This window comes from Odontesthes bonariensis, chromosome 2, assembly GCF_027942865.1.
Source record: "Odontesthes bonariensis isolate fOdoBon6 chromosome 2, fOdoBon6.hap1, whole genome shotgun sequence".
Taxonomy (NCBI): domain Eukaryota; kingdom Metazoa; phylum Chordata; class Actinopteri; order Atheriniformes; family Atherinopsidae; genus Odontesthes; species Odontesthes bonariensis.
Genome location: NC_134507.1, coordinates 20,903,042 through 20,975,130, shown reverse-complemented (window position 1 = coordinate 20,975,130; position 72,089 = coordinate 20,903,042). Strand labels below are relative to the sequence as shown.

General features: G+C 39.4%; 2 protein-coding genes across 2 annotated transcripts; one reads left to right on the top strand and one right to left on the bottom strand.

Moving 5' to 3' along the window:
- The first annotated feature begins 15,442 nt into the window (after window positions 1-15,442).
- On the top strand, window positions 15,443-47,920 carry oprm1 (opioid receptor, mu 1). The gene is made up of 6 exons (XM_075478747.1): window positions 15,443-15,966; window positions 38,964-39,313; window positions 41,436-41,611; window positions 42,647-42,825; window positions 43,150-43,333; window positions 44,201-47,920. The coding sequence occupies exons 1-6, from the start codon at window positions 15,710-15,712 to the stop codon at window positions 44,204-44,206; spliced, it is 1,152 nt and encodes a 383-aa protein (XP_075334862.1). The 5' UTR covers window positions 15,443-15,709; the 3' UTR covers window positions 44,207-47,920.
- Window positions 47,921-69,227: 21,307 nt separating this feature from the next.
- sf3b5 (splicing factor 3b, subunit 5) lies at window positions 69,228-71,151 on the bottom strand. The gene is made up of 2 exons (XM_075484885.1): window positions 71,026-71,151; window positions 69,228-69,875 (listed from the first exon to the last, which is right to left on the bottom strand). Exon 2 carries the CDS (start codon window positions 69,847-69,849, stop codon window positions 69,589-69,591), a length of 261 nt encoding a protein of 86 aa, XP_075341000.1. The 5' UTR covers window positions 69,850-69,875; window positions 71,026-71,151; the 3' UTR covers window positions 69,228-69,588.
- Between the last annotated feature and the right edge of the window lie 938 nt (window positions 71,152-72,089).

Genomic DNA, 72,089 nt, shown 5'->3' with positions numbered 1-72,089 from the left:
CCTTTAAGTTTTAAAAAACGACCTTGTCGGAGTTTGCGAGAGACGCGTCTACATTCTAGCCTCCGCCCTGTCTCTCTCCTGTGTTTTTTTTTTTTGTGAAACATCACACCCATGTACCGCAAAAGGCTGGCCAAAACTCTGCTTATCTGTAAAATGATGTGAAATGAGCCTGGAAAACCATGAAATTCAAAGGGATGTTATCAAAGCTTTGACCCATGCTGGTATTTCTCATTATCTGGAGGTTCTTCTGTTTACAGAACAGTATGCAATGCATATCACATAGGGATAATGGGCTTCAGTGATGGAAATACAAAACTGAATGAAACTCTGTAGACTGGAGAGAGTTAATGCTGTATATTTGTGGCATTCCATTCAAACTAAATCGAGGCTCTAATGACTCTACTAACAAACAGTAAATGCACCAGAGCAGATGTAAATAACAATGAAAGATTATGCGAGCAAACAGTCTGTAGACAAACAGCTCATGTGTGTAGTCAGATTTGTCTGTGTTTTTGATAGCAGCCTCTGGCAGCTGAAGCCCAGGGAGGGAGAGGAGGAACCATGATTGGAAGGATTAGATCCTTCACAGCATGCACTGACAGACTCAAGAGTCGACTAATCAAAAGTTCTATCAGCGGCTAGAAAAGACTGGTCTGAAAAACAGCACAGAGACACTAATCATAGCAGCAAAAAAGTACAGGAGGCAGCAATAACTGTCCTCAACTAAAACTTATGATGAAAAAAAGGAAAAAGAAGTATTAGAACATTGTAATTTCCCTGTGGGATTGGCTTTGTATTTTTTTCATGTCAGGAACAGGAACCTTGCACAAGAGCAATACAGGATGTGGTCTACCACACCAGACAGGACCCCAGGAGCAGGCCATGGAAAGAGGCCTTAGAGACATTCCATCACACAGTAGCAGGGAGTCAGAAGTTGGAAAGATGTGGAGAATAAAGGCAAGGATGTCTTAGTTTTTAGATGAATTATTTGGCCCCACTTAGACACATTATTATCATTATTGTTATTATAATTAGTGTTATCATTATTAGGTATAAAGTGTAATGTTGATGAGTATACACTAAATTTAGTTTGATAGATGATCCTTCTTCATTAAAAATAATCCTAACCACAGCTGCAACATAAAAAGTGATGGAGAGATACATTATTTCCCTCTGAGCAGTAAAGTAGAAAACAAGCACTGTTCCCCAAATATGTGCTGCATTTACACACTTTGGTACATGTGCCTCTAAGTTAATACTATCATTTAACAAATCTCTCTGCTCTATTATACATAATACTAATGTATCAGAAATACACAGTTTATATCAGATGTTGTGTTCTGTGGTAGGCTTGTGTTCCAGCTCCCCGCTGCAGAATTGATCTATCTATGCCTTTGGACGCTCATTATGCAGAAATGTTTCTTCTAATAGCAGATAATGGAACTATAAATTCAACTCATGTAAAGACTCGCACTTAGCCAGCTGAATAGTTCATTGTCAGTGTGACTCTGCTCAAAGGCTCTTTGAAAAAACATCATTCTTTGCTTTTTTGAGAATGATGAAGAAATATGGTTAGATTTATGCTTTAATGGTATCATGAATAAGAAAATGAGGTGTTTGCCTGTGAAATTTGCAGCTAAATCGGATGACAAACGTGATGCAATGCACCTTGTCTCTAAATGTATTTGAATGACTATTTAATGGCCAGAACCTACACTATATTAACACTTTATGTTCAAGATGTGACATGTGACTGTATTTCCATCTATTAACAGATAAAACAGCTAAAATCAGCTGCATCTTTATTTTGTACATATATGTGTTATTCCAGTAGTTACTGCAAGAAACACTACTACTACAGGACTGTTTATTTAACCTACAGTATCCTATAGAAGCAGGACTCATTTGCAGAATCATGGCAGGAGCTCACCGCCCGAAATAAAACCGGACTGACATTGTTACTGTCTAGTAAGAATAGCTTTGACAGTGAATTTATCAGAAAGTAGAAGTAAATATTAGAAATACCTTAGTCAACAGTTAACTTGTATTCATGCAAGACATTACGTTGTACATTATAAGAAGTATCCTTCACTGTGCAGAGGATTGTGGTTGAGAATGTTTGGTAAAGTGTGCTTGTTGGGAGTTTGCTTAGATACTTGAAAATGTGTCTGGATGCAGCAGCCATCCTGGTACTTTTTGTATACTGTCTTTTACATACTATCTAATGGACAGCATACCAAGGCTTTTCCTATGCACTTTTGAGGATTGAGATTATGTAATCATTATTGATTTTCAGCATTAAGTTTATCTACAAAGATGACTAATCTGCTTTGTTCTTGTCACAAACTTACAATGTACTGAAAGCTGACAGGAAGAGGTTGTGTTTCTGACATTTCTTTATTTCCAACATGTTTTCAACTGTTCACAACAGCAACATTGACAGAAGGGAAATTCATGTGGGAGTAGATTTTGTCTGGGTTCAGCCAGCATAATTAGTGATAAATCATGGTCCATGAAAGAAAGGAAGGAACAGAAGCCTCATTATAACATCTCTAGACAACACTAATGAAGTTTTAAGTACACAGGAGAATAGAGGAAACCATCATGCTGGTGAAAATAAGCCTCCACATTCCAAGAGTTGAATAATCAATTAAATGTGTGTTAATGGAAAAAAAGAGGCTGTGTGAAAAACAAAACAAAACAAAACACATCTCTCTTTTTAGACAACTGGGACAAAGGGCTTCTTTGGGTGTTGTCCATCGCTGTGAACAAGGAAGCAATGTGAATCACCACTTATGGTGATATTTGCACTATTTTACATATTTTTCTAAATTGGTGTGGGGAAAGAAAAGGTTTGGCATTGACAGTTCTTCTATGGCAGCGCTGGTTTCCTGTTGCTCAGAGAATAGACTTTAAAACAGCTCTGCTCGTGTACAAGTCTCTTCACGGTCAAGCGCCAAAGTACATCTCTGACATGTTAAAGCCATATGAACCAACTCGGGCTCTGAGAACCTCAGGGAGGGGTCTCCTGCTGGTGCCCAGAGTCAGGACTAAACAAGGTGAGGCTGCGTTTCAGTTTTATGCCCCTAAAATCTGGAACAGTCTTCCTGACGATGTGAGACAGGCCTAAACTCTGACAATGTTTAAATCCAGGCTGAAAACAGTTCTATTTAGCTGTGCATATGACACCTGAAAGTATTTTATCTGCACTCTTCACTTTTAAATTAATTAATTAATGATTATTCTTTATGTTTTTTATGGAATGATTTTATTACCTTCTTGTGATTTTATGTAGCTGTAAAGTACTTTGAATTGCCTTGTGTGCGGACTGTGCTCTACAAATAAAATGGCCTTGCCTTGAGCTTTTAATGAACTATGGTTAATACTGTTATGGCAATGTGTTGGTTTAGCTCTGCATTCACTTTAGTGGCTGCAGTTATATGACTTCTCAACACAGTATTTCAATACTCTCTGGTCTCTATCACATCATAAAGTGTTGATAGAGTTGATAAATTGACCTGTTACCAAGATGACAACCAAAACAGTTCCCTTCAAGGTGGCAATTGGCACTGCAAAAAGAATGTATTTTAGCCCTGACCAGGTAATTTTATTTCCTAAACCCAAATGAGTAAGTTATAAAAGTGTTTTAGTAAAATTATTGACTGAACATAAACCAGAAGTGAAAGCACAGTTGTCAAATCAGAATCAATTCAGTTCTTTGCCATCCACCCCCCTGCTTCGTTCTTAAGAGCACCTTTTTGCTTGTGAAAGAAAATATATGGTTCAAAATATCACCCCTGTCCTTTTTTTCTGCCCAACTCCTGTAGATCCTGATGCCTTATTGCACAAGTATTATTGTATTGTGTATCATAAAGTAAATTTGACCCTTTGACTTGTTATTGATAACAAGTTTATGTCATATGCCTTAGTGCTCGTATGTCAGTGAAGAGATGTACAAAAGAAGAGGGGTTTTCGTTGGGTGAATGGCTTTCTAAAATCAGAGCTGATGCTCAGTTTCATATAGCGAAGTTTCACAGGTTAGGCAGCTTTGATTGTAGCGCTGTGCTGTTTCTGGAAGGTCACACTTCAGTTAAACTTTACTCAAATGAACACGTTCTCTGATTCAGAGGGTGAGAAAAGAATTAAAAGGTCAGATCTTGCTGGTTGAATCCACCTCGTAATAGATTTCCTCTTATAACCTGCTGATAACAGTAAAAGCTGCGGTTTTGCACCTCAACAAATATGCCTTTTCATGTGTGAGCTGTCATTCTCATTTTACACATCAGCCTTGGTGCACCGCAGCAGACACTACGTTAAAGCAAAGTTGAGGTGATTATTATGTGTTTACCACAGTAAAAGGAAGAAGAACCTGGTGAGATTCAGAGGAGAAGTTCAGTTTGCTGATTTTGATGCTTTTATTGCTTGCTTAAGTTCTTTTCTTGTTTTGAGAAAGCCCTCTCAGCTGCATTTTGCAAGAAAAAAGTGTCACATAAATAAAGATAGATTGATTGATTGTTTTTCAGTTATTGTCAATAATCACTACAGTATTCAATTTGTAGAATTAAAGGGGAAAAAAACTGTTCTGATATTTGTCTGGTGATTAGGACGCATCAGTGCAAAGCCATTCACTTGGTGATGGAAAACAGCTCAGTCCAAAATCTCTTCTCTACAATACAGCTACCTACCCCCTGAATGTAGCTTAAAATTGACCAAAAAGAGCCTCATAGAAGTTTTCTCTTTTTTCATGTAAACGGACACTTAAATATAAGCAGATAAGAGTTTTCTTTCATCAAGGTGGTGTGGTGGTAATGTTGTGTTTGGGGTTTGAACAATATCAAGTGGAGTTGGATTCAATAGTCATAAAAGCAGAGGACAACATTTTCCAATGTTTGTCCTATCTCATAGCTGCAACCTGTATCCAGAAAATAGTTAGAATCTCAACCCAAACAGCTTTTTCCAAATCATAAATTCTTGACCGGTTGCCACAGAAAGCAAGGTTGTTGCTGTGCAGGATAAGAACAGGATGTTACACAAAACAAAAACAAAAAAAACACTGACAATCACTGTATGAGCCCAATAAATAGCTGTAATATCATGACATGTTTGCTGAGTCATACATCTGCAGGATGTGAATTCTACCTGCTTTCACTTCATCCAATGACTGTAAATTGAAACTGATGCATTTTGTCTTTTGTTTCACATCAAGCTGTCAAGTTTTATTGAATACATTCTAGAAAACTAATAAAGCCTTCGAGAAGATCCGTTGTATTTCAGAACAGAAATAAACTTATCAGACCAGACCATGGCTTCCATTCTTCCAAAACCATTTTTCAGCTATATTATTGTGTAACCACGCTGCCAAATCATTGAATCCCTCTGGGTCGATGTAGTACTACAGTATTGTCCTCCAATGCCAGACAACAATGTTTTATAGAATAAATTAAATGATTAGAACATGTCTTTCCTGCTCTGCATACAGCGAGTTTCATATCTGAAAGACCGACACAAACTATGTCAAAGCTTATTATTCAACTCACAATGTGGCATCAAACTGTAAAAAAGGAAGTGGGTGACAGGATGCAAGCGGTGTCAAGGTCGCATAGCACAGTGTGTCGGTGTGTCCAAGTCTGGCACAAAGAGGACTGACTGGTTTAAAAACTGAATGAGAATGCCAGATGCGTCAGTGACTCTGATGCTAACCAGAGGCTTTCTATGTATACCGATAATGTGTCTCTTTGGAGAAAAATAAGACACTTCAAACACTTAACAGAGGTCTGGTTTGCATGTGTGCGTGGGACCTTTTGTGTTTACTAGTCTGACAAACTTTTTGAATGCCTGCCATTGGGTTTTTTTTCTGTCTGCAAACTGAATACAAAGAGCTAAAATGTAAAAAGATGAAGGCCAGAGTAGAATAAAAACTAAAGCTGTAGAGAATTACTTCAATCACTTTAAACTATTCAACAAAATTCTTGTCAGTTTAACATGTTGAAAAGAAAAATTCTCTTTTGAATAAACACGTAAAAGCTGAGTGTTGTGTTTCTGTGTGGTGGATTTTAGGACTTCTGATTTGTTTTTTCTTGTCTTGGTTTGGTTTTTCTGGGTTTTGTTTCTAATCTGCTCTCTTGTTTGTGTTGTTGAGTCATTGGATTAAATTAGAGTTTATTCTATTTGTATTCTTGTCTTTTCTCTGTAACCATTCCTTAATCTTTTGTCATGTGTTCTTGGTTAAGCTTACTTTGTCCATGCATTCAGTCCCGTGTTTAGATTTTGTCATTACTCTTAGCATCTTCAGTTTCCATGTTTGGTCTTCAGCTCAACTTCCATACCTGTCTCCAACTCAATCAGCCACAGCTGCAGCCACTTCCTCATTAGTTCCCCCTCAGTATATAGACTCCTTTGTTGAGCTCAGTTTTTATCAGAGTCTTGCTGTTACAATCTTTAAAGTGTTTGCTGTAGTCAGTTCTTCATTAGTCTGTTTCGCCTTGTGGTTAGTTTGTTTTTTGTTTTTGTTTTCTCAGTCTAGTTTTTTGTTTTCCAACTCTGGAAATTGTTTTCAAATTAGCTTCCATAACTTACTTATCCACTGTTCAAGCACTCAATTCAAAGCATGAGCCATGTCTCTACACATAACAGACAACTTAGCAAAGAACCAATTTGAAATAGTATCTATGAGCATTTTGTTACCAGCAGTCTTCAAAAATATCTAAGATAATTTAGTTTGACAGATATAAAATAGCATTTTTGCACCAACAAGTTAAATCCCAAAGAGCTATCAGCTGAAAACATGGCACGGAACAAAAGGCAGCCAAGACACCACCAACAACAAGAAGAGCTTTGGAATATCCTTCAGGAATCCTAGGAAACTATTCCTGAAGACTTCTTAAAGAAAGCTTGTCTGTGAGGGTTCAGGCTGTGTTTAAGAATTCCGGTGGTCATGCCACAAATTGATTTTCAGTTTCTTTACAAACTCTGTTTTAGCCTTTTATACTGTATTTACATCTATGTTTTCACTTTTCAATGAATGGCTGCTATTACTTTTTTCTGTTGTTTTTAATATAAAAAATAAACGAATGAGAGATGAGATGGCTCAAGATGTTTGTACAGTACCGCATGTCACTGTTTTACCATGAGACCAGATTGCCCATCCAACCATACCTGTAGTTTGCTTAAGGGAAGAAGCTTATTCAATGAGTAAAAGTGTTATACATTTAGTCACATAGAATCTCTTAGTATTTTATGATATTACAGTCTTTCTGTTGTCTTGACCAAGTAGTGTGATGCCTTGCCTTTATCATAATTGAGTCAGTGCAAATGGTCAGTAAATTCATTATGGTTTCAACATAATTGCAATTTTCTTTTTTCTTTATACTTTAATTACAAATTATTCATCGCAGTGTCAGAAAACATAATCCAACTGCAGTTTGCTGTCACAGGGTGAGGTTTTTGCTCAACTGTACCGTGAAGATGTGACGAGGCAGGCTATAAACAGAGGGACAGATGTGGCTGATCAGTTTATTCCCTTATTAGCTTGTCTTTTATCATGTTGCAGTGCGCTGAGAGTCTTAAAAACAGTTTGATGGCGGTCACATCAGCGCACATCTTTCATCATATTTGTGTGCAAAGTCTCATGTGTGTGTCTCTGCATGGCACACACCTTAAGGAACCAAGTGTTTTGATGAATTAATTAGTTATTTATTCAGCAGTAAACTAAAGATCAGTGTGCTTTGTACACCAAGCTGTCTCCAGCTGTGCGGTTAAAAAGAACACTCACAGCAGCATCAGCCCCGACTTTATAATTATGTTTCCCTGACTACGTATTGACTGTTGCTGCTCAACTATATAGAAATGTATAGGTGAAAACACAGGTAAAATAAAGAGGAGATAAACAAGTCTTTTAGTGCTTCACATGAATTGCAAAAGGCAATATGTGCAAAAGTATTACTTGTTAATCAAAAATCTTACTGTTTCTTTGTTTTTTTTCCAACTGTAAAGATTGACATGAAGAATCTTGATTTGTCATTATTTGGCTCAATATGCTTTTAAAATGTCAATCAAAATGCAACTGCAAATATGGTGCACTGTTGTTCGGTAGTGCCATTACACACAAACAAAAAGAGCAATGTTTTATTGTTGTTTTCTGGGAGGGAAATACTTTTCAGGCTTTTCACGTGTGTAGAGAAAGCAGACAGCTCAGAAATAAAATGACCCCAGTGCTCATATTGTTTCGGTTCCAAAGGGACAATTTGACCATTTTTGCTGAAAACAATTGGCTACCATCCTAACACTCTGAGTCTAGTTCTCAAAAGATTAAACTAAAATTAACTCTATGTGAGCAGGACAAAGTTAATATTCAGATTATTTACCTTGTTCATCATAAAGATATTCTTTAACTATTTCAGTTTGTCAGATAAGAGCAGAGATGGTTTTAATCTTGATTCATTGATAGAAGCAGAAGGCTTAATGCAATGCTTTACAGCTGAGTCAGACTGGATGTCCTCCTAGCGCAAACATCGAGTGACGTTTGCCCACAGAACATATCTGTGTTCTCTCTTCCGTGAGACTGAATGAGGAATACTCTTCCTCACCTTTCATCCCTTTCAAAGCCGTCTGGCTGTAAAAGGATGAGAGACAGAAGGCTGAGGTGATGGATAGAGTAGTGAGGAGCATTGGAGTGCCTGCAAAAAGTGATGGTATGAGTTCAGAGAAAGGTGGATTAGGTGAAAGAGAGAACACTAGACAGTGCTGGACGAATGGGTGAAGAGAAATCGACTGACTGAAGCATCATTGAGGAAAAAGTGAAACAAGTTCCTCCTATTTGATTCTCACAGATCTCTTCAGCTGCTCCGCTCTATTGATTTCTCTCACCATCTGGCATCGGGTCGGTCTGTCCCACTTGTTTTCCTTATCAACGGTTTCATAAATGACCAATTCAAATCATTTTGATTATTTTCAAATGGGCCTACAATGCATGGTGCCATTACTGTTCTTGTGAAAAAGAGTCTCATAGGGACTGAGAACAAGTGAGGTACTTTGTCAGAGACATTTACGCAAAATAATCACAACTTTAACTGCATGGAGACTGATTTTTTTTTTTTAAATTTCAACTCCTCAATTGTAAATTCTAAGCAGTAGTGTGTGTGTTTGAGTCCTACAGACATTTTAAGAGAATCTCAGAGATGGCAGGAGCTGCCCGAAAGGCATTATTTAACGCCTTAAGACCAAGAAAACTTTGGTATGAATAGTTGAAAATGCCTCTGGTGAGTCTTGAGATTTTTGACACTTAAACTGCATATAAAACCAAGATAGACCAAGGAGTGGCACTTCTGTGTGTGCAGAGTGGGAAGATTCTTCCTTCTCTGCAGAAGTGGGAAAAAAAAGAAGCTGAGCCAAGAATTGATTGCTGGATCGTTCACTGCTAAGCAGAGGAGGGCAACTAATTGGACAAACCGTCAGACGTGGATTTGCAACCAACAGCAGGGCTGCTTATCCTCATCCAACACTTAAAACTTAATCACAGATGATGTTGAATTCTACATTGATAATTGAATATGTATGTTTTGACTTTAAAAAAAGAGTTTCTGTCATTTGAGGAGCTCTAAAATCAAACTGACAATTAACAAAAACAAACAAACAAAGATATTGCTGTGCTAATGATACAATGCACCTACAGTTACAAGAGAACCAGGATTCACAAGATGAACCCTTCTCACCTTGTCACTTTGTAACTACCTGTAGGCAATGGTTCAGTCAAACTAATTCAAATTTCTTCTTTGGCCACAAACGACACATTTAGGGGAAAAAAGATGAGCATGCCCATCATGTGACGGCCCCAGACTTTGTCCTTGGGCTCCTGCTTTGTGTGTGTATGTGTTTTGTGTTGCCGACCCCTAGGGTATTTGTATTTGTGGTGATGGCAGGTGGCTAGTGTCTCTAAACATAAGTTATACAAGATCCATATTTTCCCAAAAAATGTGGCTCGCTCTACTACTGAGACCACATCATTGTGTTATGTTTTAGTTTCTTTGTTTCCTTTTTTGGTTTAATATAGGTTAACTTGGTAGGATGCATTCCTCCCACAGTTGATCATAATTTTTGCATCAATCTTCCTTATTTGCTGTGGCCTAACAGCCAGACAGCAATTTGTCTCGTCCCAGCCTCTACAATGTGTCTGAATCTCACGCAAAATCCTACCCAAGAATGATTACAGAGAGAGTTTGTTTCGATTTTTATTTGTTTTAGCTGTTTACTACCTGGTGGTTTGGTGGTTAGTTCTGTCACCTTGCAGGAGGCAACATTGCTGTGAAGAGGTTTTCTCGGGCATGCTGGCTTCCTCCTACAGTCCAATGACACACATGCCAGATTAACTGACGATTCCAAGTTGACCATTATAGGAGTGAGCATGGTTGTTTGTCTTGGCCCTATAATGGTCTGGCAACCCGTCCTGGGTGTATAATACCTTTCGTACCTGGGATAAGTTCCAGTCCCCTTGGGGCCTTGAATTGGACAAAGACGACATAGAAAATGAATGAATGGATATTTGTTAAACTAAAGCAAATGGTGGTAAACTGGAAGTCTCAAATGCTTATCTGTTCTTACAGCTTTGGTCATTTTTGTTTCAGTGTGTCATTGTTAAGACCGCCACTTACTATCCCATCCCTGGGATCCATCTACTCATATCTTCAAAGCCAAATAAAAGACACTACATCACTTTCTTTGGGGAGATATTAGCAGTGGAGAAACAAAACACAAAACATTTATATTCTTTTAATTGGCTTTTCATTTGGGTATTGCAAAGAAAGGACAAGGCTAGGCAATCTTACAATGCTCGATTCCATACAATTTTCAAGGAAACAGCCTTTATCCAAAATCACGACACTGCAGTTTGATAACACTCACAAAATAAGCTCAAGGTGACTGCTTCTCCTTGTATTGCTGTACTTTAATTGAGAGAAAAGCTCTAAAAACACATTCTTTAGTTCGGACACTTTATAGCCTCTGTATTACACTCATGTCTTCGTTTGTTGTGAGATTGAGGAAGTACGGCAGGATCTGACTGTCCGTCATAATGACGGGAGAGTTGAGATCTGCATGCTCACAATCTTAAGAATTCATCGAGCCAGACTCCAAGCTGTGGGTTTGTAGACATTTGTTCAGACCATCAAGTGCCCTTTAGGCTACTTACCGTAAGAGCATATTTCATATCAGACGAAGAGAAATTTCTTGATTTAACAGAGCAAAAAATGACAATGAAGGCTTTTCTTGACTGGGAAGTTAGTCCTTAATCTGATTGGCTGTTATTTTGCTCCTGATCCATTCAATTACCTGCTGAGAATCTTTTTAATTTTCCTACCCTTTGTCAAACAGTTTTTAATGGATACCATCAAATGATTTGATGCATTAGCTTAATGCAATATTTGGAGCATAAAATATGATGGATGAACAATAACATAGCATTATTTTATGCATTCATTTGTGCAATGGTGATTCGGACTCCTCCTGAGGTCCACCTGTCAAAGGGCTTTTGAGCAAAAACTCCAGGAGGAATCTACTATTTTAATGTAAACAGAAAGTATCCTTTGTTATAGAGAAAAAGACTGAAATGGCCGACGGTAGCCTACTGTTTGTCGCTTTATCAGTAAAACAGATAAGCACTATTCTGTTTGATCTTTCATCATTATAATTAATCATATGTTAGACCTGTCGAGGGTGTACTCTGGCTGTCAACCATTGTCAGCTGGGATAGATTCCAGCCCCAAGTGATCCTAAATAGGAAGACACCTGTGTTGAGAATAAATGAACAGATAATCCACATTATATTACTGTAATCTTGTCCTGTTAAGGTCAGCTGAAAAATCTGCAAACACAAAATGCTTTTGCTGTAAAGTCAGTTGAACTTAAGCCAAGTCCAATCATTTCTTAATCATATAGCCCAGTATTGTAATTTTAGTCTGTCTGCTCAAGATACACCCTCTGTCTCCTACCTGACCCTGAATCTGAAGTAGTAAACTTCACAATAAACCCCTTTGATAGGAAAAAAATTCAAGCTGAAGAGGAAATATTTCAACTTCAGCAAAAGGACATGACTGCCTTTAAACGAGGGGACATGAATAGGAAAACTGATTGTGAAAAACGGTACTCAATGAAAGTGAACAGAGTCAGTTCAGCTGAGCTACACTGTTCTGAACAAAGCTTCAAATGAGGAAGGAGGAATTAAGTGAACAAGGTTATGTTACAGCATTTTACTGGAAGCACAACGATGATGGAAAGTAGAGGTAGGACATAACCCCTGGCTGCTCCTCTGGCAAATCTTGCTTTGTTTGACAATATTTACATGACAGAAAGACAAAGACTGTGCACGGGCTAAAGCTGGCTTCCTGTGGGAAAGAAATGAGAACATGAGTTTGATTTGTTTACACTCATTGGAAGCACTGCAGATGCGGTGCAATCGCAGGAAATGGTGACAGGAGGATTAAGACTACTCTTAACTACTAGGAAGCTGCTTGTAAAAGACTGCACAAAAGAGCAATACACTGTTATTAATTTGTTGTGGTCTGAATCAATTGATGCGGTTGCAAGCTGAGCACATTCCCCTTAGGCTATATGGACATAAAGACTAATCCAAGCAGATGTTAGGGCATTACACATGACACTCACTCAACTTTTTTTGTTTGATTTGTTTCGGGCACATGAGAAAATAAACACCGCATTTACAGCAGAAAAGAATTCCTGAAGACCTATCGTTTCTTTAATATGCCATGACTATGAGGAGACTTCTGTGCCTAAACCTCACCAAACAAGTTTAGAACTAAAGGAAAGTTTTACAGACTCTGGATCAGACGGGAAGATGTCACACTGTCCAGCCTCCAGATACGTTTCACCACAAACCAACCACTTTGGGACCAGACTGAACATTGACTTTGGTCATGACCTGGCTTGCTGATGTGCCCTGAGCACATCAATGACATCTCTTGGTAGAAACTAAACTGATCAACATGATCAAAAATAACAGGTTGCCGGTCCACCACAGGGCCGTTATTAAGTGTTCCTTTTCTAATAGGACTCCAGCACAAGCAGCAGGGAACAAAGTTCACACTTTTTTTGTGGAAAAATAATCCGTAGTCTGAATTAAACCCAATCTATCTGATCTATCCTTGTTACACTCATTCAAATCGACTTGTAAATCTGGACCCTACCTTTATTTCAGATATTTGTCCTTTTGACAGTGGGTTGTTAGAAAAGAGGAGGAATGATCTGCAGCAAACGGCCAAAGCAGTAAGAGCTCAGCCTTGGTACATGGTGCACCTACTCAACTAGGTGAGCTGTAGGGGTGAATCTATCTTTGAAACTTATCCACCATCTGTGCCTTCTTTATGTGACCAGGACCTGTCGTGAAACGTCCCTCAGTCTTGTTCCAGTAAATCACACCTATCAGACGTATTCACAGCATGGAAGTTGACCTTGTTCAAAAGCTTACTTGATTGAGAAAAGCTTTGTGCTAAATTAAGTACATTTATATCAGTTATTAAAGGCAGACTAGGAGTATGGCCAGGACACTCCCATCCTAAAAAGAGATTCTATTTATATTTGTCCTCTTATCCAACGTGTATAATTACAATCCAAGGGTGCAGATTGCGGGATCGTAACGTATCTGTAGGCTGCTGTTTTCTGTACAGCAGTGTCATGTGACATGACTTGAATCGCTAAGCATAAGTATGAGACCTAACACAATAATTCTAACTTTAACATTAAGTTTTAGTACCTCAGACCCCATTCATCTTTGCAAAAACATATCTGTCTGTGTCAGTCTAAGCTCCAGCAGAGTGAAACATTTGGCGTATGTCTTCAATGCAAATAGACTGATGTGAAGCCTTCCAGAACCCTATCTGACCTCGGACCACAGACAATAACTGCAGTGGATAAACTCAATTATTTTGACCCTCTCGATCCACAACAAAGCAGATCTCTGTCCAATCTGATTTCTGTTTTTCGCAAAGCGGGGCAAAGCAATGGGGAAAAGAACAGCACCAACACTAGCAAGAGTAGCCTACAGCTCAGAATGTTCCGTGCATTACGGAGACTGCCTCCAGGTGGCCACAATGTGTCATAACATGCAGACTTGACTTAGCAAAACCACAGAAAGGTTAGGTAAGGAATTATGAGTGTTCAGTGCCACAACTTGTGCTTAGATATGCTTAGAAATTCAAAGTTTGACGTTAGAAAAAGATTACAGTCCACAGACCTCCTTGACCTTATTTGAAGGACTCTTGCAGTCTAGAAAAAGAAACCAGGGTGTATGAAGCAAGTTCAACACAGCCAGTCTGTCTTTGTGTTCGGTGGCTTGCCTAAACCTGAATCACAAAAATGTGGTTAAATTATGAACATAAAACTGCTCCGGAGCAGGTTTTGAATATTGCTGAAGTTACCATGGTGATCTAACCAGGTGAAAAGAGAGTCACCTTTGTGTAAATGAGAAGTCTGACTTTCAGCTCAACATAGCTTGCCAAGCCACTAATACACTTCGTAGTGCCCCCCTCTCGACCCTGAATATCTATGTGGATTTTGTTGATCAATTCAACTGTTAAAAACCAATTTACAACATTAACTTTCGTGTACTAGTAATGCTCATGTTGAAAAGTTTCCCTCCAGCACGTTTAGAAACTGCTTTTTGCCAAATTGTGCCACTCTGCAAATGTAATGAGACACGCAGGGACATTATCGTGATTAAAATCAATCCCTATTGGATTACACTGTGCTACATTCCCTCGCTCATTAGAAAACGGCGCAGAAAACATAGTGTAGCTACTTCGCAGATGACTTGACAGATAATCCCCGGACTCCTACTGTCAGATGTCACTTTTACTACGTGATGCTGTCGTGGTGATTTACAATCCAACAGGTTATAAACGAAATGGTGGTGTCACTGCATATTTGTTCTGAAATAAATTTCGTGTGAGCGATGTGTCTGTGTGTATAACCACGCAACAAAAAGAAAGGACAGGTGAGAATGGCACAACAATATAAATTACAGGGAAAGGGGCGCATGTGAGTAAAAGAATGCGGAGTGAAAGTGGAGGAAATGTGGGGCAAAGGAAAATAACTGAAATAATCATTGAAGTAAGAAAACGGAAAGAGCAAAAAAAAAAAAAAAAGAAGCCAAAACGAAAGATGAGTTAAAGAGGGGGTGAGCGTGCAGAAAAGATAGGATGAACACAGAAATGAGTAAAGAAAGAAGGAAAAAAACGATATGAGACTGGGCAGAGAAAAATGAGCGAAACAAAGATGACCAAAAAAGAGAATTGAAGTGTAGATACAAGGAGGACAGAGAAGCTGAAATACAAGAAGGACAAAAAGAATAAAGGAGTAGCTGCGCTGTAAGAAAGAGGAGAAATGAAGAATAGAAAGGGGGGGAGTGGGAAGGCTGGACTTGACTGAGGAAGGAAGGAAGAAAGGGAGCAAATTAACCAATTCATTTTTACACTGTCGCCTATGTCCCGCGCGGGCTCACTGTGCCGCACGAGGGTTGCCAGTAAACTTATTACCCGAACAACGCCACGACACATTCTTCAACACGCCGAGATTTAACGTCACCGGCGGTTTGTCCCGTGCCTGAAACGCAGCGCTTCTCCGAGCAAACGACACACAAACCCAGGGACCGAGTCGACTTGCACCTGAGGCGGTGTGGAAAAGGCGCACATACCGAGCGAGGACCATGGAGAGCGCCGGCAACAGTTCGGACGCAGATCACCGGGGCCAGCTCCCCTTGTTCTACAACAGCAGCTTCTGTCCGAACTTCACCGACAACACGAGCTTCGCTGGCGCGCGATGCGGCGATGACCGCAGACTGACCGGCAGCCTGGAGGACGAAGCCAACCCGGTTATAATTGCGATTGTCATCACCGCTCTCTACTCCATCGTGTGCATGGTGGGGCTGGTGGGAAACGTGCTGATCATGTTCATCATTGTCAGGTAAAACAGAAAATAACTCTTAAATGAGCAGATTTAAGTTCTCAGCCATTTCTTTTGCTCATATTTTATGCATTTTAAACGTTTTAAACCAACCCATGTAGCCTGTTGCTGCATTTGGTCTGTTGGACACAGTGTGTGTGTGTGTGTGTGTGTGTGTGTGTGTGTGTGTGTGTGTGTGTGTGGCAAACAAACCATGCGCTGCTGTGCGAGCTGCTGCCGTCCGTGCGTAAAATATATCTCACCTCGCAGCAAACTGCTGCAGAGCGCTGAAGTCGAGCAGGACGAGAGGTCAGAAGAGAGCGAAAAGCTGAAGCACAAATAGCCTACTACACACACTTTTTAACCGTATGAATTCATATCGCTTCATGTGCCACATCATCTTCTGACATCCAGGCCACCTTCATGTATAATCTGTTTGCTTTACTGACATGCCTTAAGTTAATATTAAAAACATTTTTCCATCACAGGATTGGCTTTTACTCTCTTTAGGGTAATAATAATAATACATTATGGATTGTGAGAAATGGTGAACCTTAAAGGCCACAGGTTCTTAGTTCAGAATGGGCCACACCTCTGATTTCAGGACCAGTTGGCATTCATCAGAATCAGAATACACTGTGTATTAAATTAAAGCACACTTGTATTAAAAAACAAATCATCTTTCCATGTGTGATGACTTAACAGTGCAGCAGGTCTCATATTTGATATGACAACATGACATTTTTGACTCCAGATGAGGCTCTTTCAGGTAGAAAAAGGCAGCACCCAGCAGGAAAATTAAGAAAAGTGCACCTGGAGAAGAGCTGGGAATGAGTGAAGGGCTGAGGGTAGAAAGATTGATGGTGACCAATGAGAAAGTGAAGGGTGAGGAGAGGGGGCTCGCTTTCATGTGTCCAAATAGCAATTATCCACTTCACTGGTCTGATGGAGTTAGTGAGGAGTGGCCCAGAGGAGGATTTGCAGTGCAGTACACACATACATCTATAAGTCTGCATGTGTTACCAAGAAAGGTTTTACTGGTTTTCTGCAACTTGTTGAGCTAACGAGACTTTGAGGGAATTGTGAGGAAGGTAAAGGATTAAAAGGCAATCCAACAGGGTCATTGGCATTTATCAGTCTTTGTTTTTCTGTTTTTGCCTGCCCCTCTTCTTTTTCTTGTCAAATTGGGCATGAACTGGTATTTAAGTAATGACAAAGTGGATGGATAATCACTTGTTGTCCTGAACTCTCTGTCAAAATTTTACAATGAGGGTCTTGAATGCAGTTTAGGCAGATTAAATGGATACAGTGAAGGATGAGAGATGTTTTTTTTTTCACTTGCAGACTGAGTAATGACAACCTCAAAGCCATAAAGCATCTCTCTCTCACCCTTTATCTCTCTGTCCATTTGCTCGCTGCAAAACTCTGCAAACATCCGCAAACTTCCAGTGAGCAAACAGACACGACCAGAGAGCTGCACGCTCAATTTGAAAAATCAATTGTGGTTGAACAGAAAGCACTGGGTTCCATAAGGAATATTGTGCCAGTGCAGATTGCCTGTGTTGCTATGGAAACACTGGGAGGTGTTTTGAGCTTGATGACTAGAAAATGAGTCCACCACCTTCCCAAAGCCTTGCCTCCACATCCCATCCAGCGAGATGTGCAGCTGTAGTTAGATGGTCACATTACTGAAACTTGTTTACAACCATACCTGCTGACCTAAACTCATGTTGATGCATTTCGCCAGACAAACAAAACCCATTTTATATAATTGTTGCTTTTAGCACGTAAGGTGATATTTCTATGACTCTGTGAGAGTGTAACATTTGTTCTTTCCATTTGAGAGTTTGAAACCCTTCCAAAGTAAATATAAAGTTATTACAATAGTGAACAAAATCTGATTCCTGAGTCTTATGCCAGAGATCCACGCTGATGGATTTCTTTTACCTCCTGCTGCATAGAGGGTTATCATACTGAGTTTCAGATAACCAACTTGCAGTTTCATGTCAGCCAGGTTAATGCTCAGCTGCAGTCTCAACAGCTTAAGGCTTTTTGTGACATATCAAGCACTTGTCATTGCTTTCATCCTGAAAGATACCACTTCCATCAGGATAATCAGGTTTCATCATAGGACAAAAGCAAACTCCCAGAACTAACTTGTACTGATTTGCAAAAGCCCTTTGCTCTTAGAGGACTAATTGATCAAGAAAAGATGCCAGAAAGATGCCACGCACAGCTCTGGTGTTCCCGCCTGCAAATCTTATCTGATTAGATGGGGCACTTTATTAACCACAAAGGGAAATTAAATTCCTGCTGAGTAAGTGGGGAAAAAATCTATTGCTAAGTAAAAATAAATATAGAGGTATATTGATCGTGTACTCATCTTCAAGGAGTCCCTTTCTTTTGCATTAAGTATTTGTAAAATGTGACGGAGGTGGATAGGAATGACCTTCTATGCTATTTTAATTGCAGTGGAGCGAAAGAAGCCTCTGACTAAAGTTTCTCATTATTTAAACCATTATGACCTTGAGTGACATATGCCAAGTTTTACCTTTCAAGCCAAGAGCGACATGTTGCATCATCATTGTCAAGACACTTTGGGTGTTTTGATTTAAACAACATGGATTAACATCGGGGGAAAGTCATTCATTTACAGTCAAAACTGAAAATTGAACCTCTGAAAGAGTTTTTATTTCATGTTTGTAGTTTTTTCAGAGGCTGAGAAGTAAAAAGCTGAGAAATTATGGTTTCCAGACAAGCATCAGGTTTTAGAGGTCTGTTTTGAATGAAGCTTTCAGTCTGGACAGGTCAATCACTATGTTGTGCTGAGGGTGTGTTGTCCACTTTGTTTAGCAGCTTGTGCAACACTCTTTCCACAATCCCCTAGGGACTACAGAACAGTTCCCAACACCGTTTGTTCAGTTCTTGTGAGTCACTGGCTCGGATGCCGCTGCCCCAACAGGTGACGTCACCACAGAGTATTGGAGGATGTGCAACATCTTGCTGCATATGTTGAAAGATGTAAACTGGAAGCGGAGTGTGCTCTGTCCTTTCTTGTAGACAGCTTCTGTGTTGCATTTGCAGTTGTTGTCCAGGTAAACCAGGTATCGGTAGTTTACCACAACTCCTAAAATCCACAATGGCCATCTTTGTCTTGTTCACATTCAAGGTGAGATGATTGTTCCCGCACCAGATCACAAAGCAGTACATCGGTCCCCCTTTTGGAGGACCACCTAAATCAGCATTGTACACAATAATTGTTTTTCTATCTTAAAAGGGATGTTGATAAATGCTTTGGTAAATATTCAGTGTGAAACACTGCATTGAATTATATATTGTTTTGCAACCTCTTCTGCAGAAAGACTGTTGAATTCCTGGCTTCGAAATGGTACTGGCAGACACACTGCAATTCTGTTAGTGCATCTGTTCCTGCACAGTCAACCTTTCTTGCTGTTGTTGTGCTTTAAAATCTGCAAAAAATTTTCCTTGCAAATGTTTGGTCTCACTAAGGCCAGCACATGTACAACACATGGAATTTCTTTCCATACAATATCTTAGACACATATACTGTGTGAGCCATTTCAGTTGGAAAGAGTATGTCTTTTTCAACACAAGTTCACCTTGTCCGATTTCTCCTCTTGTCTTCAACAGGAGTCTGTTATGGCCAAACAGAGGAATTATATGAATGAGCCATATATGTTGCTGAAATAACATATAGGAGTATTCCCATTCTTAAAAAGAGCAACATTCTATGTAAGCTTTCATAATAGACAGAGGCACGCATTCGAGTCACATCTGGCATCATCTATTTTTCATTTTGTTTAGTTTACTTTCGGATAACTTCAAGTTCTCACTCTGTGTTTGGTTTGATGTATGCATCAAAACCACCTGGAGAAGATCAAATGTTAGAGAGCTTCATTCTCGAGGTTACCAAGCTTGCATTACAATAGGGAGATGCAATAGGGAGTCAAAGCAACAGTTTGTACAAACGACGAGTCTGTTGTTTATTGCAGAAGTAGAGTCTCAATTTGCATACTCATACTGCATGAACCAAAGAAGGAGTGAGAGATTTGTTCCTCGTTGTACAAGGTTTTTTAAGTAAGGGATTTAATGAAGTATGGACAAGTAGATTAATTACAGCCATCAGTGGGCGTTCAGTTTTCAGTTTAAAGACAAACTTGAAAAATGTGAACCTCTTTTTTTCAAACAGCAACACTTCAACCAGAATAAAGGATCTAGGGCTGTTGAATTACTTCACCTAAATTATTGAAATATTGAAAAACGTGGATGACATGGGATGAAAGAGAATGACTTCCTTCTATTTAATGCAAATTATCTCTGAGTTGGCATAGCATTAGAATAAAATCCTCAGGATTGTTGACTTAATTTAAGATTCTCTCTTTGTTGAGTGTGAATTGCTCCTGATTGCTTTGGATGATCATGTCAACTATCAAACATTGCTGTGTCTAATAGATGTGAGTCCTGCTCTTGTGTGCAGAAGAGAGGGAAAACTGACTGGAGAAGTCTGTTCCACCAGCCGTCTTGAACCTGTCACCCACACACAATAACATTTTATTGTGTGTGGGTGAGCTGTATTCCACTAGGTTTCTTTGTGGCACATATACCTAATTTACCTCTTAACAGCCAACTTCTGTGACCTACTCTGACCTGAGTTTTTTAACAGCTGCATCACACTAAATGTCTAGCCCAATGATGAGCGGACAACTCGATAATTGCTGTACTTATTCAGATTTTATACTGCAATTACCTTGTTTGCTTTAGGGTACTGACAAACTCATCTGGCACAAATGAGTCAGGACAAATGTATTCGGGCCTTAACATCCACTACAAGCTGCCAACAAAAAGCAGCACAGTGCGAATTCTGACCACTGCTCCCGCTAAATGTGTGTATCTGTAAAGAACAGTGTACTACGGAGTCTAAATTCTTGCTAAAGAGACAGTTATGAGGAGAGAGTGCAGAGAGCTAATCAGACTGTGTGTGTTTGGGTAATGAGCTTCTTAACCTCCACCGGACACTGCTGGGGTATTAGAGCTCTGTCAGTCTGTTTCAGCAGGACGTGTTCTGTTGAACTGAAAAAAAGAGAGACAGGAAGAAACCAAAGAGGCCAAGAAATTGTTCCATGGAGACTTAGAGAAAATAAAAGAAAGTAATTATTTTGAGGACTGTGTGACAGTCATTCCAACTGTGCGCACAAAGGAGGCTGGAAAAAGCAGCGAGGGTTAATTAAAAAGAGGGAAGAACAGACAGATTTTCCATAATCGATGATTGATGGATGCTCATGGCTCTTTTGTCCATCTGTCATATACAAACTGACTCACTCATTCATCCTGGTTCTGCTCTTCATACACAATAGGTATTGTTAAAAATGCCCTTCTTCGCAAAGACTGGCATTTCAAAATACGCGTGGGATTGTAGATTTGTTCCTCTGCAGATCTCTATATTTTTGAGAAAATGTGATTTTCCTCAAGAAGACAGTATTCTTCAAAAGTGTTAAAGATGAGCAAACAAAACAAATCAATAAGGTCAACAAATGCCCTCATTTGTTGTGAACTTTGCTGCACTCTGACAGTTGTGACCCTTTCCACTGTTGTTGTTGCTGAAAAGGGTGAAGGACGCAAAGAGACTTTTAGCCAAAGGCCCTCCACCCATTAAAAGCAGTGTTCCTAAGCAACAGACAGAGGATCTGGACATGACCTCAAATGGTTTTCTCATTTCCGCAGCTGGAAAACCATTACAGAAGTGACTCACAATTAAGTGGATGAATATTGTCAAACCATGAGCAGAACACAATTCTAAGGTTGTTGAGTGCATGTAGTGTCTAAGATTATATGGCTTTTGTGATCTAGACAACTTCATGTGGGAGTTTTTTTTAGGGGTTTTGCTCATTTAAAATGTAGCATCTCTGGTCTGGGCATGTTTAGGTTGTGGTTTTCAATGTGAATGGACAATTATCTCCTAAAATATTAATTTAGAAATCTTTAATAATGAACAAAACACTAACATCTCATCATACTTTTCAGATGAGCTACAATTATCCTAATTGCATGTATTCAGTATATTTTTTGTTGTTACATCTCCATTTTCCAAATGACCCCTATTCGCTACAATTTAAAGAGGAGAGTCCAATTAAAAAGATGACACCAAATTTTGCGGTGTACAAAGAATTGGAATAATTTTTTTATTTTTTTATTAGACTATTGTGGTGCTGTATGGCAGAATGAGACCTGATGGATGATGTTCAAGGTCCTTTAGTCTAGCTGCTGGTGGTCGATTTAGGAAAAAACAGACTTCTGATTTGGCTCCATATTGGGTGACTGGGGAAGGTGGAGAGGGGGAGACGGTGGATTACGAGAGACACAGTCTGGAAAGAGAATGACAACAGAAATAGAATTTTTTTTTAAACGGAAAAAACCCTTCATGGGTAGTGGACAGGAAGACCACTGGACCAATGCAGTGATGACGTAATTAATGGGGAATGTTTGACTCTATGAGAAAGAAGGGATTAAAAGGATAGCAGAGGAGAAATCCAAAGGGCAAGAATGAAAGCAGATGAGAGGGAGCAGCAGATGCTCCTCATTGAACTTACACCAAAGCTTGATTTTGACAGTCAAGTTTCTTGGGCACGAAGCTTCATTGCTTCCCTCAACAGAGTTTGTCTTTGTTTTCATGGATTCTGATCTTGCCCATTGCGGCAGGCCAATCAGAAGTGTTCAGATTTGTCACCTCTCTATGCTGACAGATGTTTTTATGAAATGTTTCTGTCACTGATCACATGGTGGCTGTGCAGAAAAGCAGAGAGGTGTGTTTGTGTATCCTAGCGTGTCTTTACTATGACAGGACAACAATTTACATACAACCCGGGCTGTGTATAGAAAAAGGCATAATTGTACCTTTGTTCAATAAAAGCTACCTTGTTGTTCATTTCCTCTATTTCTCACCTGCTTTCCAATACTTGTACTGCCGGGAGGCGTGTTTTGATGCACTTAGATCAGAAACAACAGCTGTATGTAATAATTTAGTCTGAAACACAGTCTTAATTTGGCTGGACAGCAATGTAACACACTGACAAAAAAAAGGAAAACAAACAAAAGCTCTTGAATAAAGGTTTTATATGGTCAGAAATATTATGGTAATGATTTTGTAAAGTTCAAACAAGTAGAATTCAGAAGAGAGAGTGAGAGCCGCTGCGGGGAGTGTGATTTCTTATAAGTGGGCATCGTTTTGTTCGTTTGAGCATCAACCCTCCGCTCCAGCAGCAGCACATCTGTCACAACACTGTCCATCCGTCTCTGTCTGACAACCCGGGCTGTTCATCCCCTGACTTCTTGATGTAACATTATTCATGGCCCCTGTATATGTGCCAGCTTTGTGCATGTGTGTGAGTCACAGCTGCTGTTCTGTGACAGCTCAGGAAATGTGAGTTGTCAAGCCGAATACAGGCTTCTTTAGTCAATTTCAGAGGTCCGCTGGAGTACAGAGCCTCGCAGCCACATACAGATATCATTTACATGAGTAAATGAAGCCTTATACAAACACACAATCCTCTGTTCTTTATATCAGTTCAATTTAACCGTCTGTTTTCGCTCTCTAAGGTGTAGAGTAAAGAAGTAAATGAAAGTAGTAGTAACACGTTAATTTAAAACAGGATGAGAATACAGGATTTTTATTTGTCTATTTTTTTGACAGGGGGAGCCCAGTTTGCTCTCTGATCCAAAGACAAATTCCACCAGTGTAAATAGTCCTTACATACTGCCCTAATATTTTCGACGAAGGAAATAACTATCAGTCCCTCCACCCTCGTATCTTTGCTCCACATCTCTAAAGCTTTTTGCACATGCTGCTGGTGCTCAGCTCCCCTTTCACTGAGCTCCGGCTCTGTGCCTCTCGCTGTGGTTGTTCTGCTAAAATACACCACAGTGTGATGAAGTTATCAATCATTCAATGTTGACTTTCTGTCCTGCTGACAAACATAAAATTCTCAGGAAATCATTAGGCTTCATCGTAATTAGAATTATATTGCCCATTGGTAGTTTCTATGACAACACAGATGGAATTAAACTCAGAGTTAATCTGACTGTGCATGTTTGTGTTGAAATGAATTTTTTCCAACTATTGTAAGAATCTATTACAAGCTTCTCACTATTGTGCCACAGGAATTCCTTTTTCCTATGTAAATACTTAATTATACATCAAATAACTACTTTATTTCACATTGTCAAATAAAGCTTAGTAGCACTAACATCATTAAGAATAATCTGTTATCCTCTTGTCCTGATTAAATCTGCAGTCATTTTGATCATCTTTGTACATATGAAACGACTCAAAGAAACTGGAGCATTTTGGTAATCCACTCTAAAGGGTTCATGGATCCCATACATCCACCCTGACACATGACACAAACAAGTAAGCATGTTATTAGATGGATCTTTAGTTTCTGAGAGAAACTAAATTAGATTGCCCAGGAAAAAAGTTGGGACGCTGTGTAGAATATGAATTTTTATGTCCAATACAGCATCGGGGTAATATCTATTGCCGAAAGTGAGACAGCAAAACAGAGGTTTTTTTCTGTTTTATGAAAAATATGAACTCCTCTTGAATTTGATGACAGCAACACAGCTCAAAAAGGTTGGGCCATGTTTACCCCTGTGCAGCATCCCCTCTTCTTGTAACAACAGTCTCTAAAATTATGTCCCATTCTTGTCTGATATATGATTGTAGCTGCTCGACTGTTCTGGGTCTTCTTTGTTTTATGTTTTGAATTGATTAAAGGATTGGACTGCAGTCAGGCCAGTCAGCACCCGGACTGTTTAACTACACAACAATGATGTTGTAATAGATGCAATAGGAGGTTTATTGTTGGCTTGCCAGAATATGCAAAACCTGCCCTGAAAAAGGCATCTATATATATATATGTTGCCCTAAAACCTGGAAATACCTTTTCAGCATTGATGCTGCCTTTCCAGTTGTGCAAGTTACCAGTTCCATCTGCACTTATGCTTCCCCCTACCGTCAGACATGCACGGTCTCCCTCATCTTTTGTCCGGAGTACATGCCATCCTTGATTTTTAAAAAGGATGGCATGTACTTTTTAATTTGATTTGTCTGACCACAGAACAGTTGTCCACTTCGCTGCAGTCCATTTTAAATGAGATAGAGCTGTGACCTGTATTGGTGAACTATGTTCCACAAACAATGATTTAAAAATGTTTCTGAGCCCATGCAATGATTTCCCTGACAGAATTCTGCCTGCTTTTAGTGTGGTGCTGCCTGAGAGCCTGAAAAACCAAAAAAGATTTCCATCTGTGTCCCTGACACACAGAGACGTCTCCAGATTCTCAGAATCTTTGATGATATTTTTTATTATAGAAGATGTAATATTCAAAGTCTTTGAAATTTTACATTGAAAAACAACTCCAGTTTTATCAAATAGCACTTCCAGCGTTTTGTTGCACCCATTCCAACCTTTTTCAGATATTATGCTGCCATTAAATTCAAGATGAAAGAGTAAAATGTTTCACTTTAAACATTATGTGTTTTCCATGTTCTATTGGAAAGAATAAATATATTGTTTTATGAGACTCAATTCAATTCATTGTGTTGGCTTGTATTTATCGTATTGTTGTTTTTCATTAGCCAGAGCTCATTGCCACAGCTGAGTTGAAAGATTTAATGCTCAGCTCCTTTCACACTGTAGCGCAGTATAAATATATCAGCTTTCTTATTAACAGCTCTACCCATGCTTCAGTTCAGTATTAATAAACACTGTTTGTGGTCTGTTTAGTTTACAGACAGTTGTGCTTACAGTATGCTTTTGTATGCCTTGTTGGCTCTCAGTGATCATAATCTAGAGAAGTGGCTTGATGTCACATGACTTGACATGTGGCCGTATGACTGCGCAGGGATGGAAGGGAATGGAAGTAAGTGGCTCCTGTCAGTCATTAGAAAACAAACAAAAAACAGAAATGTTTGCCAACATAACACTTCCAGTTTGAAGTGATTTGATTCACTGAATAGTGCGATGGCGATCCAGTTCAATGCTGTTTTTTCATTATTGCTATGACATAAATGAATTATTTATAGTATATTAAAACAAAGATGTGTTTTACCATTTTTTTCTGCATGGCTAAATCAACCCATTTATGCCCCCTTGCATGATGACTGCAAATACTTATTGAATGTAAGCGAGGTAATTGTCAAAATTTTACAACATGAAAAAGGGACAATGTCTAAAAAAAAAAAAAAGAGGCACAGATTGATTTTAAGCTGCTGTTTTACAATACTTTCCGTAACATGTCCTCCTGGGTGGGACATGTAACAAATACACATAGATTAGCTGGAGTTTGTCTCCATTTCAGTTCCACGTCCCTGCTTTATTTCTTCTTCTCAAAGCTACACTACTCTCAGAGCTTTCTATTAACTCATGTATAAAGAAAATAATAAACCTATAACCGAACAGATCAAGATAAAATATTCTGTAATAAAATTCAGAGCAAGTTTCTCAGTGAAAAGAATTGTAAAGCCTTTTTTTATGAAGCTCTTTATGGCACCAAAAGTAACCCAAAGTCTTAGTTACTACTTCTTCAATAATGTACCCATTGCTACGTTTATATGGTGACATTAAATTAAACTTTAATTATCCTCCTTAGAAACAAATTTCGAAGAATACAATAACATTCAAGTTTCACAGAGGACAAAATTTCCAACAACCTTGGGAGTGGAGAAATAATCATTTAAAGCTTGTCCTGTAACATTATTCACTTCAGTATGTGTGAATCATTGTGCATCTTACCAAATTCCAATCAATAGTTCACATATCAGCATATAGAAAGATATAGCTAATACACAGAATTTTTAAAATTTTCAAATAACTGCTCTATTTTTCACAAAGATTGCAAAATAGAGTACAAATAGAAATAGAAAGGGATTGGATGCTGTTCACTTCTGGTATTTTTTCATTACAGTACAGCCCGATATGGCTAGCATTTAGTTTTCCACGACAGTCAGTACCACCTTGATGTGGGTGATATTTCTCTGATTGTCATATTGTACTGAACCACAAGCAGTTGCAATAACACCTGAATTAAAGACGTAACTGCTCACCCTGGTGAGAACTTGTGGCACAATAACTGCACAGCTAGAAGGTTCCAGCTTTAAATCTGCTTGTAAGCAGGGAGCCTTCTACTTGGAGTTTGGATGCTTTTGTGGATTTTCTCCAGGGCCTTTAGTTTCCTCCCACAATATGAAATTATGTGCATGTGAATAAGCATAGCTGTTTGTACTTGTATATGTGATGGACTGGCTGCCTGTCCCTCTCGTGACCCTGCAAAGGAGTAGGCAGGTCGAAAGGATGCAATGACTGCTGACCCTTATAGCAGCAATGAGGTTCTTAAGCTCTCTAACATGATATCATATCATCATCAGGATGAGGTGATGAAACGGGATGAAGATTATTCTGTTATATTTCAACCTGAATTGTACAAGTATTTCCTCTTTTTGTGGTTATTTGGCTAAATGCAGTCGCTGGATTGCTTAAATGACCTGGCAGATTGAAATTTGAAATAAACTGGTAATAGCTGAGGGCATCAGGAAGAAAAAGGAGGGAAAACCCTTAAGGCACAGGCCAAAGTGCAGTTTGGACCTGCTGCACATCTTGTTGCTCCTTTTCCCCACTTTCCTGTCTGTCAAATGACAACGGCAAATCAAAGCCTGAAAGATGTCTTCAAAAAAAATCCATATACTTAGAGTTTTTAGTTTATTTTTTAATATACTGTATACAATAGTTTATGTACCTTTGATATTGATATCTTAATTGAATTTTACATATAGTGTGATCAAAAATGTATCCTTTCACAACATAGTGAAACAAACCGAACAATTTCAATACCCTATCACTGCTTTACCACAGAACCACATTCACTCAGTCTCACCCTGCACCTTCATTCATCATGTTCCTCACAATGTGGAAAATGTTATGGGTCAGAGCCAGAAGCATACAGATATCTGTTCGCATGAGCAGCCTCTGTTTCTGCAACCAGGACTTAATGGTTTATCTGCACCCAGCAGCAGCCCATGAATCATACACAATACTACAAGCACAGAGCCCAGCTTCAGGGGCTAATGATGAATTATGTTTAGGTTGCTGTGTTACAAAAGCAGTAAAAAGTAAGCAGTTTCTGTTTCGAGTGTTTCAAGACAAGTGTGTGGGTTTTTATTTTTTACGATTGTTGAAGTATGATGACAAGACTGCGGAGTCCCTATAGGTTTGCTCAAAATCAAAGCTCAGTCTGGTACTTAAAGGGCGGCTTGTCTGCCAGTTTCACAAAGTCCTTAACATCTTGTAGCACCCTGTGATTATTATTTAAACTCAGCACACACCACACCAAGTAAGCTGAGAAAATAAGCAAGGCATTAGCAGTAACAGCTGAGAAATCTTGCTCAAATCTTTACAATATAAATATAATTTCAGTCTGAGATCCTTTTTTCCAACTCAAATGTTAATAGCCATTGCTTTTATGTTCCATTACTGCAGCATGAACTAAAGATAAACGAATATTCTTTGAATTATACAACAGTACAAGTTATATCCACTGGTAGATCGTGAAACCAATAGACAACATGAGCTAATGGGAGTGAGATGAAACATACCGCATAAACACAGAAAGATGCTGAAATGTGCACCCAGACCTTTAACGGGCACAAACCATGTATGTTTTCCTGCTTAAACATGATGCAGTTTCAGACCTTGGAGAAATAAATGGCCTCTGTTGTTGCTGCCACAGTAAATCTGAGCTTATTTTATTTTATCCACACAGAAGCATGATAGAAAAAGGAATGTTACAGCCATCAGATTGTGCTCTGTTTGATCACAGTTGTTGCTATGGTAAATTCAAATTCTGCCATGAGAAAACACACAGAGACACCTACTGATTAACATACAGGATCATCTGAATGGCTCCATGCTGTCTAGCAATTTTATGAAGTAGAGACGTGCCACAAGGGCAGAATTTATTACTTCTTCTGCCTGCCTGCCGTCCCACATTGCTTAAGGTCTGCTACTGTTACTGTCGAGACCAATAAGGCCTGGATATTAGTCAGCAGTAATTAGGTTGTGTTCTTGGACAAAGCTCAGGGGTGTGTAAATTCCAGCTATCCAATGCTAAAACAATTTTCCAAATCCATTAACTTTTGATGGAATGAAATATGCCCACTAAGACCATTTTGCACGTTTATCTTTTGCAAAGGTGAATCATGTTGATACATTCCAACAAGAAATTAAGTTCATTAAGAAACCAGGGAAGAAGTTATGCTAATTGTCTCTCTAATAATGTGCCATACAGCAGGCATTTATCAAAAAGTAGTTCAGCCAGAGGAGGGTGAAAACCAGAGTAATTCATGATTGTAATATATTTTTTTCACAATATGTCTGCATTGACTGTGTCGAACGTGTGTGTCTATTAAAACAACCAGTCTTCATTTTCTTCTGCCATCTGTTTAAAAGCCTTTTTACAAATCTGAATTCAACAAGTTGGGATGGTGTGAAAAACACAAGTTCAGAAGAGAAAATGAGTGATTCCCAAAATGTATTTGGACTTTTGCTTTACTGCTTACAGAAAACATTGAAAAATATTTTAATATGTTTTCTAGTCAACATAATTTAGATGGTAAGATAAGATCCATGTTTGCATTTCTGGCCTGAAGCGCATTAAAAAAAAAGGAGCAATTTAGTGCCAGTGATGAGATGATAAAAATGAAAGTGATTATGATGTTATTTCAAACAGGTGACGTCAACAGGTGATTGTGATCGCAATTTGGTACAAAAGCTGTGATGATGAGTCTTCGAGGAGCAAGGATGGGTTTTCAGTTTGTTAACAAATATGTAAGAAAATCGTCAAAGATCATCAAGATCTTTTTCTCAACAATGTATCATTTTATTAAACTATTCAAGGAATCTTGACAACTTTTAGTGCATTAAAGGCTAAGGGTGCAAGCATAAGTGGACACCTGTGATCTGCAATCCCTCAGGCAGCATCATGACTTAGCCGATATAAGCACATGGGTAAGATATTACTGTAGAAAACTCTTATCAAGCACTAGAATGCAGAATTGTATTATCAAATACTATTTAGAAACTTTACTGTTCAAAAATAAATCTTATGTTACCTTGTTCAGAGGAGATTTCTATGGGTTCTGAGGCGTCAGGGATGGACCGTCATGCAGATGTGTTCTGTGGTCAGACCGCTTAGTATTCAAGATCTTTTCTTTGTAAAAAAAACCAAAAAAAAACAGGCTCTGTGATGGTATGAGGTTGTTTCAGTTGTATCTTGGCAAAGCTTATCTACACTTCTGTGATGGCAGCATGGTTGCAGAAAGGTTAATTTAAATTCAAAGCAACTTATCCTCCCTTCAAGACGACACCTTTTCCAGGAACTTCCGTGCAATTTTCAACAAGACAATACAAAATTACATTCTGCACACGTTATAAAGATATGAAAATATGAATGCGCGGGTAATGGACTGCCTGCCCTCAGTCCTTACCAGTTACTAATAGGGAATGTGTGAAGAATTTTTAAACTAAAAATGGCCTAATGACCCAGTCCTGTCGCACACTTGACATTTGCTGGGAAAATTACTCAAATTAACGCCTAAGATGCTTCATTTCTTTGTATCGTCAATGACAGAATAGATTCTAAATGTTGTGTGAGAGAATAAAAGCTTTACTGTCCCATTTGTTTTGGGATGTGTTGCAGGCCTAAAATGGAAAAACTAAGGTCGAACTACAAATTAGATTAAGTTTACAAGACAAAAAAAACGTTAAATGTCTTGGGTTCATGTAAGAATGTAAGAATCACTGTTTTTTTAATGCATTGTCAATACAGTCCCACTTTCATGGGTTGAATGAAAAATCATTTATTAGGGAATAAACACTATTTTAGTTACAGCTGGATTTCTAGATATTTTCCAAAGCGTTTCGATGTTTGAATAATGAATCTCAGAGGACCGTCTGTATCTCTCTCTTTCAACTGGGAACAGGTGTGATAAGTTTATGAAATAGCTCATCACACCTGTTGTTTTCACACCTGACAAAAATATGTGTCATATCAGATTTATCTAATTGATTTCTGTCCTCATATCCGAGGCATTGAAGACACATAAGAAACAGGTAAAAGATGAAAAAGCACAGTCTTTGGATTGATGGAGGGCCATTGATTATATTTCACCAAAGCACTGCTTTGGATTATTTTTATAAAGCTCTTTTACTTCACATCAGTCTGTCTTTTGACATATAATGAGACCATGTTTGTAATCTCCTGTTTATGTGAGTCGTCAAGTTAATTTCCAACATGAGAAACATCTGTGGGGGATTCTCTGTGTGAATGATACTTATCAAATAATTGTCTCTGGCTTAGAAATTAATTTAGAATTTTATGAAGTAATATGGTGTCATTTCCTGAGTTAATATCCATTTTGTAACACCATGTTGCGAGTCAGTCTGACACGTAAATTGTTATTAAAACGCCCTTCATTGCGATCATTGGCGCAATCATGTGCAACAGCCAGTGTGCGTTTCTTTAAAACAGGAATAAAGTAGTTTGAAATTATACCAAACATATACCAACAGAACATATAAACATTCACTGACTCTACATGTATTCAGTCAATTTTCAATTTCAAATCATTGCAGCTTAAGCATAGTGAGCTGTTTTTAATGGTCATGCCTTCAGCTGTGATCAATGTGTTTTACTGAATAAAATCCATGCTGCAAACAACATGCTCCCTTGAGAATATGCTTGTCAAAGCAAATTATATAAGCATAAATGCTAGATTACTTAACTTAAGGTAGCATCTCATGGCAAAAACCCTTTCATGCTTAATATGGATTTGATGAAAACACATTCTAGCCTGATTTAATGTGTGCAGATTTGTAAAAATGCAAATAAGCCCCAATCATCTGCTCACCCTCGACTCAAACACACTTGACTTTTCAGGCTAATTAGGTTAGCAAATAACAAGTTTGTTAACATAGGTCAAATTAGCTCATGATCACAAGTCGAAGCCTACAAATTGATTTCAGTTTTCATTACCAGGGATGCAGAATTTCTCTAACATACATAACACGTACATGCTGTGAATGCACAGACAAAACATCCTGCAAATGCTGCAGGAACAAAAGCCCTGCGGTCAGTCAAACACAGTCTTATAAAACACAGTCTGCCTGAATCCATGCATTAGAATGAGACTGCAGTTGGTGCAGTTCCAATGTGGAAAAGCTCAGCCATGGCATTGACTGCTAATATTTATACATTATCCAGATTAAAAACTTTTTTTACTTTAAATACATCCCAAATATCTGCCATCCTTTAGAATTCTTTGAATACTGTGGGGATGTTGATCCAGCTGAGGAAGGACACGGCTCAGTCTCACAGCAAAATGTGTAATACAGTTACCGTTATCTTCCTCTCATACCTAAACAAGTCGTCTTGTTGCCTAAACCAAACCAAACAATGAGTAAAAATGAAAGCACTTAAAAAAAGGAGAGCCTGAGCCACCTGAGTTGCCCCCTCTAAGCGTGGAGGAACAGTGGGTCTATTCTGAATTATCAGATTTCAGAACATCTTTCCAAACATTGACTCTCAAGTGCAGCCACCCTGTAAAGAACACTATTTTCCATCAACTGATGGAAGCCTCGGGGCTTAGTTAGTTTTCTGGTGGTACAGCTAAGGCTCCTGGCAGGTCTCTGAAGGCAAACAGGGCTTGAATGACGATCCAAACAAACACAATCTGTTGCCCTGCTTCAACCTGTGTGGGGAGCAAGTTCAGTTTAATTTAGTTTTATTTATATAAGGCCAATTCACAACAAATGTCATTTTAAGGCACTTTAAAGATACAGTAAAGCCTGATTCTTACTCGGCGCAACCGCGCAACTGTTCTGGCTCGAGAACCATTAATGACGTCATCGAAAGCGCCAGCCCCTTCACAGTTCCTTCAGCTCATAAGCGCAGTTTGCGCCGAGTATGCGTCACATTTGCAGTTCTCTCCAGACCAGCGGGCGTCACTGTTGAGGAAACAAGCTGAAGAACCGGACGAAGAAAAGCATATGAAGAAAGCATACACAATGCCACCTGTGGTGTAGAACTGTATATGTATCTCAGAGCTAAGCGGCTGCGGCAAAAACAGAAGAGAAGGTGGAATGTTCGTCCTTTGCAACAAGACGAACTTTGTCAAACGTTGTCAAATGTTGTCCTTTGGGACAACGTTGTCCCAGTGTAACTTCATAGACGTGTCGTACAGATGTTTGTAGAGGCGCACCCTCTCGGTCACCGCGGTCTCTGCAGTGTTCATGTTTCCTTTCTCTTGGTCAGCTGTTTCCGGTTGAGCTCGCGCGAAGTCAGAAAAAAAGTTGTGTGCGCGACCTTGCGACGCGCGAGGATTTTCTAGCTTGCGACGGGGGGCGTGGCGGAATTTTGGGTCACGTGACCGTTTGCGCCATTTGCGACCAGCTAGTAAGAATGGGTCAAAGCGAGGTTGCGCCGAGTAAGAATCAGGCTTTAAGCTCAATCCAACTACTCAATCACAATAATAGTAATCTGATTAAAAACCAATTAAAAGTAACTGAAATCCATATTAGTCCAATTTCTGTAATGCCAATTCAAATTGCCCAACTAGAAGAGCCAACAGATTGCACTGAAACTTAATTTCGATCCAATCCCCTGTTCTGAGCACGCACAAGACGACAGTGGAAAGGAAAACTTGATTTTAACAGGAAGAAACTTCCCACGGAACCAGACTCAGGAAGGGTGGTGATCCGCCTCAACAGGTTGGGGGTTGAGAAGACAGAAAAGAGGAGTCAACGAGCCCATAACACCAGGCCTGGGATACCTGCAGAGAAAGAAAAAAAGAGAGACACAAGTTAATAACAACTATGTCCCCCAGCAGATAGCAGCATAAGTAAAAGGTGGTTCTGGGTCAACTGAGCCAACCCCAAGAAAGTTTTAAGCCAGGCCCGGGACTAGATCTAAGAATTAGGTGGGCAACAGTGGTGGAAAGAAAATCATTGAACAAATTTCTACCAGTTATATTAGCTTATGTCAGCATTAAGTAATTCTGTTTGGTTCACTTAATGAATATGGATTAGGTCTACATAATCTACACTGAAAATACATTTAATCTTGTAATATGAACAAGTATTTTGTCTATATTACCTCTGTCAATCATTTTTAATCAATTAAAACGGACCAAACTGAATCAACGAGACCGATATGGGTAAATTCTGTCTTTAAACTGCCAATGGGGAGTTAGTTCAATCCACCAAATTAAGTTTGGGGTCCACCCCCAGTAAATAAGTATAAAAAAACCCTAGTAGATCATGTTGGCCCAACTCAACTGGATGAATTTGAAACAACAGAATATCTCAGTGCTGAAAGAAATATATTTGTGTGGAAATGTGTTCAATGTTTTTTATGATAATTCAACAAGTTATTATTCTAAGTGCTTGATTTATGCACAATCAACAAGAATGAATCCTTTCACAAACATAAACTCAATATATTTATGCAATGCAATCAATTTTCTATTAAGACAATAAAACATCTCCAAATACCTGAAGGGTGGGAGGCAGAAACGGGGACGCTTTAGATCTTTGATTTCAGCAAGTGACGGGAGCGACATAGATGCTCAATATAAGAGGAAAGCCCAACCCACACAGCCAGTCGCCTCAAGTAGCCAAACCATCAATTTCACTTTAATGTTATCACACTTTGGAGCGTATTGTGTTGGTATCAACTGGTCATCATCATACATCTCAGTAGAGAGGAGAGGATCAGCTTTTGTGGACATGAAATAAAAAGTATCTCAGCTATTTAAACAAGTTTTCACATGCAGCAATATTCATAAAAGCAGCAAAAGTTTCTGTCAACAATAAACAGTGCAGTCATTTATTATTATATGAAAAGTCATTAGCAGCAAATTGTTGATCATGATGACAAGTTTCAAGGGTAATGATTAAATTGAAGCTGAAACCTCATTAGGTAACACCTCATTCTGTTCATTTACATGAGTGAATGCTACTCACCCTCATATGCTGCACGTGAGCCTCAAACATGCAACACACAGGAGAAACAGCCATCAACACAGCAGCTGTGTTCACAGAGGCCTTTAAGTCAATAAGGGGATGTTGGAAATTACACCCAGCTCTAGCGCACCGCTCAGTGAGGCAGCTTTTACTGCAGTGTGAAGTGCTTCGTTGGTCTCAATGCAAATAAAGTCTGCAGTAACAAACACACAAGGCTGTCAGCGACAGACTTAATCAGAACTGTCATCCAGGTTATTCAGAGGATTTGGGATTATTGAGGAGAGGGATAGAACAAAACGGATGTAAATAACCTCAGTGGTGGAATGAGTTTTTAATGGAGTTTAATAATGACAAGGCCTGTAGATTTAATATTGCATCATCACTTTGTATTTTCAGAATAAGTAATAACACAGCAGGGATTCGCCAAAGTATTCTTCATGTGCAACATTGCAGCGAGAGTATGATCCCCCTGGTGTAACATTTTTGTTTGTTCATGAAGAGAGTTTGCAAAGAAAGATTCTTCCTTTTGACTGTTCAGAGCTACATCATGAAACAGCATGACATTCCTGTTGTAACTGTTTTTACACTCTTTTTTTTGTATGCTGGGTCAAACTAACCATTTCTTACGAACCAATTCTCACCACAAAGGCATTACATGCTGCTGTTATTAACAGTCGCTTGCTATTGCGAGTCAACATAGAGGAAATTGACCTACCTCGGCCCTTGTTTCTCTTTTCAGTTCCTCATTAATTTTCTTTTTCTGCTGTTTCTGCTTTTCTCATTCATTTTCTTGATTTATTCTTCTTTCATGTGGAGTCCTTCAAAATAATGTTAGAGGCTCAAAGCCTCTAGAAATAATAATAATGATTAAAATTTCATTAAAAAAACTATTCTGCAACCATCAAGACAGGATCCATCCTGAGAGCAGCTGTGTGTTGTGGCAGGTGAATTTAAGTGCATTTCACAGGCAGAGTTATCTAATTCTCACATTAAACCTTAATTATTTGCAGTGATTAGCTGTTTTACTGCATAACGGCCCATTCAAGCTCTATAATACCCCACAGCTTTTTGGCCATATTAGGGAGTCCAAACAGTAGAAATACTTCCCATATTCAACATTATGAAACAAATACAGCTTGATTAAATGTCAGACTTCACTCCTCAAACATTTGAATGTGGTCTCTAGCTGCAGGGTGAGGCTGAACATTTCACACCTTTTCCAGCCATGTATATAAATATTTGATATAGTCTGACTACAGTGAACATGACCTCAGAATCTGTGAATTGTGAAGGCTGTTTCTTAATATTTGATTTGGGTTATGGGTATGTGGATAATGATGTATGTGATGAATCATTTTAGATCTTTTGATGGTATCCAGCCTCGGGCCATTGCCTCACTGCACGAACAGCAATCACTAAACGAAGTATACGTCTATGCTGACAAGAGATCTAAACAGTTGAGCTGTTTCAGCCATCTGTGTTTCATCCTCTTTTCTCTGAGCAGATGGATGCACGCAGTTTGTTCTGCTTTCTATAAACACTTCACTATCCCAATTGTCTTTGAACTGCCTCTTTACTTAGTTCAATCTACCATAAAGACTGAAGGCATTTTACAGTGAAATACAATAAAAAGGGACCATCTCTGAAATTCTTCGAGGAAAAAGCTGCTGCACACTGAGGCTTTACAGCTTTACTTGACTTCAGTCTTCTTTGTCCATTCAGTCAATATGATGGGAAATTGTCTTGATTTTTGAATGCCCTTTTAATTTATTCTTTTCAGTTCCAAAGGATATTATCATCCACTGACTTTGCTTTGCCTGCATGTTTTCCATTTGTGATGAGTTTTACAACTTCAAGGACTGGAGCTTTAGTCTTCAGAAACCAAGCCTGCATAACTGATTCAATGAAGTAGCTGCCACATTGTGTGGGAATTAAAAAAAATCACAAAACATTTAAGAAAAATCACAAATTGCACAAAGGGAAACAAGGTCAGTCAACACAGTTAACATCTGCTACAATGGTTAAAACTTGTATAAACGAGTGTAAACTTGCTATAAACTTTTGACTAGCTTTTGTTGTTATGTTTTCATATTTTTCATGTTTCCTGTATTTCACTGTGAAGCACTTTGTGATTTTTATCCTGAAAAGTGCTATATAAATAAAGTCTTACTCCCTGACTGAAACTCTAAAGTATGTTAATGAAGATTCTCTGTCGTCCAGGTCATGGTAGCTTGAATAAGGGCAACTGGACTTCTTCTTGGCTCTTGAAGACATTTCACCTCTCATCCGAAAGGCTTCTTCAGTTCTGAACTAGATGGTGGGGAGTATCGGCTTATAAGCAGAGAGGGTCGTAACACAGTCACATGTGTTACTGAACCCCCTGACCAATGTGCATGTCATTACAGTCATTATCACCTATGAACTGTCTACCTGCCTGAAGGGGGAATGTTTTGGTCACGGGATCCAAGGTGTGAATAATTGTGAAACCGCCTGGGGAGGAGAGACAATGCTGCGTTGTAGGTGATGGGGAAGGAGATACCTGAGACCACGTCCTCCGTTCAAAGATGCTTTTTCCAGTTTAACATAGATGGCCTCCTTGACTCTTCTCTCAAACCATCTGTCTTCTCTGTCCAGAATGTGTACTTTACTGTCCTCAAAAGAGTGTCCCTTCTCCTTGAGATGTGGGTGATCTAGTGTTGTAGTGTTGACCTGAAGAGGTGGCTCTCCTATGTTGTGCCTTGCGCTTGTGAAGCTGTTGTTTGGTCTCTCCTATATAGCGGTCCGCACACAACGCACTGCGCTGCACTGCATACACGACACTACTCAGTTTTTGTTTGGGTGTTTTGTCCTTTGGGTGAACTAATCTCAGTCTTAGGGTGTTCTTGGGTTTGAAGTGCGCTGGAATGTCTTGTTTAGAGACTCAGACTCCTGCCACATATGGAATTACAATATGTTTGCACCTGTTCTTCTTAGCTTCTCTACCAGTCTGGTTTGGTCCATTTGTCTTTGCTGATTTGACAAAGGCCCAGTTTGGGTAGCCACAGGTCTGAAGAGCTTTCTTGGAGCGCTGATGTTCCTTTTGTTTCCCCTCAGCCTGAGTAGGCACCTTGCTATGTTAGTTACGTTTCCATACACCGTTAAGCAACAATTACAACTTGACTAGGTTTTTTTAGAATTGATTAAATGAGTAAAGTATGCCAGTTGCTGCTAGTATAGATAACACTATTCAGCTTTCAGCTTGTTAGTATTGGGATTTTTTCAGTTGATCTGTTACGTAACAGGTTAAAACAACTATCATGTAATCAATCTGCTGGCAAACTGGTACCATCTCAAGTGGGGAATTGGACAGCTATACAACTCTGTACATTTTGTGCGTGCTGAATGCTTTTGGATTTTGCAATATTGTTGCAAGAATTTCTCTTTTGTTCCCAGCTTTTTTCTTTTGTATGTAGACTTCTTCAGATACTTCCAGGTCAAGTTCTGCCAGTTTGAGTGTGGATGAAAATATACATTTAGGAGTGGCTAGACTCCCAACTGCAGTATCTCTATTAGTCCAACTTGTGGTACAGTTTCAGTTTGATTGAAATATTTGTATGCATTTTAAAAGTTTGATTTTGGTCGGACTGACACAGTGATTCAGTTTTTTCCTAACATCACGTAAATATACTGCCTCAGAGCTCAGTGGTAGATCAGAGAGCCTTGAACACTACTACAGCACCTGTTACTACTTTTACTCCTGTACAGTGACTCAACATGACTAAAAAGAGGTGTAAAACAAATAAAAAATAGCAAAAACAAAACAAAAATACAGAGAGAAAACAAAGTGACTTCAAATGACATCTTCCTGCTGTGAAGAAGCACTGGCAGGCTTTTTTCATGTCCATGATGAGAGACCAGTAACCTAATGACCTCATGTTTTCTGTGCAGGTACACTAAGATGAAGACAGCCACCAACATCTACATCTTCAACCTTGCTCTGGCAGACGCCATGGTGACCAGCACACTTCCATTTCAGAGTGTCAACTACCTAATGGGCACCTGGCCGTTCGGTGACATGCTGTGCAAGATGGCGATGTCCATCGACTACTACAACATGTTCACCTCTATCTTCACTCTCACCACCATGAGCATCGACCGCTACGTCGCTGTCTGCCACCCTGTCAAAGCGCTGGACTTCAGGACACCACGCAATGCCAAAATCGTCAATGTCTGCAACTGGATTCTCTCCTCAGCCATCGGGTTACCCGTCATGTTCATGGCCTCTACCACTGTCACTCGTGAGCATGAACACACTTGCTATTAACCAAACACTTAGCAGAACTTTGCAACACTGAGAAATCGTGTTGAAAATGACACAGAATGAGACCTTCTGGAAATGTCGCTGAAGGAAATAAAATTTTTATTGCAAAATATAGATTTTGCCACCCATTCTTTTCTTGTTGTAAAGGACTGAATGGAGAAACAATAACTTTAGGAAACTGTCCAACCCTCACACAAATGTAGCACCGCGTTAGTTCTGGCAGACCACGTTAGTCAACGCGCCCTTTGCCTATTGGCTGACGCCGACCCAACCCTCATGGCTGTCCACAACCAGCTGCGCTCAATGGGTAATCAGCTGCTGCTCGCAATTGGATGCTGGCATTTGGGGCACTTCATTTAAACTTGGTTTGCTGTCACTGCTTTTTTTTTGCTTTCTGCTTGCACCCACTACCTCCCCTGCTCCACCGACTTCTCATTGCCAAACAATGTCATACTGTTGTTCATTGTTGCTTGCTCTGTTCTAGGGGGTTTGTTGCCTTTACAGCAAATGGAAGGCACTCCACCTGAGGATGCTGCTGTTCTCTGTCTTGGCTTCCATGGAGCTCATGGAAAAGTCGGGAACTTCCTCCGAACAGAGCCATACCGCCAAACACAATTGTATGCATTCAGAATAAGCTTCTGAAATTTATCTCTGTTTCTCGTCTCATTTTGACGAGAGTGGTTCTGACAGAACTATGTACAACTAGATGTAAAAATCTTTATTCTTTTGTTAAAGTAAAGCACTTAGGCACAAAAAAGGATGAAACGCATTCAGTGCACGCTCATCATTCTAGCTTGACAGAGTAATTAGATACACTGGCAGCAACTGCATAGAGCTCATGCAGGTGCCAGCGCGGTCAAGTTCCTGCAGAGACTGACATCTCAAACAAAATGTCTTTCTGTAACCAAAGCGCTAAAAGTCAGGAGAAAACTGCCACTCGCTAGGTTTCCTTTGCTGCTTTCTATTCTTATTTAGAAAAAAAGGGTAAAAAAAAAAAAGGTTTAAAAATGTACTAATGCACAAGAAATGTCTTTTTGAGGTGGTTTTTACCTGTTTGGAATTTTGTATTTTGTATTATCATGCTGGATATCATGGCAGCAACCTTTTGAATCTAATTTGACTTGACAAAGTATATAATCAATGACTCACCAGCTGTTTCCGGTCTGACCGGCAAATGATAAACCCATGTGACTGACCAGTGTCTGCACAGATATAATTTAATATCCAAGAAATTCCAAGGATTGAAACTAATTCTCCAAGAAGAGCTTTCTCCATTTTCCTCTTGTTGATATGCTGTATTTTCAGTTCAGGTAACTTCTTCAGCTGTGGCAACACCCTCTGGTTACACTATGCAGCCTAGTTTGGAAACACGTTTTTCTTTATTTGCGACTTTTCAAAAGATGGTTTTAGATTTACTTTTGAAAATGAATGAAAACTATTGAAACTACTGAAGTGGGATTTTAATCCGTTTCTAATGGCGAGATTTACAGACACATTTATGATATGGATGGACACATGATCCTTAAAAATGCTTTTTCCCAATATACTCAAAAATGACTTTTTTTGTGAGACTGTATAAGAAAGACATCAACTTGCATAGACCAGCCTTGTGTTGTTTGAGGACATAGCGATGATTTAATGATCTCGGGATTCAGATAATTTAATTCCCAGTCAGACACATTAATCAATGGAAATCTCACACAGCGCATTTACCCATAAAAGGCTCATTAGTGTCAAATTTATCCTTAGAGATACCATTTAAACACACACCAGCCTTAACAGAGTAAACACATCTTTAACGAACACATCATATACGAGTGTCCCTTTGACCACTAATGATACTCTGTATCTGCTGGATGTGCAAACAAGGCTTATGGATTTAGGAAGAGATAATTCAGCATGTAAGGGCTGAGTGAACAACTCACATTTAATGTTTTACTATTAATACCAAACTTTTACATAACAGTACACTTGTTAGCAAATGTAAAAGCAAAGTAAATACAAATCCCTTAATCACGTAATGTGAAATGTGCATGTGATGAATGTTTGTATGAACATGTGAAATGACAATATATGTCCCAATCAACCACCCTGCACAGACTCCAATATTGTTGACTGCAAGCTGGTTTTCCCTCACCCCTCCTGGTACTGGGACACCCTACTGAAGATCTGCGTGTTCATCTTCGCCTTTATCATGCCCGTCCTCATCATCACCATCTGCTACGGCCTCATGATACTGCGGCTCAAGAGTGTGCGAATGCTGTCCGGCTCCCAGGTACCTTTTAGAAACATCAGCCGAAATGATTGAGTTACATTTAGCAAGATTTTTTTCCCTTAATTCTGTGTCAAACGCTTTAAATTACATGCAGAAAAATTCTATTAGTACCAGTGCTATTCATTAAAATACTGATTGATTACATTTTGTGAGTATGGAAGCACAGTGGAGGACTGCTCAGGGCATGCTTGAAAATACATTACAATCATTGCTCTCAAGACAAAGCTATTAAGGAAAATCAACTCAAGCCTGAGGCTGTGGTTCAGTTTTAATCAAACCCTTATAACACCCACCGGCCTAAATTTAGGCAGAAGGAAAACGGTGCCCTGTATTTGGATGCTATCATCCCATTTGGATGAAAGAGTTCAGAAACTACACACTTCACCTGAGCCATTTTAAGATAATATCACAGCAGCTCATAGACAACAAACCTACTCATTATTCTTTATTTTTTTCCAATGAACTCATTGCAATAAAGTGGTATTTCTGCCCAGTTTCATTCCAGAGCACGTAACAGCTACATCAGTCCACAGCACAAGAATGTAGCAGTCTTAATTAAGCTGCTTATTGTTCTCAGAAGGCCAGTGTTCACATGATCTGATGGTTAAACCCAACCATGTATTTCTTAATTTCCAAAACCTATCCCATCTCCTTTTACTGCCTTACAAGTCTTTTTTATGGATGTTTAAATGAAAATGTAGCTAAATCGGGATTTTTGAGGCTTGACATTGCAGTCATTTGACATGTTTTGAGCCCTTATGCTGACACAGCTTCATTTTGCCCTAGAGGGAATATATGTTGTGTATTCAAAGTAGATATAAATGAAATATAAAAGTTGTTTATTTTGTTCCTCATCAGCCTATATTCATTTGATACCCACTTCCATCATTACTTTGAACTTTCCACTATCCTCCTTCCACCATGATCATCTTCCCTACCCCACTTTTACCTGTTTTTCCTCATGACCTTCTCCGACTTGTCCTCAATACTAAACCACGTACTTCCTCCACACCCGTTCTGTAAATGCACTCACAGGAGAAGGACAGGAACCTGCGTCGAATCACCCGCATGGTCCTGGTGGTGGTTGCCGTCTTCATCGTCTGCTGGACTCCTATTCACGTCTTTGTCATCATCACAGCTCTGATCAACATCCCCAGCTCCACACTCCAAACTATCACCTGGCATTTCTGCATCGCCCTGGGCTACACCAACAGGTGCGAACCCAGCAGAGACAAATTTGCTTGCTGCGGTATTTGAAAATATGACTTCTAGAGATTTCTATATTATTGTGAAATGATGCTGCTTATTGTTTCCTAATTGTAAGAATGTGTACTTTTTATGATCTTATTTTAGTGATTAAAGAAATTGTGCTATTTACTAATAGTTTGATAGAAGCTCTTTTATAAAATAGCTTAAGATAGTTTACAAATATTTAAAAATTCCACGCAAAAGCGAATAGAAATATGAACTAATATACATGTTAATGAGTTAGAGATAAAGCTGATTTATGGCCGTTCAACTCTTTTGCCCCCCTGCAGTAGTCTGAACCCGGTTCTCTATGGCTACCTGGATGAGAACTTCAAGCGTTGTTTCCGTGAATTCTGCACCCCAAGTCCTTCGGTGTTGGAGATGCAGAACTCCTCCAGAACCGGAGCCACCAGCCGCAAGCTCCCACAGCGTGAACACAACAGTGCAAACACAGGCGAGAGGTCTAATCAACAGGTAGTCAGTGTCTTTGTGTTCGCATCACGGTACATGAATGTGTTTAAAGGAAATACTTTAGAAAATGATGGAATTCTCCCTCTTGGACCAATTGGATAAACAGATCACTACCACTCCTGGATTGTAAATATGATACTCCAGCCAGCAGCTGAGCTTCTCCAACTTGTTTTATCATTTGGAAAATATATACCATTAACTTTTCATTATTTTCACAACAGACTGTGTTATTTAGGTATTTGTGTTTTTTTTTTTAATTTGCACCACATGAGTTTTCTTTTGAATGCAAAAAATGTTTATCCTGGAGCGTATATATTATATATATATATATATATATATATATATTTATAGTCCAGTTGTTGTCAGATTAAAACAGCTGTGGCTTTGAAACATCACAAATATTCTACAAAGCAAAAAGAAAATTAAAGTAAAAATAAATACCATATGAATAATTTACTATTTTAGTGACGGTTTGCAAAGAAAATCAACCATTTACAAATTGTTTAGACCCATTTTTGGCTGCCTGTACCTGACAAAAATCCAGATGAAAAGTGTCAAACTGACCAGAGAGCTGCAGCTAAATGATTAACAAATAACATTTTTAGAATCTTCTTGAAAACCCAAACTTGCTTGATAATTTAATGTGTAAAAGTGGCCTGTAAAAGTGGCTGTAACCTGCTAAATACCCAGAATCCTGATAATACCCCTCGCTCTAATATTTGGGATTTCTCTGTCATATAGATTCAGCTTTCACCAGAGCAAAATCAAATATCTGAGGTGGGGAACTTTTAAAACATTGGTTGAATTGACACAGTATTGCTCAGTGGTGTGTACATCAGGGCATAGACATGCATTCTCCTCCCTCTGCAGGTATGACTAGCCTTGGAGGGGTCGTCGGTGGACTCGCACTGTTGTGGTGGCGTTGCCAACGATGATCTCAACTCAGAAGTCACGCAAGTCACCACAGGGCTTTAATCCCACACACAAAAACAAACGTGCACACTGCAAACCCAAAACGTGACTTAGACTGATTAGCACAGACCACTTTCATGATGCCTTGCTAGTTTAACTGTAGTGCTGTTTGCTTACTATATTTACGCGTACTGATACAGATGCAGACATAGGAGAAGTCAGACTAAACAGAAAAGTGTGTTTAAAACAATATGGCCTCCTAATTAAAGGTGTTGCACTAAATGATAACAAATATTTTGATCTGATTTTCGTGAGCATTATTAGTGAAATACACACAATCTGGATCGAAATATTGTACAGTATGGACACACATGCATTGACAGATCTATAAAACCACTGTTAGAAGGCAGTTATATGATGTTGTTTCATTCTTTCTGCCTCATTGATATGAGTCCTGACCCTCAGTTTATCGCTAATTCTTTAGATTGTAAAAAAAAAAATCAATTCATTGTCTTTGTTCATATTCTCTCATACCCATCTATCACTTTTTCTCCAGATGTCATCTTTATGAATCATTTCCACTTGTAAAAGAAGCGTGAGTTGCGGGAAATGTGGATTTATGGGGGTAACTGCTCAAAGATTATATGGTTCTGTGCCCACATGAAGGCTTCACTGGACAAAGGGTTGAATTCAAAGTCATGCGCACCAACTGTGGGTGTAGACCTGTTTTTGTATGGATTCAGCAGGGGTTGACATTCCCAGTTCGCAACATTCACTAATCTGCTCAGCTCCTGACTGGCTTTGGCCTCTTCAGAATTATGAAATATGTTGCTTTTGCAACGGCACTTTTTCATGAACACATTTGTCATTTCCACTTCTCGCCTAAGACTTCACCATACAGTTCATATAAGGCATGGGAGAGCATTGTCTGTTCTCACTTCGCAAAACCTGACAGACTTCTGAATGTATAAACAGGAAACCACGATGGATCCTTTTGCCGAACTGTGGAAGCTACAAAGCGGCAAAGAAGATGAATTAGCATGTTTGTACAGCTCACAAAGCATGCTGTTATGGGATAAAGTGCAAACACTTGGTTTTCCCAGTGTATGATTGACCACAGCTTAACAGCCATTATACCAGATATGGGCTTAAATGGAATCGCTTTCCCTCTGGAGGACTTAAGGAGTGAGAAAAGCTGGATTGTACATCTGGTATAATGTTTAACTCAGCTTGTGCTTACATGTCGCTCTGTGTGCTATATGTTCAAGATGCCTTTTTCTGTAGCTCTATGCGATATTCTGTGAATAAGTTGTTTTTAAAAAGTTCTACCAACATAAACAGGATTGTATTCGTGTAATCTCCCTTGTAAAGTATTGTAAGTATTCTGTTGCTTTTCTATAAATGTGAAACCATGAAGCTCAATGTGTTCCTTAATATAGATATAGTCATTCTGAATCTGCCTTTTTAACTCTAGAGGTGTGTATAAATCAGTGTGTGTAAAAACATTTGACCTGCATTTGAAATTATACAGAATTAAACTAATTTATCTTGTGTTTTGAGAGAAAAGTAATGCCGATGCCATATTGTGGACACAATCGGTTATAAAAGAATATCATTTGTTTTACGTTTTTCTCACAATAAAGAGCCTGAAAGAAGCAGCAGCGGTTTACTGTAAGGGACGTGAGCTGCCACGTGCTGTATGTCATGTGTTTTTTAGTAGAGTTTATGTGCAACTAAATGTACGAATGTGAGGCTTCACACAATATATCATGTAAACATTTAACACCTTTCGTGTAAAAGGTTATAAGAGAAGATGATTTATGTTGTAGTAGAAAACAACGTCACCTCACAACAGAAAAACCTCATCAGAAAAACTGAAATAGGAGTAAAAAGAAAACAAAAGGGAAGCTTAAAACTAAACTAAGTGTCGGAACTACTGAAGTAGCCAAATTGTGTCTGAGGTCTGATTGTTTTGGTCATCATACCACAACAACCGTATCTTGTGCACTTGTTTATAGCAGCCGGTTGAAGCGAGCCACGCCACCCCTCTCCTTTTTTTTGGGGGGGGGGGGGTTAGTACAGCTTCTAAATATGAGTTTAGACACAAATTACAATCAATACCACCTGAAGCATGTTCTCAATTTCACACGAAGAACTGATAAAAAATTAGTTGACTGGCAATTTTATTCTCAAATATTTACATATCCCTCATCTGCCGTTCAGCCACGGACGGTTGACACTGATTCCTCTTTGAGGCACAATCTTGTGGTAAATCATGTTCTGAACTGACCCAGGCTGGTGAAACACCACATCACAGCAACGTGACTGCCAGCCCAAGTTTAATCAGACCGCAGTTCCCCCATCAGTAATAGGCTTAATAAATCCTCAGCTTCACTGTTTCTTAGAAGTTTTTAGAAGCTAATGTTAGCAACTTCTGCTCATACGGGTAAGATTTCCGCAATCTTTTTTTTCTTCTAGATCTAATAAAAGCACTCAAAAGGTAGAGCATTATAACCTCATTTCTCATTTAGTGTTAACGGAAAAATCAAAGCAAGCTGTGACCCAACATCCAGCGGCAAATCTGAACAGCTCCCTGAACTTTCAGACCATTTTAGCAGCCCCAATCAGATTTTTAAGGTAGTGTTTTAGGTCAGAAGATTTGTGTTGGTGGTCACTTTAAACAACCAAATGCATGTTTTTAACCTCATAAAAACATACATTTTTCTATATATCTCCTTTTTATACACTTTGTATGACAGCTTCACATAAGTGCTGAAGATTGTTTTTCTTTGTATTTCCTTTCTTTTAAGTTTGTTGCTTTGTCTATTTAGGTAAAGAAGAGAGGCTGTTGTGTCCCTGAACATATTAATTATATTTCTTGAGTGTTTCAGGAATTTCTGTGATACTGTGTTCAGAAAAAAAGTGTTAGGATGGAATCTGTCCCTGCTTACACCCACAGTTAAAATAATTATGATTTAAAAAATAGAAACACACACACACACACAAAAGGATTGATTTTTCATTTTCTCTCCATATTGTATATCAAGACCTATTAACTGCACCCAAAAAGCTGTTGTTAAATTACACTGTCTAAGGAAATAAGTTATCAAATATATTGACAGGGTTATTTTAGAAAAAAAATGCTGTTAAACTAGTCCTGGAAGGCATGCATGTTCTTCCATGTTTACTATAGATCATCATAGCACAGACGCACTATGAGCTATTACTCCACACCTGAAAATGACAAGCTCGCTATATATGTCTGAAGATAAAGCACCCATTATTTCAATAGAATGTGCAATTCGTAGTGTAAGAATGAAACAAATATGTATTTATGTAATATATCCGCAAAAATAGCATCAAGAAAGGAGTTTGTGGGGTTATTATGGCAATTGCAGTGCATTTGATTTTATTTGGATCAAGATGGTGAAAATTGGCACACCTTCCGAGGCACAAAGGGAGGTATTTGGTATTCCATGAGAAACATACATTTAGTAAAATATGACTCCTTTGTACACTACACAATAACAGAATAACATGTTCTCAAATGCCTCAATCATGTATTTCAGTCTTGTAATTGCAATTCTTGTCATCTAATGTATAGACAACAATTTCTCATTTGTGGATGATATTCTGAAACACAGTCCATGTATTAAAGTAAATCAGTGTATTGTCTATGGAATAGATAAATCCAAATAAAAAGAATAGAAAAATCATGTGCATTGTGTGGGCTTTTTTTAAATGCAGGAGCAATTATCCAGTTTCATCTGAAAATACAATGCTGCTTTTTTACCCCGCTACACTCAGAGAATAACATTGAACTATATGCTGAACATAAGTGGAGGAAAACAAAGCTTCAGATTCACTATGAGCTGTACAAAGAAAGCCTGCGTAGTACTAACAATGAGCTGTGCAAGGCCAGACAGCTGCATTCATCTGAAATGATTAATAAGAATGTCGACAATTCTCGAACTGTTTACTATGGTTGAAAAACTCCCAAGTCAAACCCAGACCTCCTCTCCACTGAGAAAGGCAATGAATTTGCCAACTTTTTTAGCCAAAAAATCAAAACAATTAGACAAGACATTCATGCCACACAGACAAACAAGAAAACTAATATGTGTCTAAAACCTAGAAATAACTCTGACGTTATGTCACAATTTAATATTGTTAATTTAAAAATCCTAGAGGAAACAGTTCAGCATCTGAAATTAACAACTTGCACTCTGGACATAATACCATCTGACTTTTTAAAAACTGTTTTTACCTCAGTAGAAAGTAATCTCCTACAAATAGTTAACAGCTCACTGCCATCAGGCATTTTTCCCAAGTCACTACAGACAGCTGCCATTAAGCCACTCCTACAGAAGAGAACTCTAGACTCCATGATGAACAACTATGCACCTGTCTCTAACTTCTCTTTTATATCTAAGATTATTGAGAAAGTTGTATTTAACCAGCTCAACGACTTTCTGAATGAAAGTGGAAATCTTGATAACTTTCAATCAGGCTTCAGACGTCATCACAGCACTGAAACAGCTCTGGTCAAAGTGTTAAACTACATCAGGTTGAATACTGATTCTGGTAATGTTTCAGTCCTGGTTCTGTTGGACCTCAGCGCTGCGTTTGATACTGTAGATCACAGAATCCTGTTGCACAGGCTGGAAAACTGGGTTGGACTTTCTGGAGCGGTCCTTAACTGGCTCAGGTCCTACTTAGAAGGCCGGAGTTATTTTGTTACAATTGACAGCTATGAATCTGAGCGAATGGCCATGACTTGCGGAGTCCCCCAGGAGTCAATTCTTGGACCTCTTCTGTTTCACTTGTATATGCTCCCTTTGGAGCATTTCTTTTCTCATGTGTCTATGCATGAAATCTACACAGTATCTTTTAACTTATCTAGACTGTTGCTTGTTTTTAATCATTTTAATTATTTTCTTTCTTTCTTTTTATATTATTTTATGTATTTTTTAATCCTTCTTCCGCTCCCCGCTGCAATGCTTTTATTTTATGTAAAGCACTTTGAATTGTTTTGTACATGAAATGTGCTATACAAATAATTTGACTTTGACTTTGACTTTATATCAAAGAATTATAGGAGACATACCTCATTCAGTCATCTCTTAGCAATAAGGCAAATCATTGTAGAGGCATAGGTTAAAAACAATACTTATCATGGAGCTGGGAAGAGGGGATAATATTCAGAGAAATATCTGACATTTCCCAAGATTAAAGCCATAAATTTACCAGGAAATTAATTTAATGTTGTCTGATATTCAAGTGGTAATTTTTAGGAAAAGGTCACAAAAATCGGCATATTTTTTTCTTGTAAACAGTCACATTTCATTGTCCACCTAAGACTCTAATGATGAAAATTTGATCTAGCGTTACACAACAGGAATTTGTTTTAGTGATGTAGTCAGATGTCATCCACTAAATCACATGACGATAGCATGTGAAAACAGCATGTGATGTGTGTTGAGGTCGGTCAGACCTTGGAAAGTTAAGCAAAGCCTAAATTGATAAGTAAATGTTTTTTCTCGTGACATTACTAATTAAATCTCAAACAACATTCATGTTTTTCTTGTAAATTACAACTTTAATCTCAGAAATATTAATTCATGCTCCCATCTGCGTTTAAGACGGATTGGCCCCAATGTGGCTCCATACTTCCTGGAACTACAGTTTATCACCTCATGATGTATGTGACAAAGATAGCTGTGGCATTTAGTGAGCTCTATAATTCAGCCATAAGGTGCTGCGTCTGTGTGTGCATGTTTGTTTGGCCATAAACTGAAGATCTGACTTGTCATAGCGATGAAACTCTCAGAGGTTAAAACTCTGAGATGACTCTGAACTGTCTTTGAAAGTAAGCATGCACAATACAATAACATTTTTTTTTAAAAGCAGCCACAGCTGTATCTTTCCACCCCACGTGGTTTACTGTAGCGACACACTCACATGATACATTTGGCTTTGTTTGTCAATCTAGTCTTTAGCCCACAGAATGATTTATGTCTGGCTTCGATCTTCACGATCTTCTTAGGTTTTAGTTGAATAAAACAAACTCTGGTGCTGTTGCTCTAAAACACAAAAGCGGGATGAACAAAAGACATCTTAGCTTTGCTTACTTTGTACGTCTTAACTTAAATGTACCTCCAAATGAATTTGGTTGATTTGGACTGAACTGTATCGTAATGAATTGGAGTCTAAATTGATAACACTTCACTGCATTGAAATTGGATTAAACACTGGACTTATTCATTCTCTGTTCAGTGCACAGAGATGCCACATGTGAACTGCTGTAATATAAAATGAACTTAATGGAATTGAAGTAAGGAATTATGTTGCTGATTACAGTTTACCTTCATTTCTGCATGCAACACAGGAACTCCTGTCAGGGTGTGAACTTATCCATCCAGGAGTTCCTGGTTCAAATCCCAGTCTTTCTGTGTGGAGTTTACACGTTCTCCCTGTGTATGTTCTCTCCAGGAACTCCAGCTTCCTCCCACCGCCTGAAAAAGTTAAGTTAATTGGTGTCTCTAAAATGTCTCTGTGAGGGACTGGTAATCTGTCCAGGCTGTAACCTGCCTCTTGCCCAGGGACAGCTGGGATAGGCTCCTGCGACCCAGAGTTTGAATAAGCTGGTCCTGAAATGGATGGCTGCTCCTAAAATCTACGGAAGCTGTAAGGGTGACTTTTTCTCTTCTACATTTCGGCTTTGCTCTTTCAATAAATAATAAATAATGACACATGTCGTGTGTTGTCTGACAAGAGGATTTTTTTATTATGTCTTGATCCTAAAAACCTTACAATTGAAATAAATTGTAATTTCTTTCCTCATGACAGAAGAATCTAAAAACATTCATGACTGAGGCTCCAGCGACTGTTTGTGAGGCACAAGTAATGAGTACTTGAACACGTGCACATCCCAAACAATCCCTTGCTGATTGTTTTTCCTTGGCACTTTGGCTCTTGGGAAATGACGTGAAATCTGCTCTGATAACTCAAGTGGACTATAAAACCAAGAGTTCAAGAAATAAGGAAAGAGGGAACCATTATGTACACTCAGTGGGCATGTGGGTGGAATATTTGAGTGTTTTGTTTTTTCTGCAGAAAATGAGCTACAATGGAAAGTCTGTTATTTTCTGGAGTGATACTACATTTAATTCATTTAGGTAGCCAGGTGGAAAAATGGAACTATACGTTTACGCCACCAGAAAGCACTGTCTCAATTAGGGAGTCCCACCTTAAAGTGATACTCCGGAGTAAATTCAACCTGGGGTCATATGAACGGTGATATCCAGCCAAGTAGCCCACCCACAGTTTTTTCGATATTGGCTGAACATCAGCTGAGTTACTGAGTTATCCCGAATAGCTTCGTACAAGGGTTAATGGATCCAGGTCCGTATCTCCAAAATTACCACACTAAAATCACATGCCATGACACCAAACTTCTACAGTAGTACAAATACGGTCTGTACTCACAAAGCGATGCATTTGGAAGTTTGAAAATAGTCCAGGAGTTTATTATTATCAACACAAGCCTGATAGCTTCTCTGCAGCTAAAGCTACGTCGACGTCACTCCAAGGCGCCGGGAGCTTCAAAGTAAGATGAGGGTTGATCTACTACTGTAGACAACAAAGTATATGCTATATTCTACATGTTTTTTTATGAATTTTTGTGTTGTAGAGTTGTGAAATTATTTTATCAATGGAGAAATTGAGCAGCCTTGCTTTGTTGTCTACAGTAGTAGATCAACCCTCATCTTACTTTGAAGCTCCCGGCGCCTTGGAGTGACGTCGACGTAGCTTTAGCTGCAGAGAAGCTATCAGGCTTGTGTTGATAATAATAAACTCCTGGACTATTTTCAAACTTCCAAATGCATCGCTTTGTGAGTACAGACCATATTAGTACTACTGTAGAAGTTTGGTGTCATGGCATGTGATTTTAGTGTGGTAATTTTGGAGATACGGACCTGGATCCATTAACCCTTGTACGAAGCTATTCGGGATAACTCAGTAACTCAGCTGATGTTCAGCCAATATCGAAAAAACTGCGGGTGGGCTACTTGGCTGGATATCACCGTTCAAATGACCCCAGGTTGAATTTACTCCGGAGTATCACTTTAAGGCCTGTTTATGGTCGGAAACCAGGTCGTCTGCGTGTGTGTCGCAGTTCACGCAGACATGCCCCCCCCCCCCTTCCGCAGACACTCTGGTGCACCTCCCCAAAATTGTAACTCACCGCAGACAGTGCCGCAGATATCGTCGCAGGGAGGAGAGAAAGGAGGCCTCTGATTGGTCAACTCTACATCCGCTCTACACTATGCGTATTTCCGGTTTGCTAACCGGCTAATGGTGACGCTAACCGTGCCGATTCTTTCGCCTCTCTGCCAGCTCCAGTAGTAGCAATATTTCTTCTATTTCTAGATCGATCAGCTGCATCTCAATCAAAGTGCGCATTCGTCCAGTCGCCATTGTTGTTGAATGACCTCCGTAACCGGAAGATAAACACGCCTCCCACCACACCCACAATACTAGCTTGTTCGTGATTGTCCCTCTTGCGTTGTGGCGTGGAATTACATAGCGCAGACCGCGCTTCAAAATTGGGCATAAATCAAAAATTACTGCGTCATACCTGTGACAAGCTCACTGCGACACACTGCTGCGAGAGTATACACGGCCCTTTAGTGTGTGGTGTTTGGTTAGCTGTCCGGAAGAATACCCGGATGTGAGACGCCATATTGTTTACAACAACACGGACATGTGGGTTTTGGTTCACACCCCTGCGCTGCCTCTCAGCCGGCAGGCCGATTTTTGTTCCCAGTGGCCACTCATGGTATTGCAACAAAAAAAAAATCCCCTGTGGCCCAAAAAGCGTTTTCCCATAGACCGCAATAGTAAAAGAGATGCCTGTTAAACTGTTCACAGGACGCCTCCAGCTGTAACCGCTGTTATTTACTAATCTTTGTATTCTATATTTTTATGTCGTGGACTTTTTATCCGTCAAAAAGTTTTCTAACGGCCAGAAAAACCCCAGAAAAGTCTATTTTCCCAGCGTGACGTCACAGCTGTGTCCGTGCACTGTGATGTGTACCTACGTGCACGTCCTCAAAGCATCATGGGGGGTGACTCTACTGCGCATGCTCTATGGGCCGCATAACGCAGAAGTAAACCCGGAAGTCTATTGAACTATTGAGTGAACTACTGTTTTAAGCGGATCCGAGTCTGTTTCCTGTAATGGCATAGAGCCTCGTGTCTGCAGTGTCTTGTGTTGTGGACGGATAACCACAGATCAGCCATTATAGTAATTTTTGCACTCTATTTATATTTGGTTTGCACTTGTATAATGACTTCTGTTGTCAGACTGGGGTTTTAGCACAAGTTAAGTCTTGAGAAACCTTTGCTAAAGAGCAAGCGTATAGAGGAGAGCCCTCTGAAAGTTGTTTATTTTGTCTTCTTTTGTAAGGATTATAACAGAGATTATTGTAAACAACTTTGAGTTGTATTTTATACTTCCTTTTTCACGTAAAGTGAACACCAATTTTTCTGTTCAGAATAAAGACCCCAAAATAAGATTTCCGTGTCCTGAGCCCATTTAGCCAGGCTACATTTAGATTTTAAGCTTTTTTCTAAAGTCAGTGGACTTACTTATAAAAGGAACCATCAGCAATCCATTATTATTTCTATTCATTTTAAGCGTTTATTACGGAGCCCGGTGGAGATCAAACAATATCTTTTTCAGGGGGTTTCAAGAAAGCGTTCTCTCACTTTTCAAAGTGTGCCCTCGCTTTATTAAATCGTGCGCTCGTCTAAATAAAGCGTGCGCGCGTATACATAAACCGTGCGCTCGTCTTACTAAAACCGTGCGCTCACTGCCCCTCAGTCGTGCCCACATTATATACCTTGTGAGCACAATAAACAAAAGTGTGCCCACGATCTGTAAGACGTGCCCACGACATTCTGTATGGCAACAATAAATCCAAATTGCTTGAAACGTTCGCACGTTGTATTAATTGTGGCCACGAAATCTGTTACCATTACAGTGTGAGCATCTCACCTTTTTAATCTATTTGGAAGTTGCTTGGAATGGAACAGTAAGTGCATTGTGCTATGGCGAATGTATGCCTAAGCAAGTATTATGGGACGAACAGTGTCACTTAATATAATGTATAATTCAAGTGCTTGGTCTGGACTGTTTGTCAACTGTAACCCTCGTTCTTGCATTATGCCTGTGCAAAAATCAAATACATCGATGTCGCATGGTATGGAGTCGAGGAAGGTGCATTTCCTCTTGCAGACGGTCAGATTGGCTTCATCGAGAGGAAAGAGATGATCTTCAGCCCCCCACAGATGCGGAGCCAGGTGCATTATATCCGGTAGTCCAGCCGGAACACCTGGGTTTCTGGACGGACGGATGCGATGTGCATTCCATGTGTCTTGGATGCTGTTCAATTCATCCTGGGGAAAAAATTAACGAATGCAAATAAATATTTTAGGATTTTCATTTGGCTACAGCCCTGACTTGGGCGCCTTACAAGGCAGCCTTGAGAACAGGTGAGGGTGTGTGAAGTACTTTGAGTCAACTAGGCTCATGATGATGCCATGACTGGACGCCAAGGTTGAAAGAATATTCTTGTATTCCATAGCCCATGGTAAACCCTGATTAAGTCCATTTCAAAATGGTGAAGAATCATATCCTGCTGGTAAATTTGGCTCATGATGTTATGAGAGTGTGGAATCGTGGCCACGCTTTGCTCACTTGTGCCCATTTTAATTAGGCTATACATTTCTTAAATAACGTTAACACGTTTTGTGAATCATGACCACGCTTTAGTAAATTGTGGTCACGAGGTATATAACTTTGTTACTACAACGAGAGCACGAAACTACTAAATCGAGCGTTGTATTTCAACGAGAGCACGTTTTGGTTAAATGAGAGCGCACTTTGCAAAGTGAAGACACGTTTCAGTAAATTGTGCTCACGAGGGATATAACGTGAGTACGACTGTATTACAGCGAGTACACGACATAAGTAATTCGAGCGCACGATTTAGGTAAACGTGCGCTTGCTATATTTTAAGGAGAGCACGGTTTGGTTAAATGAGAGCGCGCTTTTTAAAACGGGTGCACGCTTTCTCGACACCCCAATATATTTCACCTTAAGACTCAAGGGGCTCCGTAGTTTATAAATTATGCATTGTTCTCAATTGTCAGGACTACTTCCATTTTCAATCAGGCCTCTCATCAAAGCAAAGACCCACTCATTTAACGATTGATACTTCTTACCGCAAAGAGTTGATGGAGAGCTAAGGAGTGAATCAACAGAAACCTGTTCCCACACCATTTTGTTTGATCACACTGGGACTTGGATTGCCTCAGTTACAACCAAATTAGTTTTAATCTTTCCACTGCAAAACAATGTTGTGATTAAGTGACAAAGGCTGTTTCCAAACTTGTCTCTGAATGTTACTTTTGGATTCTCTCTCCAAAATGTGTCAAATCGGAGGTGCATTGACGTTTTCAGTGCATGTTATCGTACAAGCCTACAACTCCTACCTGTCATGGATGGTGTTGTTGAAGAGCCAGGCATCGCCTGATCGGAGTCGGCAGTATGTTTAATCCTGTCGCAGCAATTATTATCATATGCTTGTTGGCTGTCCCCTCAGCCTGCTGAGACACAGATCACATTCAGAGCTGGTTTTGTGAAGCTGCTCTTGCCCATGTATGAAGTTCATGAGCCAAACCGAAGCTTCCTTGCCCAATATGTGTTAAGTGACTTTGAGTTTAAAAGGTCAAGTTGGGGTAAAAAGCAAGGATTTGTGTGACGTCACTGTTGAATAGGAAAAAAATTCAAAAATAAAAAAAGTTATAAGTGTAATACTATGACTCATTTCTTTATTGGGACTGTAAATTACATTATGCAAATATATTCCTACTGTTAATGTTTTCTCCAAATTCTAAATACTTGATATCTTATCAAGTAAGATAAAATACTTGATAAGATATATGTAAACATATTCATAGTTATTCTGCACCGATGTGTAGTGCAGCATGATTTATGATATTAAAAAAAGGACATTATAAATAATGTTTACAGGGTTAGAGTGAAATCTAATCTGTTGAATGATGTAAATTCCGCAGTTGTCGTGAATTAGTTTAACTGGGTAAGGCATTTCGGGCTTTGAATTTTATGTTTCATTCTGCTCATCGCTGTTCTGCTCTGAGGACTCCAGGGAAGGAGCCGAAGGTTTTATTTGTTCCCCTGCTGCATGTGGTTTTGCAAAAGTCTTAACCAAAACCTCCCCGTCAACAGGCTCCTATCTGATCCAAGCTGGCAGGCACTTGAAAAAACAATGAGATTTTTAGAGGAAATACAAGTAAATCCTTTATGAAACCCCAAACAGCTGGAGCAAGATAAAGTGAGATTTTTCTGTTCAGAGGGGTCGGTGCCAGATCCAGCTGAATTCTTTTCTAGTATTCTTTGATACTCCAGCAACTCAGCACCGTCACAAAGCTGTAGTGTCCTCAGGCTATTCCCACTTGATGAATGTATTCTCGGGGGTGTTGGGAATGATTATCATGGACTGTTTGAAGAAAACAGATAGAAAGAAAGCCAGCAACAGAAAACAGCCAACTGGTTGAACTTATGCTATTACAGTTTTTCTCGATTGGTTTGGCTCATTTCTTGAAACTGAGATGACATTCTCAAAATGACATGGACAAATCCCCAAACTTACAGCCGGTGTCTCAGAACAGAATGGCATTTCTCATTGCTTTCATCACATTTCAAATGCTTTGTACATGTCTCAAGCACTTAGTACATCTTTGCAAATGGTTATGTACAAGTGGCCTACATTTAACACAATCAGCCTACATTTAGAACATTTCCCAAAAAAGTGCATCTTGCTGATCTATCCCAATTGGTTGGTTCTCAGTGTAATGGTTGTTCTCTCCAAAACATGTCAGCACAATTTCATTGTATAAGTCATCATCTGCAGAATAGTCTGCTCAATTGTCAAAATTCTTTAAGAAATTGGAATACAATACAGTACACATATTTTGGAACATTTCATACGTTCATGACAATCAGGTGAGTAGGTAACAGGTGAAAGCAGGTTCTGACGAGGAGGAGTGTCCCACATTACAGGTGACCAATCCATCAGTTTGGTGAGTTACCTGACAGGTGTTGTCTATGATTTTGAATGCTGGCATTTCTGTATATATACAGCTTGTTCTGGTGCTAGTACTTTTTCCAATGTCAACATAGACAGACCGCAAGTACAAGGCCAACCTCCACCTGGAGGAAGGGGAAGAGGAAGAGAAGGAGAAGGAAGAGCAAGCGGAGGAGGAAGAGGAGGAGGAGGAGGAGGAGGATTGAGGGTTCGTGGTGGTAGAGGAGCGGGAAGGGGAGGAGGGAGGGTTCGTGGTGGTGGAATAGGAGGAAGAGGAGTTCGCAGACATCATCGTGTCCCGGATGAAATTCGGGACATCATTATTGACCATGTAGTCAACCATCACCTCACAATGGCAGAGGCAGGGCGCCGAGTGCAGCCTAATGTGCCACGCTCCACAGTCTCTTCCATCATACAAACCTTTCGCCGGGAAAACAGGTATGCACTCAGGCAATGAAGGAACTACAGAATTCTCTAAGAAAGCCTTACTGTACTGTTACCGTGTTTGATTCTGTGTGTGTGTGTGTGTATGTGTGGGCCCATAGGCCAGTCCAAAATCTCACCTCAATGTCACAGTATGATACAGCACACTATTGTAGCATGACAAACAAAATACAATTGTAATGTAAATTAGACAAAATACATGTCTTGCAGTTTACAGTGGTGCAATATTGCAGTACATTTGTAAGTAGCCTACAAAAGCTATAGAATGATAGCAGAATGAAGCAGTACGCAATACAGTCATTACAGTGATTGACAATATGTAACAAAGACACAAGACAAACACTACAAATAGTCATATTGTCTTTGTCTATGTGCAGGATTGGGCGACAGCGTCATGTAGGTGGGAGAAGAAGACTGCTCACCGATCGCCAAGAAGTAGAGATCTGCAACATGGTCATTGCAAATAATGCAATACAGTTTTTCTCGATTGCTTTGACACATTTTGCACATCATGGGTCAACTTTATCTAATGCTCACACCTTCTTTGCACGGCAAGAGTCCTCTCTGGTGAATCAGTTAACTATTTCTCATTGCTTTCACACAATTTTCTTTGACTTTTAATACACTTTTCAAAACAGTTAACACACTTCTCACAAAGAGACACGAAACATAACTGATTTACCATGGCAACACATTGCAGACACTTAGTAGCAGCCAATTGGAACTGCTCTCTCAATTCTAAAAATTATCAGCACCTGTGTGAACTCTCTTTGCAAAACAAAGCAAGTAGTTCTCAACCTATCAAAGAGGTCAATAGCTTGAAGTTGACACCAAGCATGGATCGAGGAGGACGTGGACGAGGACAAGGAAGAGGAAGAGGTCGTGGGAGAGCTAGACAGGCCCCTGCCAGGGGAGGTGGCCCTGGTGTTAGGAGTTCCAATGAAATTAGGGCAACAATCATTGACCATGTTGTAAATCATGGTCTCTCCATGAGAGAGGCCGGACTAAGGGTGCAGCCAAACCTGAGCAGGCATACGGTGGCATCAATAGTTCGTACTTTCCGCAATGAAAATAGGTAAGTCACTTTGCTGGTCAATTTACGTACTGTACTGTGTTTCACTGTATTTGCACTCTTGGCAACAGCCATTTCTGTACTATTGTAAAGTGTTGCCATACAGTAATACAATGCATTACTGTAGTTTTACTAGAGTCATTTCCAATAGAGTACTGTAACTGACTTTCAAAATATACAGTAGAATTCTGATTACTGTACATTTACAGTATTTACAGTCATTGGCACTATTTTCACAGAATCAACACACTGGCCCACACTGGTGGCAGGGGAAGAATTTTCTCTGCTGAACAGGAGGCTGCCATTGTGAACATGGTAGTTGCTAACAATGCCATCAGATTGCGTGAGATAAAGGCAGCGGTCTTAGCTGACCAGGTGACTTTTATGAACATAAACAGTGTCAGTCTGGCAACAATAGACCGCATCCTGAAACGCAATCTGGTGGCAACCAAGCAGCTATATAAGGTGCCATTTCAAAGAAACAGCGACCGCGTCAAGGCAGCACGTGCACAGTATGTACAGGTATGGATCTGTCACTGCATTTGGATTTGTCTTGCTGCATACTGTAAAATTCAATTACAGTAGAAAACAGCATCTTCTGTATATGTTACTGTATGATTTACTCTGAATTTCTTTTTGAATGTAGAGAGTAATGGATCTGGAAGCAGACGAAAGGCAGTATGTCTTCATCTACGTCGATGAGGCTGGATTCAACCTCTCCAAAGTTAGGAGATGTGGCCGAAACATCATTGGTCAGAGGGCCACAGTAACCGTGCCTGGACAGAGGGGAGCAAACATCACCATGTGCGCTGCTATTTCCACAAATGGAGTCCTTTGCCATATCCCATCTATAGGCCCATACAACAGTGATCGCCTAATCACATTCCTCAATGCATTGCATGAGCGGCTGGTACTGCCACAGGAGAGAGGCCTGTTCAGGGCAAACATGTCCCATTTTGTCATAATTTGGGACAATGTGGCCTTCCATCATTCAAGGTTAGTGAATGACTGGTTCACGGCTCACCCACGCCTGATGATATTGTTTCTCCCTGCATACTCTCCCATGCTAAATCCAATCGAGGAGTTTTTCTCCTGCTGGCGTTGGAAAGTATATGACCATAGGCCTCATGACCAGATGTCATTGCTCGATGCAATGAATGCTGCATGCTTGACAATCCGCGCAGAAGACTGCCAGGGGTGGATTCGCCATTCAAGACGTTTTTTCCCTCAATGTATTGCAATGGATGACATACTCTGTGACGTGGATGAGAACATGTGGCCTGATCGTTAGGCCCGTGTCGACAATGCGTAATTTTCCTGTATTTTTATTTTTTTCATATTTACAGGGTTTCATTTCATTGTGTTTCATTTACAGTACTTTCTTTTTTGAGAATTGACCTTTGTTGTACTGCATATTGAACCCTGTCATTTTGATTGCTTACAGTATGTGCATGTGACAAGTACTGCAAAAAATATTTTTCTGTCAGAATCTTGTCAGAATCTTGCCATTTTGTACACAGTAGAACAAATGTAAATCAATGGTGTTGACAGGTACTTCAGCAATACAAAAACAGATATTTTACTGTATACACATTTTCTGATTTTACTGTAAATACTCTGTGACAGTATATTTCTAAGTTATATAACTAAGTTAGAGTGCTCAATACAAAACCCAAATTGTAGTATGTTGTCAGTTGTAAAATAGTCAATACTATGAGGGTGTTGAACAAAAGTTGATATTGATAGCTGTAGTTTCAATTTTGTTATCCATTATTAAATAAATGAGAAAACATACATGTTCAATTGAGCACAAATTGTAGGTTTTGATGGATGTGTGACAAGTTTTGAGAAAGTGGTGTCATTCTGCAAACATCATAAAGTGTTTTGGTTATTTCAGCTTCTGTTAAGGGCTGTGTGTGAGCTGTTTTGAAAAAGTAAACTGAATGGAAAAATGGGCCAAAACGATCGGGAAAAACTGTAACACTGACACAGATCCGTGACACAATCCTCCAAAACATCAACTCCATCAGCATTTCCACAATAGACCGTGTACTGAAGAAAAACCTCATGACCATGAAGCAGATCTACAGAGTACCATTCGATCGAAACACAGACAGAGTGAAAGAGCTGCGGTACCAGTATGTGCAGGTAAACCAATTATTCATGGTCTATCAGTTTGTATAGCCTACACTATGCAGAGGTTCCAATTTCTGAGGGTTACCAGTATCCTCCTTACCTTTGGAATCCAGCTTTACAATGCAGTATCTAACCACAGTATTTTGCCAAAGAACTGTAACAGAACACTCTCATCATTGTCTCCCTTCTATTTGTGTGGAAAAAACTACCTGCAGAACCTCTGCATATGCCTGCAGGGCCGCATGCGTGGCCGAAATATCATTGGCCAGCGGGCCACAGTGAATGTCCCTGGCCAGCGGGGGGGGGGTATATTACCATGTGTGCGGCCATTTCTGAAAATGGTGTGGCCACACACATGGCAAGCTTGGGCCCATACAATACTGAGAAGTTCCAGAGAACAAGAGGGGTCTCGAAGGGCTCCACCTACCCCAGTTTGTTGTTGTGTGGGACAACGTCAGTTTCACCATGGCCAATGCATCAGGGCATGGTTCGAGACGCATTCAAGGATGCATAATGTCCCACTTCCTCCCTACTCTCCATTCCTTAACCCTATTGAGGATTTTTTTCTCTGCTTGGAGATGGAGAGTGTATGAGCATCATGCTCAGAACCAGAGGTCCCTCCTCAATGCGATGGATGCTGCCTGTGAGGATATCACAGGCGATCAGTGTAGAGGATGACTAAGGCATTCAAGGCGCTTCTTCCCACGGTGCATTGCTAGAGAAGACATCAGATGCGATGTTGACGAGAATTTATGGCCAAACAGAGTGCAGCGGATGGATGGCCCGGAAGATGAGGAGGGTGACCAGGAGCAAGAGGGAAGTGACACAGAGTAGTCAGAATATTACTGTATTTTATTTGTGATGCTTGACTGTTTTTTTTTTGTTTTTTTTCCTGTAACATAGGCTACTGTAATGTATTTTGTTTTTGGTTCTTGCAGGTTTTTGTATTTTGTATACATAGGCCTATATTGTATACCTTTTCCTTTGTAGTTTTTTTTCTTTCCTACCTACAGTAATGTGTAAAAATGTGCTTGTGAATAAAAATAGTTACAATTTCCTCAGCAGAATGAGTGCAGTGTGTGGTGTGAAAATTGTATTCCTTTAGCTAGACCTTTTCCATAAAGACAAAACATCTAATCATTTTGACTTGCAGTGCTTACACAATGCCAAAGGGACAATGCATTTTGGAAGCACTGATTATTTGTGTGAGAAAGGAATTTAGTTTTGACACATGGGTAAACTATTTTTGGAGCGATATGAGGATCCATGTAGTTGTGCTGCACCGTCCAGTTTATTTTGACAGGAGGACAAAATGAATAAAAATGTGCCAAAGCAATTGAGAAGGATCTATGCCATTTTGATGGTACTGACTATTTATATGGGATAGGGACTTCATTTTGAAGCAAGAATGAACGTTTTGGGAGACATATGACATTTTGCTGGTTATCTCAAGTGTTGCGAAGAACTGCAAGTCTGTTTGGCCAAGTGACCCTATAGTTATAGGAATGTCATCTCAGTTTCAAGAAATGAGCCAAACCAATCGAAAAACTGTAAGCAACTGTAATCAAGACAGGCCTCTGAGTCCCGTAAGACCGCCTAACACCTCATCTGTTTCGGTGCCAATAAAGCAGCTATTCAGCAAACAGTCTCCATTTGTCAGCTGACCGACCAGCCATCGCTGTACCAACCCAACAGGGTACAGTTTGTTTTTATTTCCCCACTCTGTGTTCCTCCACCGTCTGCTGGTTCCAAATGGGCAGAAACTTAGGCAACTGGTTTAAATCACAGGAAATATTGCTGAATCCATTTTTCACAGGCGATCACTCAGCTGAAATGTGGGGCAGGGGCACCATCCTATCAGGTAATACTCCCATATATCCATTCCATTTCATTACCCTGTCCTCCTGCAAGTGCTTAGCTCTGCAGTTCACACCCCTGCCCACTAAAAGATTGTCTATCAAAGTGTCATTATCATGCCTCCGTGACCTCTATTTCATCATCAGTGTAGCTCTGCCAAAGTGAGATAAAACTTTGTTTGTGACAGAGTGTGCAGAGAACATATACAAAAACATTTTTAAAGTCTGGTGACGTGAACTCATGACCTTTTTTTTCCACAGGCTACAATCCTGCGACACACTTCAGAAGGTGCAGAATAAAAAAGTGTCCAAAGAAAGCTGTAATAACCTCTTCAAGAAAGCCCTCCACATTATTTTCTTTGCAATGTTGGGCCTGCCAATGTCTCAAGTTCTTTCTCTGATTTATATGAACACCCTCTGTAATCACAATCTATCACAATAGAACTAACGCAATAAACAGTCACAGGTTTTGGACTTAAGCTAGCAAATCCTTCCTCTCTCTCATTCTCTCACTTATTTTACACATAAAGATCATTTAGCTCATTTTGTTGACTACTTCTCTACTCATTAGAACAGGTGATTAACATCCCAACAGGTGCTCAAAGTTTAAATTTAACAAATCTGGGCACTCAGGATTAATTCTTCTTACATTAACTGGTCTCTCTTCCAGATGTTTGTATTCTATTTCTTATAAGAGAAATACATTTTTTATGGGTAACCTGCAACACACTGACTAAAAAGAGAGACAACAGAAGAGAACAGTACCAAATAGTTTGTCCATTTTGTTAATAATTAGCACCAGGACATTGTTGTGCATTTTGCATTGATATCAGAAAAATTGGTGAGAAAAAGATGAGAAAAAGAATTAAAGCTGACAACTTGGAAAATAACACGAGGCTCTGCGGGGCTTTTGAATTTGTGCCCATAGCAGTAGGCAGCCAATAACATCTCATGGGAATGCTCCGTGGGTGGTGTTGCCAAGTGGAAAATGGAAAAAGTACATGCATGTTGAGGTAAATGACTTTTTGACCATGGCTCCAACTATCAAAGTCTGCAGCAAAGCTGTTTCACTCTGCTGCCTCCTTAAATTACAACTTTACTACACACATACGTGGATATCATTAAAAAAAATAAGGGGAGAGAGAGGGGGGGTTGTAAAATTGCTTTAAGAAAAAAATAGTAAAGGATGCTGTCTATACAACAAGTGATTAAAAGAAAAGAATTCCATTCATACAGAAACAAAACAAACATTCCTTCCACAGTGAAGGGTAACTGTAAATTCACAAGATCCAAGAAATATAGAACTCTTCTTCTGACAATCGAAAGGTGTTGATCGCACATTTCAAGGTAGCAGCTTTTCTGGTAGCATTGAAAGGTTATTTTCTTATAGTTGATTCTTGTTTTGAATGTGTAGCAGGGATCTTTGTGGCATATTCCACCGTCTCCACTCCTCACTAAAGACTTGGCCCATACAAATCATAGATTATTATGAACAGCTTGGAAGCGTCAATTTATGCCATCTTCTTAGAAATAAAACAGGTGATGAAAGAAACATGTGAAGATTTCTGGTTCGGAGGATGAGAAACCCTCACGTTTATATCACATCTTCAATCTGAAAGCAATTGTAAAATGTCACGCTTCTAAAACTCGACCGTTCCAGCACAGTGAAACGTATTATTTTTAATACTGTGCAGTCAATTTTAAATCATAACTGTCACTTATAGGGAAAAGGTTGAACAATAAACAGTGGATGTTTTCCTTCCTCACTTTCCTTCACAAACTGATGAATATGGAGGCACAGCGTTGTACATACTTACAATATGTAAATTCAACCCTCTTCAGAATGGTCATGATCAACATGGAAAGTGGCAGCATAATTTAAGAGGCTGTATTTACAGCTCCCGTTATTCTGTCCCTATTTCTATCTCATTTCTCAAATAGGAAACATCTGAAGACTCATAACATGATGGTTGCATTTTTGTTCTCATTCTGATGCAAAGCCCAGATCTTTTCAACTGTCGGCTGCCATATTTGTGCATTCGGCTCTTTTTATGCCGAGGCACTAACAGCACAGTCCAGGTGCTACTTGCATAGCTTTGTGTAGCTTCACAACTTAAACTGTGTGCTTTCAAATAGGCTGAAATGTTAAATGTGCAGAGATATTCTCCCGCTGACAAAATCAAGCTTATAAAACACAACTTACTTAAATCTCAGTCGTCTGCAGCTTTTTGCAAATGCAGGAGAGGGAGTTCCACTCCAGACGTTAACCATAAAAGTATATGTCAACATTCCCCCAGTAAATCGCTTGCATATAAAAACACTAAGTCCATCACAAGTTGTTAAACAGCGGCAAAGACAAACTTCATTTTCATGGAATATTTAAACAAGACATTCATCAGAAAAGTGGAGAACAAGATGCACTAATCAGGGTTCATGCAATCCTCTGGGTGCTCTCAATTTTCTTTTGTCTCCACACAAATAAGGACATCATCTAATCTGCACCACTGTCAGGTCGTCTCAACCTCACCTCCTTAATATAGAATCCCTGCAAACCTCCGTGACAGATATGGAAATATGTTCGTTATTGTTTTGTTGCTGTGATCCTTCACTCAAGAGATATTCTCACCAGGGATATTTCTGAAAGGAGACTGAGCTTTACAGACAATCACATGTAGGATGGGAAGGCTTTTCTGTTCTGGAGAAATTAGTTGATTAGAACTGAAATTCCCATCAGATTCTAATCACAGAAACTCAAATAACCATTCTCCCACTTTCTCCCAATTTGGAGATGAAAGCACATCAGACTCATGGGACGTTGCAATTGCACCAGAACTGCCGCTTATCTATTCTTGTAACAAGGCCCGAACACATTCTACAAAATGAACAAAGACTGTAAACAAGACCGTCTGTGATACTATTCAGCAGAAATGTTTCATTTAACCGTTATAGTTACCCAACATTTTCTTTTCAGTCAGAGTAAAGTATGATGAGCAACTGTGCCAGTGGGATAACATTTTAATGCTGTGCTGTCATGTATGCAAAAATTCAGATTTGAAGTGATCCCTCAGCTGGAGGCTCCGGCTGGTTCTGTATTCAGCATCTCATTTTAACTGATATTATGTGATCTGTCATTTCCAGAACATAATTAAAACTGTTTTTAATGCAAATATAGGATTTCCAATATGAGCGTTCAGTGCTGTTTTCATGGAGCTCTGGTGGAATAGTCTCTCTACTCTGTTTGCATGATTATTAGGCAAATTGTATTCCTCTGGATTCACTTGAAGGTTGAGCAAATTAAATCCCAACAGTCAGTCTTATCTATCATTGAACATCAAACTGAAAAGTTTAACAGAGGAAAAGTGATGGTTGTCTTTCTCAAAGGAATATAGAAGTATCTTCAGTTCTCAGGCAACTGGATTCTAACAAAATAATTTGCCTAATTTCTTGAAACACAACGGGACAATTACATTTTTGATCTTTAAGAAATCTTCAGTCGACAGGTAGCAGTTCCTTTCTTTTCATAAACCCTGATAAACCTTCCATGGATGGAGTCGGGCCTTTATTTAGTCATCTTTAGCACATTTGCTGGTAACCAGCTAAGTCCCTTTGAATGCTGCAGACGTCTTCCTGTGCTACTACTTGAAGAAAATGTCCTCCAGAAACTGGCAGCAGGTCTGAAAGAAGATTTTCGCTCCCATCTTGCCTGACTCAGCGTGTTGCCCAGTGTCCATTAGTGATCCGTGTAGCTCCATGAAACCTGTTCTTCAGTTTGTGAATATTATCCAGAGCTGGTCTTGTTTCAACTTGCTTTATTTTGTCCATTTCCCTAAAAATGTGGAGAAAGATCATGCCTCCGAACACACCGGATTTGTCATATTACTGGAATCCAATGGCACTGATGGATAACAGCTTCTTTCAGATGTTACTTTTCTCAAGCATTGCAAAGTTCATTTTCTTCCTCATTCATTCATTTCCTTTTGGGAACGCCTCAATGGTTGATTTAAATCAAGACTGTTGCATCTATCTGAAGGACTTTTCAGAGTTTATCTTTTGGCCCATTTTACTGGAGGTAATGAATATACCTGATAATCATGTTCATATAAGGTGTTAATCACTTCAGGTCCCACCTTCATCACACAAATTACACAGATCAGATGAAAATGATCAAATCCAATTAGTATTTAAGTTAAAAAAAAAAAAAATCCTAATTGCTGTTACATGCTTCTCAGATCTGTAAATGCAAAGAACCAGACCAAGGTAGTTTTTAGCATAGACATTATAAAGATTCTTTATATGTCTATGGTTTTTAGCTGCATCTACAGACATCTCCAGCCCGACATCTGTTCAAATCAAGACGCCATATGGTACCTACAAGGAAATACGCACAGAATTAATGAGGTCAGAAAAATCACTTAAGATACCAAAGCGCGCAGTGTAGTCTGTTTTGAGTGTGCTGGAGGAACCTGAGCAGTCACTATAAAAGAGTCGCTAAGGAACAAAAAGAACAAAACAAGATTTTACACTTATTTTCCTTTAAATGCTAAAGGGAAAGGTTGTACCCCGCCTCTCGCCCAATGGATGCAATCCTGAATTCAATCAAGCGGCTTTAGAAAATGGATGCATGCATGCAGCAGGAAAAATGCTTACTGAAGTTAAAAGGTACATATTACTACAGAAAAATATTTCTTTTTGGGGGGAAAAAAAGGCCCACGTAACATGGAAAAAGGAACACTTTGGGTGTGGGAGATTTTTTTTCTCACACAACTGCAACCATTTTGTCACATGAAATAAAAAAAAAAACCTGTGCAGAGGAGACTTCTAATAGACCTGCAAAGACGTGCTGTAGTCGTCCTTGAAAGCCTGTAATTTAATTTTACTTGTTCTGAAATCGTAAGTACTTTTAACAAGATGTTTCACCCTGTTGCAGGAGCTGGAAAGAGAGGCACAGATATCTATTTATGGGCTTGTTTCTCCTTGTGTCACAGCTCTGCGATTGTTACATTTCTGTGTGTTTCTTTGTGTGGCACACTGACAGACCCCAAGCCGGTTTCACGCCTGACTTGCTAACACCGTCTCCCTGACTCTTGCAGTGAGAACAGATGGCAAGGACTTACCCCGCTAAGAATCCTTCCAACACACACATGCACGCACGATCATGATGTTCAAGAACTTCCTTGGCGCCGGCTGATTTGCCTCTCGAGCCAACAATGAGTCATCATGCACATCACGATGACTTCTCCCCACAAAGTGTCTGCATTTGTGTGTGGCAGAGTGTTTTATTAAATCACCTCGAGTCAGCAAGTCAGAGCTCAACACCTGCTGCTCTTTTCAGTCACACACTCCCCGAGCACGCTGTCCTCCTTGGTCCAGCCAGGAGCCGAGCCTTGGTTGTGTACAGATGATATCAGTGAACTCACTGTGTGGGTGGGCAATCGCAAATGCATGTGTGAGAGATTGTGTAGGCGGACAAAAGTTGGAGGAATCTGCAAGGCCAAAAGAAATTCTGAACAACACTGCTGTGCAGGATACATTAAACATGCAGCTATGAAGCCTATGGGGAGGGGGGGTTCTACTTTCGTGAAAATCTGCAATAGAGTTAATAGACAACCCACTGGTAGAGCCCAAGGGCAGCAGTCTCAGAAAAATATAACCAAAGTAAACGTGGAGCTTTTTACAAGCTCACAAGCATACGCACTTCGTCTGTATACCTTTTCCTACTTTATTTTTCCACATTTTGGACAAATGCACTCAGAACTTTAGGTTCACGCATTAACGTTAACATTAATTGTTTGTGCTACCACAACTTGGAAAAGGCCTGGAACACCATTTGGACGCTGCATCTCTACATCACTAATAGCTTCTTGGTGAAATTTCAAATTTCACCAAAAAAAAAAAAAAAAAGGATAACTCCCTGCCAAGCTTATTGAACAGATATCTACCGTTGATGCAATCCATCTCATTTGAATAGTCCTCCGTTAATGCCACTGTATTCCACACACGGGTGACTTATTTTAAAAATGAAAATAACTCCACAGGTTGTTGACCGATTTGATGAGTATGAATGTGACATGAACTTTACAAAGAGTGTCGAAACTCAAATCACACAAAATGATGGAAAGGTGGATACCACCCCGTGTCACTTTTATTTTCTAAGTTCCTGCTTTCATCTGACTGTAGTCCAGGTTTAAACTATGTTAAACAGCAGCACAGGAGCGACTGAGCAGGAGCCTGCTGGTTGTGTGATATGAACGCCCAATTATAAAAGAAGGTCAATGCAATCATGGTCTGTACAAACAGACTCGGGGGGGGGAAAAAAGGTTTAATCAACTTAAAAGAGAACTTTTTAATCAAGAGTACATCTTCACTCAATACAAACACTTGACATGTTATTGTGCACCACTTGAACTCATCAACGTCTTACAGCCCTCCTTTTTTCTTCTTTTTCATATTTTCTCTGAAAGCTGTTTGAGACAGAAAGTAGGTTTTTTACTGGTCCCTCAGCAAAGAATTTTCAATTTCCTGTCACTTAAGTGGATGATGCAGTAAACATCGAGGCAGGTATTAAGTTACTGGTCAGATTTCTTTCTTTTTTTTTCAGCAGAAAATAACTTCCAATGTCCATGGAAAGGACTCAGCCGGAAACAAGACCTCCAGAGCAATCTAAGCATCGTCGGGTTTGTCTGCTGGTGGTCCGCATGGCTGAAGCATCTTCTCCATCAAATTGAAGCGGACGCGAGCTTTGCTCTCATTCTCAGCGACGGAGAAGTAGTTGAGCAGGTCAAAGTGTCCCATGTAGGAGCAGTATGAGTCACGGTGCTGGTTGACCAGCCACTCCCACTTGCTGGTGTCAGCATGTCCTGTGCCAATGTACTTCGACTGAAGATGCTCCAGCTGACTGTGGATGTTGTATCGGTCCGTCATTCTTGCGGAGATGAGTCCTACGGGCTCTGGTTGGAAAAGGAAGAGAAAGAGTTGAACAGATTTAAGTTCATGCATTAAAAGACAGACGGCACATTGACATTAGAACCAATATTAAATCATCAATGCCCTAAAAAGTCTAGATGTTGCCAACTCAAGATAAATGTTATCTTTTACTGAGTCCAACAACTTTGCCAGACAGAGGAAACACAGCAACTAACTTCACCAGAAAGCAGAAAACATTCAGAAAAACATTTTCCAATTCATCCACCTCAGGCGCTTTGAAAGGAACCGAGTCACTGCACCTAATAATGCCGTAAGAAAGTTGGACTCAAAACTGTTATCCTTGACGCAGACTTTAGGACAGCTCTAAGCCATGACCTATTTCTGTAAATCCATCTGTTAATGCAGGTCTTATCTGTTAACAGCTGAAATGGGGATTTTAAAAAAAAAGTTTAAAGGTCGAGGGTGGTCATTTTAAGCCATTTTCAGGGTTCTCAATTCATTAAGCCGAAACATTCACGGACAGGAGTGTATCTGAGAGGTGATCATATCAGCGGCATGCTTGTCTCCTTAAAGACTTTATAGTTTAGATTATTTGTAGGATTTTATTGATCACTTTTAAAGCCTTGGATGGTTACTCTGAGGTCACAGTCAGATAGAAAATATTTAGAGGGCTTAAAAAGAGAAATGTTTGATTTATGCATTTCCATGTACCTTTTTACTCCCATTTATAATATATGGGCTTATTCAAATGTCATCTTCCTTTATTGTCTTTATCTTAATTACTAAAACACTTCTTTTATTTAAAATTCTTATACACTTTATCGTCCCGATCATTACAGTAAAAACATAAATGCCTTTTAAATCTCGCTAAAGCATGTATCCAACTGAACCACCGGGTCAGTTTCAGTTTTAGTAAAATCAAATGTTATCAGTTTTCGTCTTTCTTTCTCTTTCTCTCTCTCTGTATAAGAAGCTTATTTTTTTGTCTCTTTATAGCCTAAAAATGTATGTACAGGGCTCTCTCGCCTCTCGCACTTTTGTTTGTCTGCATGCTAACGTGAGCTAAGCTAACCGGTGTTAGCCCTTTCAAAGTCCGCAACATTACCCCTTTTAAAGGGGATAAATCTAATTTTCAGGATCATAATAATGGTTTTATTAAAGTAAGATACTTACTTAAAATGCAGTGAGTTCAAAAAATGAAGGCAAAATTTGTAAAAAAAAAAAAGTGGGAGTCAGAATAGTCTGCACTTCGAAACAAGTTGGTCTAACGATCGCTTCTGGTAGGTTCCCCCTGCAAAGTGAACCGAGATGGAACAATGTGTCTTACTTTAGTTCCGGCGGGTCGAAGAATCAGATCAAGTATACAACTATTCAGATGCCGGAAGATTTATCAACAAGTCAAACGATTCCATTACATACAGTTCCACCATGGATAATACCTGAAGCAAAAGTAGATTTATCATTATTAGAAAAGAAGAATAGAAATAATTTTAGTTTGAATAAATATGTTGTACAGGAACATATAAATCAATATTATAATTATGTAAATATATATACTGATGCATCCAAAACTTTAGATGATAGGATAGGGATAGGTATGATTGTACCGCAATTTAAAATTAAAGTGGGGAAAAGGGTAAGTGATGGAGTATCAGTATATACTGGAGAAATGATTGCGGTACTTTTAGCAGTTCAATGGATAGAAGAGGTTAAACCATTAAAGTCAATTATATGTTCAGATTCAAGTTCTTCATTAGTTAGTATTCAAAATAGTAAGTCAGAAAGTAGACCAGATGTATTAATAGAAATAGAACAAACACTATATAGAATTAATATGATGGGGCTTATAGTTCATTTTATATGGATACCAGCGCATTATGGAGTTGAGGGAAATGAAATGGCAGATAGAATGGCAAAACAGAGTGTAAAAAGAGTAATGATTGATATTAATGTAAGAATGAGTGTAAAAGAGGTAAAGGGTATTATAAAACAAAAAATGGAAGAGAGATGGCAAAAGTTATGGGAGGAAGAAAGAAAAGGACGTTGGTTGTTTAAAATACAAAGGAAAATAGGGAAAATGAGAAGAACAGAAAGAAGTAGGAGAGAGGAGATCATTATAACAAGACTTAGAATTGGACATAATGGATTAAATAAAAACCTTTATATGATAGGAAAACATCAATCAGGGAAATGTGAGTGTGGGGAAGATGAGACAATAGAACATGTTATGATATATT

Coding starts and splice junctions, on each gene's coding strand:
- oprm1 (XM_075478747.1), top strand. CDS start 15,710: ATGGAGAGCGCCGGCAACAGTTCGGACGCAGATCACCGGGGCCAGCTC. Junction 39,314..41,435: donor GGCCTCTACCACTGTCACTC/GTGAGCATGAAC, acceptor CACCCTGCACAG/ACTCCAATATTGTTGACTGC. Junction 41,612..42,646: donor GAATGCTGTCCGGCTCCCAG/GTACCTTTTAGA, acceptor ATGCACTCACAG/GAGAAGGACAGGAACCTGCG.
- sf3b5 (XM_075484885.1), bottom strand. CDS start 69,849: ATGACGGACCGATACAACATCCACAGTCAGCTGGAGCATCTTCAGTCG.